Below are 72,089 nucleotides of genomic sequence, written 5' to 3'. Positions count from 1 at the left end.
CTCAGCTGGAATTAGGCAGAACGGGATTTATGCAGCTGGGTGTGAATTCTTGCTCTGCTAGTGATGAGCCCTGTGACCTGGGCAAATTGCTGAAACTCTTGAAGCTTGTAATAGGTACGATCACGCGGACTTCATAGTCGTTCTGGCTCGGGGTGTTTTATGAGATAACATGTACTCTACACTTGGTGGACACACAATCAGTAAATAGCAGATGCAGGAGATGTGCCTCCCCGTCTGCTCCTCCTCATTCCTCTCATTTCTCTGACTCCACCCTGGAAAATCTGATTTGTGGATTCCACGCTAGGCATGAAAGGTTAATGATGATGGATGGTGGGCAGCTGTGGCCAGCATTCTCAAAAACCCAGGCTTCCTCTAGATGTGCTCTCGATGGGCATACCCAGCCCCCACACCGCCCTGTGGGAACAGTGTGGAGACCTCTAGCCAGGTCCCTGGTGCTGTGGCAGGCCAGAGTGCTCCAAGATAAGGTGGAGATCCCCAAATGACTATATCTCTGCCTCAAGCAGTCCCATAGATCTAAATAGCGCTGGCGTTTAAATTGAGCGTGGGCTGAAATCTTAATCTATGTTAAGAACAGGCAATGTGACATTTGAAAAACGAGATGTATTCTCATAATGCCCTGCATTTGAACTGTCTCCTAAACATGTGTTTATCTATTATCTCTCTTGATCTCTGTAACAAACTCATGAGGCTCACTGGACAAGGTACAGGTAGGTATCTCGCCTTTGCAGGTGAAGAAACTATTGTCAAAAGGTAAAGCATTTTGCTCATGGTTGCAAAATAATAAGTGGTAGGATTGAAGTCAAACCCAGAGGGTTGTTCTTTATAGGGACTTATTGGATCAAGGGCATACATACTCAGTTTATACATCTGTCCGTGCCCCTGGCTATCAGCCAGATGACTTCTTTTGGTGTCTCTTCATTATATCCTGTCATTCGCCCCATGGCTTACCTACCCTATCTCACTGCTGAGTGCATCTCCTAATAGCCATGAGATGATTGAAAAATATGGGTGGGGGGAGCAGTGGGTGGAGAAGTAATTGCAATCCTTTCCATTTGTACTTCAAAGTAATTCTTGGTCTAAATGACATACCCCCAACCTTGTAGTAATTTTTGCTAGTGCTCTCCTGAACCATGTAGAAAAAGGAAAATCTCCAGGGCTGAGGCTCTCTGACTTCTTTGGCACTTGCTTGAAGCCAATATCCTAGATCTCCCACTATATTCTAGAGAGAATTCTATTCACTGATTATTTTATCTAAAATCATAAGCATAGGGATGCCTGAGTGGCTCAATTGTTGAGCGTCTGCCTTCAGCTCAGTTCATGATCCTGGGGTCCTGGGATCGAGTCCCACATCGGGCTCCCTGCATGGAGCCTACTTCTCCCTCTGCCTGTGTCTCTGCCTTTGTGTGTGTGTGTCTCATGAATAAATGAATAATATCTTTTAAAAATAAAATAAAATCATAAGCATAATTACTTTGATGAACAGGAAGACATCTTCAATAAGATAATAATTTTAAATATAGAAAAGTACAAAAATGAAGTAAGCCATTATTCCATGGTGTGTGTGTGTGTTTTTTCTGCGCTTTCTCTTTCCTCTGCTTCTGAAACCTGTGGCCCTCACTTTTGTGCCACTTGCACTCACATGCTGTGGGCAGGAAGACCAGCATAAACTTCCTGTTGGCTTCTCTCTACGCGTGAAATGCAGTGCAACACCATCACTTAGGAATCTTACTTGACCACAGCTGCAGAGAAGCTGCTGTGTCAAAATTTTCCCCTGGTCTTTTTGTAAGCATCATTGGGGCCCCTGCTTTATGATGGTGCCCCCTTCTTTAAAAGGAGACAAGCAAAAAATAAAAAATAAAAAAATAAAAAGGAGACAGGCCCTGGAGGACTGCTTTTTTCCCAAAGAGACTTCCATCTATTGGGCAAAGCGGAGTTTTTACTGGTGACATAAGGGAGAACGCCATCCTGAGAGTATTTGCATGTCTCAAAAAGAGAGGTCAAAGGTGACATTTATAGTATCTGAGGATCCAGATTTGAGTGTTTCAGGCAGATCTTTGTCCTAATAGTTGACGTTTAGAGGACTCGGAAAGTAGTGTCATGGGGAGAATGTTGATGATTAAACAGTTGTTTGATAAGCAATAAGGTTTACTCAGTTGAGCAATCTATTGTTCTGAGAAGGATGGTGTTTGCCTAGATGAGTATTCAATCATCCTGAGCAGGATAAATGGGTTTAATGAGGTGCCTGAGGTTAATGATGAAGTCATTTATTGGCTTATAGCTTTATTTCCATGGACAAGAATTTACTGAGACAAATGGTAGAGTCACATTGGGCCTCAGCTTCACCTTCTGATCACTGAGCTCTAGCAGCACAAGTATCTCCCTTCATTCTGGAAACCAGAAGATGAACCAAGCGAGGAAAGTCTGCTCTGTGAGAGCTCAACTCTCATGGTGGAAAGAGACCATTCTGGGAATACTCCATGGAGGGAAATGCCAATTTTGCACACAGACTGAGCTGCCTTAGTGAATTAATACTTGTGTTAATATGAGAGTATAAGGATGTGTTGGAATCGGGTGTGTGTGCGAGAATGTGCATGTGAGTGTGTGTGTGTGACAGAGAGAGAGAGAGAGAGAGAGACAGCTGAGGGAGGCGAGGGGTGATCAGGAAGTATCTTCAATTTCCACCTCTCACTGGCAAGAAGAATTGAATAATCACCGAACTTGGCTAACCACAAAACTGGAGGAGGAGATGTGTGGTTTAGCCCCTAAGGGGACATTTGGCAGTGTCTAGAGGCATTTTTGGTTGTCTTATCTGGAAGAAGAGTGCCATTGGCATCTAGTGAAGAGACACCGACACCGGGGGATGCCGCTCAGCATCCTGCAGAGCACAGGACAGCCCTGCCCCCACCTGCAACAAAGGATCATCCAGCCCACAATATCAAGTGTCAAGGTTAAGAAAGCTTGAGTGACAAAAAAAAAAAAAAAAGGCAAAAAAGAGGATTCACACTGAGGACATAGGAAGGAGAGGAGAAGCAGGGTTCAGAAGACAGGAAAACAAGGACAGGGTCCCTGGGGGACTCTCTGGGAAGAAGTCAAATTTCAAAGGGGGGTAGAACCATATCGTTGCATTAGAACCATGCGTTGTTAGTGATCTTCTTTGGTTCGACACTGTGTGAAGCGTTTCCCTACATCACTAAATATTCTTTGAAAACACGGCTTTTCGTGGTTTAATAATATCCACACATAGGCCTATACCATAACTTTGGGACTATTTCCTTTAATTTTTATAGTCAGAGTATTTCCATTTTGTGGAATGTCAATAATAGAGAAAGGAACACTTGACTAAACATATCTTTGTGAACATCAGATTGTTTCCTTAAATTCTGTAACCTAATATTGGTATGTGAAAGGATGTACACATTTTCTGTCTTTTTGATACATGTTGCCAAACTGGCTTCCAGAAAGCTTTCCTCAATATATACTCTCACTAGCAATGATCAAGAGAACCCAGAGTTTATTTGCAACCCTTATGCTGAAGGCTCCTTCACTACCTGACCCCTCCTCACTCCTTTTTGTTTCAGCCAAAGAATGTGTCTGTTTACAAACATTGGACCACTATGGATGTCTCAACCTTCCAAGCCTCAATTCTCTCTTTTACAAAATTATTGGAAGTCATCATCCCAAGTTGAGAAAGCAATCATCTCCCTAACCATATCCTAGAAATGTGACTAGTTTTACTTTAATTTTAAGTGGCTCACCTGAAAAGAACAAAGACAAATTGGTGAGCATCTAAAATCCCACCCCTACCTCTAGCTTCGAAAATAGGAAAGGTAGGACCCAGAGGAGGGACAAGATGGATAGTCCCAGAGTCAGAGGAGAGGTGAGGTTGTAATCCAAACTCTTTATTCTTGGTCCAGTACTATTTTTGCTGAGTCCAGCTTCCAAGAGATAATCCAAATAGAAAAGAAAAGAAAAAGACACCTCGACATTTTTACAGATAAGGGCTCAGAGGAATTCAACATCTTACTCTTGGTGACAACTGGTAAGTGGCGGAGTTGGATTCCAGTCAGTTCAGCCTGACTTGGCTTGTTGGTTATGGGCATGTGTGAGATACCTGACAATGGAAAAAGCCAATAGCTACTGTCCTTATCCATAGAAATCATGGGCTAGGAGGGGGGATGGATAATGTCCTCTTTCATATCACATATTCGTGTATTAAATCTGCATGAATTAATTAGTAGAGTCTTTTTATAACAAAGTAAGTTATGTGTGTATACAATGGTGCTATTGTTCTAGTAGACACAATCTACAACCATATCGTCTTCCAGGGTGACCACTAGCCACATGTGGTTATGGGGCACTGGAAATGCAGGCAGCTGGTTCAAATTGAGATGCACTGGAAATGCAAACCTCAAACTCGAAGACCTGGTATGAAAACAGGAATGTAAAATATCTCCCGAATAACTTTTTCCATTGGTTGCATGATTGGGTTACATACATGAATAGAATCAATTTCACCTGTTGCTTTTGCTGCCTTTATTCTGGTGACTGGAAATTTAAAAAATGTCTATGTGGCTCACGGTCTGTTTCCCTGGGACCACCCTGGTTTGTATACTGCTTGCTAGTTCTGTGATCGAGGCACCTTGACTACCACGCCCTAGTGGAGGACAACTTGATTTTTGTTAATCCAATCTGTAGATAACACCTAGAATCCCACATTGTGAGTTCTGGAAGGAACTCTTGGCAGGGACTTCGAATCGTCCTGCAATATCCATTGTCCTCTTCTCTCAGAGTGAGGGAACCCCAGGTTTTAGCTGTCACTGTAGCAGCTAAGAGTAAAAACTCTTCCCCGGTCAGCTTTGCAGCTGGATGAGGCCATATGACAAAGTTTCAGCCTACGGGATGTAAGTTGAAATGGTATGTGCAGCCTCAGCTTGTATAGTTAATCATTAGAGGTGGTATGTTCTTGGCTCTTTATAGTTTCCCACTTTCTGGAAAAACAAAAGGCTCCTGGGTCCTTAAAGATTTCCTGAGTAAAGACACTTTGCAGTCCACATGGAATGCATACTCTGTATCAGTGACCTTTATATGTTACTGTGTCTTCATAGATAGAATTCATGGATTGTCAACCAACGGTCTTGAGACCTCTACATGAGGAAGGACATTTGTGTCCTATTTAAATCGGTTTTGGGCAGCCCAGGTGGCTCAGTGGTTTAGTGCCGCCTTCAGCCCAGGTGTGATCCTGGAGACTCAGGATCGAGTTCCACATCGGGGTCCCTGCATGGAGCCTGCTTCTCCCTCTGCCTGTGTCTCTCTGCCTCTCCGTGTTTCTCATGAATAAATAAATAAAATCTTTAAAAAAAATTAATAAATCGGTTTCCTTCAACTACTTTAGTCTTAATCAATACAGATGCTGACAACCATTTTTCTTTAACCTAGCTATAGCACAGGACAATGACGTATCAGAGAGGGTTAGAGGATCCAAAGTCACACAACTTAGCATGAGAGCTGGGTCTTGAACCCAGGGCTTCTAATTGTTTACCCTTCCATACTATGCATTGTACTCAGCTAGCACATCCAATTACAGTTCATAAAAATGCATTCCAGGAGATAGGTTGCATAAGTGAGCTATTTGCTATTGCATCCAAGAGATAAGAATCGCCATTCGCTCACATAATCACTGTTTTAAACTACTTCCTTAAAACCTCAATGGTTTGTGTAAGGTATGAACCATGCAACAGCAGCTTACATGAGCAAGAGACAGCCATAAAATAAACTTCTGAGGAAATACTCCTTCACTCCTGACAGATCTGGGTGGCAGGCATAACACGGTGTTCATCAGATCCTGCCGCTTAGGCAGTTTGGATCGACTTTTTCATGTACGTTCTCAGGCCGTCAAGATTCTAAGAGGTTGATGGGAAAGCAATGTGGTTTGTCTGGGGACTTTAAGTGATACTCATCATTACCTGCTCTGCTACGTATTTTAGATTCCCCTCACCCTCAGCTAGAACCTCTGCTACTCTTGATGGCTTATCTAACGGCATGATACACTCATTCTGGAAGGGTCTGAGGCCATAGCCCCCCTTCATTTGTTCACTTACTATCAAAATAGGGCCAAGGAACACCACGGCAATGCCAAAGTGGATCACGTGGAAACCAAACATTCCTTTTTACCTCCATTAAGCAATTCCTCCTCCTATGATGAGAAATAATTACCTCTATCAGGATGGTGACTCCTCTTCTTGCATGATGATCTCTTGGCACAAGGAGCCCAAAGCTCCTAACAGTTGTAGGTTATTTCAATGGGTCTTTCTCTGTGTTACCTGGAAAGTATTTTCCTTTGAAAACCAAGATCTCTAAACACTCAGAATTCAGATTTGCCATAATTGTGTCCATAAATTCTCCAAGCGAGGACACTCCCATGGCTACTCCTTTGATTACCACTCTATATATTTTACCTCTGAAGATGCAGTAACACATAAAGGTCACCGATTTAGCATATGCATTTGGTATGATTTTACTTTCACTCATTGAGGGTTTTTACAGAAATTTAATGAATTTCGCAAATAAAAATATATTTCATATTTACCATTCATAGAGCTTTTCATTCCTTTCTGCAGATCCAAATTCCCATGAGTTATCATTTTCCTTCAACCTGAAGAATCTTTTTTTTTTTTTAATATTCTTATAATCCAGACCTATCCCTTTTGAGGATGTTCTTATCACACCAGAAGTAAAGGTTTACTTTCTGTTTTCTTCCAGTACTTCCCATTCTTCTGGCATACATAGTTGTTGATGAGAAGTTGGATTTATATATTTGTTTCCCTGCATGTATTTTTTGACATTTTTAAGATTTTTCTCTTTATCACTAGTTTTTAGAAATTTAATTAATATATTTGTGTGATTTTCTTTGGTTTTTTTTTTCAGCTTAAGATGTGTTGACCATCTCAGATTTCCAAATTTATATTTTTTATCAAGTTTTTAAAACTCCTAGCCTTTATTTTTCTGTCTACCAACATGTAGAAATTTAGTATATAACAGTTGTGGTTTTCTTTTTTAAAAAGATTTTATTTATTAATTCATGAGAGACACACAGAGAGAGGCAGAGATACAGGCAGAGGGAGAAGCAGGCTCCCCACAGGGAGCCCGACGCGGGACTCAAACCCGGGACCCTGGGATCATGACCTGGGCCAAAGGCAGATATTCAATCACTGAGCCACCCAGGGTCCTGACAATTGTGTTTTTCATATACATGGCAAAAAATAATATCTTATGAAATAAATGGTTTTGAACAACTGGCTGTCTTTATGGTCTCCTCAACCCCACGCCACTCACAGCAAATGAGTTGTTTCTATATTAACAACCTCATGTAAAGAAAAGACATAAAATTTTTCAGCAAAAGTAAAAGGATCAGTTTAGAAACTTAATACAAGATATTCAAGTTATTGCCTTAGCAAAACTTGTATGAATCTATACAAAAATTACTGGCCCCATTGAAAATTAACTATTGGCCAACTGGGTAGGCATCCCCTGGCCATCCCCCAATTCAGATATGCCATATTTAATTGTGAAGTTTATGGCAACCAGGATCAAAATATTTTTTTTATCAGCTGCTCTTTGAAAGAAAAATTACGGGACACCCATAATATTTTTTTACCAGCTGCAAAAAATACTAAACTAAAAGCAATAATTTTTAAGACAAAATAGAAATATATTTTTCTCTCATGCTTATGTTAACATAGCAGTTCAAGGTTTCTAAAGAGGCTTGAATATCATCAGAGACCCAGACTCCATCCCTTTTACTGCTCGGCTATTCTCAACACTTTTCGGCTTGTGATCCAAGATCCAAACTTTTTTCCATGTATCTGTTTTATCTTAGCCAAAAGGACAAATAAGAAGGAGAGAATCAAGTGTCAGTCTTTAAGAATATTTTCCTGAAAAACTGTCAATACCAATTCCACATACATTCCATTGGTAAGAATTTAATAATGTGGCCACATCCAACTTACAAGGAAGTATGGGGAATGAGGTTTTGTCCTGGGTTACTATTCCTAGTAACTTTTACACACTGCATTATTGAGGGAGAAGGGGAGGATGGATATTAGAAGACAAGTAGCCATTCTGTTTTTCATTCTTTCCTTCAACAAAATAGTCTCGCCACCTATATATAAGGCACTAATGACAGATTCTAAGATGTAGGATGAACAAACATACCATCCTAGGCACAACCCTCCCACACAAATCATACAGTCGAGTGAATAGATGCAAATTGAGTAACTAAGAACATGTATCTTCTATACCCCTCCTACAGTCTATTTTCAACTACTTCTGTGTGTAATGATGTTCTGTTGGTTTAATCCCCACAAGTCACCAATATCATTAAGTTCCATGAGAACTCAGCATCACATCAGGCACTGTGAGAGATCTTTTCAAGTTAAAAAAAAAAACAAAAAAAAATCTTCAGAGACCGTTCATCTTTTGTGGTTAAGAAAACTGAGGTCCAGAGAGAAAGGGACTTACCGAAGGTCCCTCCTCCAATCTCTTTGTTGGCAAGGACTCAGATGGCTATCTGAAGTCACTACAGCATCTGTCAAGACTCTGAAATTCAAGAAGTAAAAGCTGAGCTTCCCTCAGGATTCCCCTGCTATGTATGAGTCATAGGGAAAAACCCCTGGGGACAGCCACCAATCAACAAATGCTGCTGCTATAAAAATGTAGCTTGCTAGGCACTTAAGCTCCATTCTCAAGGGGGAATTGACCTCACCTAGACTGCTGAAGGAACTTTTGAACCAGCCTCCATGCCTGGAAAGAAATCATTGCTCAAGAGAAGGAAATCATGCTGGATTTAAGTCCCCAACACTTAACAGCTGCGTGTCGTTGAGAACACTGCTTAACCTCCCTGAGTTACAAGTTGCTATCCCTTACTTGTGGATGATTATCCCTAAACTGGAGCACTAAAGGGATCTGCTGAAATGTCATAGATAATATACAGGTAGCACCACACCTGGTATATGGTTAATGTCAGTTTTATCCACTTAGGTATCATTAGGCTTCTAGGGAGTACTTCACCTACCAAAATTATTTTGGCTGATTTAACCACTTCAACTCCTTCAGTGGCTCCTAGTCACTTACAGAAGAAGGTGAAAACCACTTGGTATGATTTTCAAGCTCTTTTCCTTTAAAAAAAAAAAATAAAAAGAAGAAGAAAAAAAGAGCTTTGGCAGATCAAAGATGGAACTAAAACATAAAGTCCACTGACTCCTGTCCCGAGAATATCTGAAAGAATTACTGTAATAGTTATTTACAAATAGTTATTGAACAAATAATTATAGTAAAATGTTGGAAGTTCTATGAGAGGGATTTATATAGAACACACGGGTAGAAGGAGGCTCATTGATCGTAATGATGCTTATGTCCTCAGCCATTCCCTCCACGGAGCGGAATACATCCTAAAAGATTAATGGGCATCGTCTTCTGGTGGCAGAGTTGTGGGTAGTTTTTAATAATTGTTATCAGTTTGAATATTTTCCAATTTTTCAACAGCAAAACATTTTTCACATATGTAATAAAGGTAAAATGATAATGATGGTAGTATGTCGTGCCTAGCTAAAGATTAGATAGGTGAAGGAAGTGATAAAGGGAAAATTTGTGAGTGAAGTCAGACACTAGCAGACTTAATGACGAGATGACCCCAATGGCCCTTTGAGATCATAAACAAGAATGTGTCTCATAGAGAATCATGGCAGTTTATTTTGTCTCAGGTCTCAAGGTCATTTTTCTGTTTCTGAGACACTATGGTTGTATCTTGAGGCAGGGCTTGCCGTTGAGGGCATTCCCCAGCTAACAAGTAGATTAAGTAAGTAGCTAACAAGAGATTAATATCTAAAATCTTTTAGAAAATCATGCAAATCAACAAGAAACAGACAGCTGCCCCAATAGAAATATGGTGACAGGATGTGAACAGTCAATTTCAGAAAGGGAAACCTCAAAAGCTCACAAATTAATAAAGAGGTATTTAAAATCATCAGCAATTAAAGAAACACATTTTGGACCCAGGAAAATTATAAACATTTCATGCTAGCAAAAACTATAAAATTGTGTTTTAAAAACTTTGTTGGTGAAGAAGTGGAGAAATTGGAATCACTGTTGGTGAGAATATAAGATGGTGCAGCCACTATGGAAAACAGTATGGAAGTTCCTCAAAACATTGAAAATAGAGCTAGCATATGATTCGGCTATTCCACTCTAGTTATATATCCAGAAGAATTGAAATCAGGATCTCGAAGAAATGTCTGCACTCCCATGTTCACAGAAGCATTATTCACAATATTTAAGAGACGGAAGGAATCAAAATGTCCATTAATGGGTGAATGGATAAAAAAGTGGAGTGTGTGTGTGTATGTGTGTGTGTGTGTGTATACACACACACTGGAATATTATTCAGCCTTAAAAAGAAAGAAATCGTGCCATATGCAACGAATGTGCCAATGTAGATTAACTTGGAGGACATTATGCTAAGTGAAATAAACCAGTCACAGAAGGATAAATACTGCATGATTCTATTTATATGAGATATCTAAAATAGACTCATAGAGGCAGAGAATAGGATGGTGGTTGCCAGAGTTGGGAGGATCAAGTTTCAATAATGCAAGATGACTAAGTTCTAGAGATTTGTAAAACAATGACTATGGTTAACAATACTATACTGTGCACATAGAGAATCTGTTAAGAGAATAGATCTCATTTTACTGTTAAGTCTTCTAAAATAATAGCAAGAATAACCCAAAGTGGACATTTGTGTGGTTCAGTGGTTGAGTGTCTGCCTTGGCTCAGGTCGTGATCCCAGAGTCCCGGGGTCAAGTTCCACATTGGGGTCCCGGCATGGAACCTGCTTCTCCCTCTGCTTATGTCTCTGCCTCTCTCTGTGTGTCTCTCATGAATAGATTAATAAAATCTTTAAAAAAAAAAAAAAAAGAATAACCCAAAGAGGCACCAAAAAAAATTGGAGTAAAAAGAAAGAAGAAAAAGAAAGGAAAAAACTTGATCAGTAGAAATATGAAAATACCAGTGTCCCAGTGATGGGCAATCTTGGAGGACAAAGTATCAATATTTTGCCCCATTATACATACACATACACAGAAATCTTCTTTCCAGGGTATAGAGCAGAAGAAATTCTCATATAGGTTCATCAGAGGACATGCCTGGGATGTTTATTGCTGGTTGTTGTTTTTTTTGGATTTTTTGTTTGTTTTGTTTGTTGTTGTTTTTTTTTTTTTTTTTTGGTGGGGAGGAAGCAAGAAAGAGGAGGGGATGGAAAATAATTTTGATGTCCTTCCCTGGGACAATGAGTAGGTAAAAGGAGGTGACCTCATGCCATAAAATACCACAAAGTATCCGGCAGGAGTTCAAAGGAATGACTTAGAGTATTGTCATAGCAACATAGATAGATCTTAAAAACATTGCCCTTACTTAACTAGAATTAAAATAAATAAAAAAAAATAAAACCAAACAAAATGAACATTCCCATGATGGAAAAAAAGGAATACCATCATGGATACATTTGTGGAGATTCAAAGCATGCACATATATTTTGAGAGACCACGTACAAATAAAGAGAGGGACAGAAATTTAATAGCATCTCTTTGGCCTCCCCTCCTCCCCCACTCCCTGTGTGTCTATACTTTCCATGCCAACGATACAGAATGCTTGTAGTTCCACCAACTCAGCACACTATTTTACTACTGTCTGCCATTGTGCATGCTGTTCCTCCCCCCAACCTTCCCCTCTAGTTCACTGAGGGATGGGCACACTGAATCATACTCATTACTGAACCATTAGAACATAGAGCTTGCTTCTTAGTACATACAGGTGGAGCTGCTCGGTAAATAGCGCTGACATAAACGGAGTTTGAACACCCTCATCAGGCCTGGCCTATATCTCAAACCCCCTCCAGCCCTTTCAGGCTTTCTGTGTAATAGCTCCAGGCTGCTGAGGATCCTCTAAATCCCAACACCATACTGCTATCTAGAAGGCACATACTTGAAGGTCACAAGTCTGGGAGCTCAGTGTGGGAAGAGGACTGGAGGTATCAAAGTTCCATGTGTTGACTTTCATTTTGCCCCCACGCATTTTCTATAAAGTACCCCTACTTCTAACTGCATCTGGTTCTACTAGTCCAGAGTCCCCCCAATTTGCTTCCCTCAAAAGTAAACCTCCCACTATGGGCCAGGCTATAGGAGCGTATGTCAACTGATGTGGTTGGTAGCGGTGATCTAGAAGTTCCTTTGCTTTTACTGATTTTCAACCCATTTTCCTGTTGTAAGGCTCAACTTCAGCCAGTTTGGAAGTCCCAGAATCCAGAATCTTTTTAGAGTCTATGACCATACCACCCTGAACGCGCCCGATCTCGTCAGAATCTTTTTAGAACTCTGGAATGTAAATCTCTTTGCTTTTCTGCTTTTGCCAGCTTAAGAATCAGACTTCTTGGGTCTACTAAAATCAGTTGGCACCAGTTGTCCATCTGCTTTCCAGCTTCCAGTTTTCTTACCATTCCTTTTTCCCTTCTTTTTGTCTTTGAGAGTTTAAGCCATATATTACACTAAAATCCCAGTCACTGTCATTTTGTCGGTGTTTCAGGAGAGAACAGGAATAAACGAGTATGTTCAATCTATCATCATTAACCAAAAGCTGTCTGTTTTTACGTAACTTAAAAGGTTAAAAAAGTCTTGCTTGGTTTGAGACAAAATGGGAAACTTAGTAAGATTCACCTCCCATTCTTGTCTTGATGCAACAGGTCTTACGATGTTAGAGAAAACCTTGCTTTCCCCCCTTGGACCTGTCTCCAAAGACAAGACCCATCCACCCCTCTTTTGTATTCATTAAAATGCTTTTTATTTAGAGCAATGGAAACTATATCCAGCAAACACACAAAAAAGGATTGAGTGTAGATGGGTGCACTAGAAGAAAGAACACAGTGATAGCTCAGTTGCCTACTCCTAGGTGGGTGGTTTTCAAGGTACACTCCTAGGCCAGCAGCAGCAGTATGCCTTGGAACTTTCTTAAAGCAAATTTTCAAGCCTCACCCTAGACCTACTGGATCCAAAACTCTGGGGACGGGACCCAGCAATTCCTGTTTTAACAAGGAGATTCTGATGCCTACTCAAGTCTGGGAACAACTACCCTAGAATCAACTATGTCCAAGGACACAGGGAGATAAGGAACAGATACAGCCACTGTGTTGCAGTCCACTCTATTACCTGAGAAGGACTGATTATAAACTGAAGACCCACTCATTTCACATCAATTACACTCCAAACTCCCAGTAATTGGGGCACCTGCATGGCTCAGTGGTTGAGCGTCTGCCTTCAGCTCAGGTTGTGATCCCAGGGTCCTGGGATTGAGTCCCATATTGGGCTCCCTTCGGGGAGCCTGATTCTCCCTCTGCCTATGTGTCTCTGCCTCTCTCTGTGTGTGTCTCATGAATAAATAAATAAGATCTTAAAAAAAAAAAACCTTCCAGTAATTAATACTACTCCAATGGAAGAGACAGCTAACCTCAAATCGATCTGTGTTCAAAAATGGCTTCTCTCCATTCACATTTTTGTCTCATGGTTTTACTCACTCTAGCTACATCCTATATATGAGCATCTATTCCAAAAGAGCTGACCCAGATCTTCGCTGTCCTCTCCATGGGGTATCCTTGGTGCTACTCATAATTACAGGCTAGAAAATAGCTTTGTGCTGAAGGAATGGCTGAAAGCCTTCCAAAGAGCTTTGCTCTCAGGAGCTAAAGCTTAGGTTTTTCACCAAAAGGTAATCTACAGCAAAGACTGTGAATCTCTCACCTCTTCTACGACTTCAGTCCAGCCTTAGAAAATACAGAGGGGGATGGACCCCAAGGGGAAAAAAAAATCAGACATTGACATCTGAGTTGCCCTGATTCAGAAAAGTTTCTGAGACATTTCAAGAGAATAGTTGAAAAGTCATAAAAAATATAATTTTTTTTTGAAGCATTGCTTCTCACCTTTAACCCAACTCGTTCAGATGGCCACTAAGATTCTACTCTACCAAAGATCACAATACTGAAATGAGAATAATGGTCTCACTACTGGGCCCAGCAGTGTGCAAAGCTTTTACATATATTATGTCAACTCACTTAAAATTTACAACCTTCCTGAGTTTTAACCTCCTTTTAAATATAAAGAAGCTAGGGGCTCAGAGAAGATAAATAGTTGACTAATGCCACCAAACCCAAATCAGGACTAAACCCATATCTATCCTACAGTATCTCTGGCCTTAACCAGTTGCCACACTGGCTCCATGACCACAGAGAGCTACATTTCAAGTAAACCAGCTCCCAGTTCAGACAGGACTGGGTCACTCCAAAAGCTATTCTGAATTTTTGGGTGCCCAGAACACAATCCTAATCTCCCATCCAACAACCTTGTCTACCTAACACATAACTGCATGTCCTTTGAGACCCTGTATAGGGCCACTTCCTCTGTGAGGTCTTTCCCACTACATCCCAACTCTGAACCAGTCACTTACTTATTTTTGCTATTATATATTTACCTGTCTGCCTCTCCCACAAAACTGGGAGCTCTTAGAAGGCAGACTGACCTCATGGTTTGCCTTGCTAGCACCTAGGACAGGGCTAAACACATAAGATATAGTTAGTATTTGTTGGTTCAAAAAATAAAGAATGAATGGATGGGTGGGGGGTGGGGGAGTTTCAAAGGAAAGCAGTAGCAGCAGATGTATGACTCTAGCATCAATAGCTCAAGTGTTAATTAGGGAAGAACCAAAAGCTATTTGTCCGCAAACACTGATGCCTAAGCCCAGTGAATCTTGCCCTTGCTGTGTCTTTCTTACCTGTGCCAATTTCGCATGTCTCTTATCTCTCCCTCCTCTTCCTTCTCTTTCTCTCCCCCATCCTCTCTCTCTTTCTCTCCCTCTTCCCTTTAAATGCCTACAATACAGAATGGAAACCATGCATGTAATATTTTCATGTGTTGTGATATATGATTCAGATATAAATAATGTTCCGCATTCTTAATTTCAAAATCCAGTGGATGGAACATTTTTGTAATGTCTAAAAATAAGATCCAAAACACAAACACCCACAACTCTCTTCCTCAAATTAATAGCATACACTAAATTGGCTTTCTTTCTTTCTTTCTTTCTTTCTTTCTTTCTTTCTTTCTTTCTTTTTTTTTTTGTGAGTCAGTGATTATCAATAGGAAAAAAATTATCCGACCCTGTTCAATAGTAGGAATTAACATGATTTCATTACCTCGAATTAGCAGCATCGTGTTAGGCATATACATATGATAATGAATCATAGATATAACATATAAATCATGTATTATATATTTACATATATAATGTATTATACTATATAATTGATATAGGTATGTTCTTATATAATATGTATTCTCTGTCTTCTTACTTCCCTTCATAGGGAGACAAACGAGACTCCAGTTAAATGACTGTCAAAATAAGGAAGAGGAGGAGGTGGCTTTCAAATTCAAAGCCCAGGCTTCCTCACTGGATGAAACATCCAGTCACATGTAGTCAAAGAGACCATATTGGTAAAAGAAAGGAAGAGAAAAAACCCCCCAGCTAAAAACAAAAACCTAGGATTAAGGAACACTCTCTTCAAGGAGAATACCAAATCCCTGGCCATGGTTTCGTAATAATGGGTGTAGAGTTCGCGTTGCTGACACTTCCTATGATTCAGCTCTGCCATCTTACTCAGCTCTTTGCGAAATTAAACCACATTTTAGAATAGGAAACAATATCGGACTGATAATAATTTCTGTTTAAAATCTGGTAATTTAAAACGAAGGTGAAAATGAATGGAATGACATAGATTTTTATCTCACCTTCTAGTCACAGAAATGTTGAGTGTGAAAAACATTGAATTCCAAATTCCAGAAATAAAATTTACTTTGCTGGCTCTGGAGGTTTCTCATACTGTTTCGCAACCTGCATGTCCCACACCCTCACTCTCACGGCGTCTGCTTCCTCTTCCTCCCTCAGCCCAAGCGTGAACCCGGAGGCATGCTATGGGAGGGGGCTAGGTGGAGAGGAGCCCAGGAGTCCTTCCCTGCCTGGGGCTCTCCTGCAAATCTCCAGAGGCCACCTTTCTGTGATTCTCTCAGGTTGCTCTGGGCTGAGCAAGCAAGGAGGAAACCAGGCAGGATGTTAGCCCTGCTTGGGTTCTGAGAATTGCTACTTGGCCATAGTTTTCTCTGGTTTGAACTGTAGCAGCAGGAAGGGTAGAAAGTGTTAGAGAAGAAAGTGCTCTCGGGGAAGCCATCAGAGTGAAAGCAGGTGGGGTCTGCGGGAGACCTCGGCTCTGGTGGAGGCCAAGTTGGCTGAAGCTGCCGGGTCTCATTCTCGCCCAGACTATGGGGAGTCTCACAGTATCAGCATTCTTCCCTCGCACTCCATTAGTTTCTGATTGCATTTTGGACCTGTATTCTTAAGAAGTCACATATCCCATTAAATGTGAGTCTTGCCCAAGGCCAAAACTAAGTCCGTACTCTTTTGCTTCTTGGCAAAGTTTTAGAGCTAGTACAGTCTGTGGTTGAAGATGGGCTATAGATTTAGACAGATCTGACTTCAAATTCTGGGTCTATCTATCACCATCTATGTGCCTTTGTGCAAGCCACAATCTTCCTTCATGGCCCTCTCTTCTTCAACTTCGCTGTGAAAATGACTCCTGATTTATGTCTTCATTTTCTACTGATACAGCCAACTGCCCACTAAACACATTCACTTGGAGTTTCCTTCATTGCTTCAAATATGAACAGTCAAAACCATTATCTACTCTCCACCTGCCCCACAATGTCTTTTGTACTGTTCTATCTCTCTGCCCATGGAACCCCTAGTCATGTCAAATCAGAACATAAATTCTGCTGGTTCTTCCCTCATAGCTCTGTAATGCACCCCTTCCTTCCTCACGAGTTCTCTTCAGTTCACGGCATTTTATTCCCCTGCCTGTATATTCCTTTCAAACTAGCCCTTAAACCACAGCCAGAAAAATCACCTTGACCAAAATACCGTTCCAGTATCACCTCTACCACCATTGAAAAACCATCAATGGCCTTCCAACCAAGAAAAGACTACAAACTCTTCGGCCTGATACTCAAGGGTCTTCACAATCTGGCCTCAGCTTCTTCTTCCAGTATCATCTCCTCTACCCAAGGCCTTCCCTCCTATAAGACCATTCTCTCAATATACATGCATTCATTCTATTCACTAAGTATCTGCAGAATTCCTACTTTGAATCAGGCATTAGGAACACAGTGGGTGAATAAACAGACACAGATTCTTTGTAGCGGAGCAGACAGACAAATGACAAATTGTGAACTTCTGGTTAAACATGATGGACTGACCACAGCATTTGCATGTTTTCCTTCCCCATATGAAGTGAAAAAAAAAAGTGTAAGATATAAGTGGATAACAAATTATAATGACATGTTGGGAGACAAGATATAGACACATGAGCAATGATCAACTTAGCAAAATGGAGAAAATTTCAACGTGAAGGCCTAGAGACATGTGTGCTGACCAAATTCAGTCATGCAACTTGCTGAATGGCTACAAGGCAAGGCTCTCAGAGATTTGTTGCTCAACAGAAATAAAGGGCTAGATGTGAGGCTAACTATCTCGACACAGGAAGAGTAAGACCATTAGATTGCCCCCTTGGTCCCACAGAGCTTGCTGTCCACCCTGCAGACAGAAGACATAAGAGCTAGTATTTGGAGAAATTATCAGAAAAACCTCCAGACCCATGCACACCAGACACAGAGCAGAACAGAGATGAGGCATGGGGCAGAAAACAATCATGCCAAGGGGCATCACTGTGACATTTCAGGACTATGCTGATAAAAAGATGATCCTAAAAGTTCCTAGATGGGGAGCTGGGAGAGAGAAGATCACATGCAAACATATACAAATAAACAAAATTGCAAGCAGGGATCTACCAGAAATTATAGAAGCTGGAAGATAGCTGGAGAAAGCCTCCAAAGTTCTGGGGAAATTTTTAATCTAGAATCCATGACTTAATGACACTACCGACAAACGGGGTGCACACAGACATTTTCAGACATAGGAAGACTCAGAAAATTTACCTCCCATACACACCCTCTTTTTTGAGGAAGTTACTTGAGAATGTCCTCCAGCCAAGCAAAGGAATAAAGCTAGAAAGAGGAAGATGCAGACACCCAAGAAATAAGGAGTCCAAAACAGGAAAGCAGTGAAGGGGGATTCCAGGATGTTAGCCGGGCAGGATGTAAGCAGAAAAGCAATAGACAGCCTGGAAGTGGAGGGCTCCAGGACAGGAGATGCAGGAAAACAAATATAATGCACATTAATATCCGACATATTTTATCACTTAGAACCGGGGTTTGCAAACTCCCACTGGTGGACCAAATCCTGCTTGCCCCTTGTTTTCCTAAATGGGGTTTTATTGAAACATGGCCATGCCCATTCATTTAGGTCCTTTCAGGAGCTCAGTTACATATTGTCCTTGACTGAGTTCCCGCAGCTGAGCTGAGTAATTGCAACAGACTCTCCAGACTGAAAAGTATAAATTTTTTATTATATGGTCCTTTAGAGGAAGATTTTGTCAACCCCTGTTTAAAAGGTTAAAAAAATGTATTGATCCAATAGAATGGGTTAAAAAACAAACAAACATAAGAATAGATATAGAAAGGAAAAAAAACACACACAAATTGGGGGTAAAGAGGCCATTGTAAACTCAGGAAATACAAAGTTGTACAAGAAAAGAAATGATCCTAGGATACTACTTGGACTCTGCAGTGAGTAATATTCGCATGATAGTAAAAATATACACACTATTCTGATTCATCTGAAAATTTATTAAGGAAAAGGGAGAGGAGAAATGAGATGTACAAAAGGCCTAAATTGTCATCTACTATAGCTGGAAGTCAATAGAAGTCTGACATTCATAAGTCAAGAAATTAACAATATAGACATATTTGCCAGAAATATAGAGACATACACCATAAGAAGTAATGAAAAAGTTAAAAAGTAGTTTGTCTGGTGAACAGGACCAAATGTGGTAGGGATTGGTAAGCAGGGCACTGCTGTTTTCATCACAAATCTTCCAACACCAATCTTTTTTTTTTTTAACTGTGTATGCATATTATTTGATGAAGAAACAATTTTTTAAAAATACAGAATCTCGAAAATTACAAAAAACAATAGGTTGAATAAAAGCTAGCCAGCCAGCCAGTTTAGGTGAAAGGACCTCCCCCAGAGAGAAGGACTAGCATGTGCAAAGGGCCAGAGGTAACATCAAATATGATGATTTAAAGGACTGGAAGTGGGTGGGACTGGCTGAAGGGGAAAGTGTGGATCTGGAAGGATTAAGAACAAAACTAGCAAGGACAGCAAGAAAGAGACCATGATGTCACCATGAAGCATCCCAAAGGTATTGCTCAATCACGGGCTGATAATATCATCAATGGATTCACAAGACTGTGACCAATATCTGGAGCACATGTCTTTCTTTTGTAAGGAAGATTTTTGCATAAAAAACAGACTCAAATCCATGACCTAACAAAACAAATCAGAAAGTTGAGCCAGATGGCAACTGTTTCCTTCAAGATGTTATGTCAAATTCTTCTAGAAGCGGTGAGGGGACCTACAAATATCCTTGCCAGCTTTGGAAGTGACCTGCCTTTCTAAAGTAAACTCTTGCTCCCACACCTCCTGACTCCATCCCCTTAATTTTCCTTGGAATTCTGGATGCAGAATTCCCTTCAATCTCTTCTTGAGCTCCCACTTGCCACTATTCCACCAAATCAAAGTCTTGATCTTTGCCATCATGTGACTGACTACCTAAGTGCCCTCTTCTCCATTCCCTATCATTCTGTTCCAGATGTCTCAAAACAGACTTGGATCTTCCGAGGAAGGACCCAAGAGATGCCCTCTCCCTACCTTCATGAGGAAAAAGAAATTATTTTCCCCAATGTCAAGCAGCAAACTGAGGGCAGAATCAAGATTACAATGCAGATTGCATCACTTTTGGTTTGTGAGGGCCTCCCTTCAGGACTTCAGGGAAGACAGTATGGAGGTTTCTCAAAAAGTTACAAATAGAGCTCCCCTATGACCCAGCAATTGCACTACTAGATATTATTTATCCAAAGGATACAAACCTAGTGATTCAAGAGGGCACCTGCACCCCAATGTTTATAGCAGCACTGTCCACAATAGCCAAACTATGGAAAGAGCCCAGATGTCCATCAATAGATGAACGGATAAATAAGATGTGAGATATACAATATACAATACAATAAAATATTCCTCAGTCATAAAAAAAAGAGAGAGAATGAAATCTTTCCATTTGCAACAACATAGATGGAACTAGAGGGTATTACACTAAGTAAAATAAGTCAGAGAAAGACAAATATCATATGATTTCATTCATATGTAGAATTTAAGAAACACAACTGGTGAACATAGGGGAAGGGAGGGAAAAATAAAATAAGACCAAAACAGAGAGGGGGACAAACCATAAGAGACCTTTAACTATAGAAAACAAACTGAGGGTCCCTGGAGGGGGAGGGGGGAGTGGGGGAATGGGGTAACTGGCTGATGGGCATTAAGAAGGGCACTTGTTGAAATGAGCACTGGGTGTTCTATGCAACTGATGAATCACTAAATTGTATCTCTGAAACTAATACCACTCTACATGTTAAACTGAACTTAAATTCTTTAAAAAAAAAAAAAAAGGAAAAAAAACAAGATTTCAGGGAAAAAAGCTATTATACACCAGGCAAGAGCCTGAGATTGGGAAATTCTCAGAGATGAATTTCCTCTCCCCCCCCCCCATAACAGAGAATTTTTCCTCTATTAAAGAAATAGCAATTAATATTTGGGGGAACATGTTCTATTTATTTTACAATTCATGTGCTTGGGTTAAGGTGTACCCAGATGTAATTATTTTTGTGAAATAGCAGTTAAGACTCTGCATATTAACTCCTACTTCTTTTAGAAGTAGCAGGAAGCCTCCACATTATTGCTGCTGACATTTTCTTGTAGGAATTCCTAAGAATTAATTATAAATTATTTTTACTGTGTTGAGATGAGGCAGCACAGAATTAATAATATGTCCTAAACATAAATTTAGTCAGTGATTCTCAGTCATTTTATTCTCGAAACTCCTTAGCCTTTTAGAAACTGAGGATTTTGTGTTTGTATGTGTTTATCAATAAATATTATTTGAAATAAAAACTGAGAAACTTGACTTATTCATTGGCTTAAAAATATCAATAATAAATGACATGTTGACATAAATGATATTTTTGTTTTTAAAAAAAAACACTTGTATTTTCAAAACTAGAAAGAAGAATGGCATTGGTTTTACGTTTTTGCAAATTTCTTTCATGCCTGGCTTTGTATGAAACAGCTGGAAAATTACATCTCCTTCTTCATTCAACCTTTTGCAGATATTCCACGTCATGCAGCTTCTGGAAAATTCCACTTACACTCACAAGTGAATGAGCTTTAAAAAAAGCCAAAAACATCTTGGTATTGTCACGAAAATAACTTTAACCTCACCTAAAAAGGTGTCAGAGATCTTCGGGGGTCCCTGGACCACATTTTAAGAACTGCTGGTTTTATTAAAATTAAAAAGCAAAATGTATTTATTTATTTTTTAAGATTTTTATTTTATTTATTCATGAGAGACACAGAGAGAGAGGCAGAGACACAGGCAGAGGGAGAAGCAGTCTCCCTGCAGGTAGGACTCAATCCCAGGACCCCGGATCACGGCCTGAGCCGAAGGTAGACGCTCAACCCCTGAGCTCCTCAGGCGTTCCAAAATGTATTTATTTATTCAAACCTTTGTGTTTTTACATGAGGGGTTTCACTTAATCCTTCCAACCACACAGGGAGGAGATATGTTTGTATTCCACTAAATATAAGAATCCGTTTGTTTGTTTTTTAAATAATAAATTTATTTTTTATTGGTGTTCAATTTGCCAACATACAGACTAACACCCAGTGCTCATCCCGTCAAGTGCCCCCCTCAGTGCCCGTCACCCAGTCACCCCTACCCCCCGCCCTCCTCCCCTTCTACCACCCCTAGTTCGTTTCCCAGAGTTAGGAGTCTCTATGTTCTGTCTCCCTTTCTGATATTTCCCACACATTTCTTCTCCCTTCCCTTCCATTCCCCTTCACTATTATTTATATTCCCCAAATGAATGAGACCATGTAATGTTTGTCCTTCTCCGACTGACTTACTTCACTCAGCATAATACCCTCCAGTTCCATCCACGTTGAAGCAAATGGTGGGTATTTGTCGTTTCTAATGGCTGAGGAATATTCCATTGTATACATAAACCACACCTTCTTTATCCATTCATCTTTCGATGTACACCAAGGCTCCTTCCACAGTCTGGCTATTGTGGACGTTGCTGCTAGAAACATCGGGGTGCAGGTGTCCCCGCGTTTCATTGCATCTGAATCTTTGGGGTAAATCCCCAGCAGTGCAATTGCTGGGTCATAGGGCAGGTCTATTTTTAACTCTTTGAGGAACCTCATTTGTTAGTAAAGACATTGGTGGATTTGTTTTTAAACATTTGGATGTTTAAAAGTCATAAGCCATGACTCGGGGTCTGTGAAACACTTTGGGTGGACTCCCAGTGGCCAAAGTGATGTCACTCAAAGGTGGTGGACTTACCTTAGTAAGTAGTCCTTGAATATGCATTGTAGGCAATTCATTTGGATCCATCATTCAACAGCTTATCCCAATTCTATTTCATCTGTGCGAAGTATAGATTCCTATTTTAAGAAGCAAGATACCTTATTTTTGGTGCCTCCTATTTTCTCATTTGTGTCTTCAGTGGAAGGCAATGGCCTATACCTGGCACCTGCTGAGCAAAACAGTAATCCTAACAACAGTCAGGTACACAGATATCAGTGTGCTCTTTGCCAAGTACCAGAGTCGAGGCTGAAGAGGACCATGGCAAGAAGTGATGTGTCTGGTATAAGGACAGAGGTTGTGCGCTAAAATGGAACTGGCTTCCAATCCCTTTCTGTGACCTATTCTGACTTGGGCAAGTCACAGGACTCTGTAAGTTTCAGGATCTCTGTGATAAAATGGGGACTGACAATGCCACTCTCCCGGGGTGGCTGGGAAGTTCTTCTGGGGTGATGCATGGAAAGTCCTGACCAATGTGCCTGATACCTAGTGAGAGCTCCCTAAGTGACAGCCATGACGACGTGGATCATGGTAGTGAGAATGTAGCAACACCCCGATGTTGGCCCAGCCGGTTGACTCAAGGACTCACAAGGGGCTTCGATGCAGAAGCCACAGCCTCCCTTCCCTTCGGTGCTCTAGCTTCAAGGGCCGTCTTACAGATCCTCAATCACGCCAGGCTCCTGCTGCCTCCAGCATTTTCCTGAACACTTACACACTCCACGCTTACAGTCACCCGGTGTGCCGTGTGTGTGCATCGCTAAGCTCTCCAGGTTTTCCAGAGAATCCACAAACAACTGGAAAGGTTTTCCTTGACACCCCCATCCAGTCTCCTCAAGGACACAGTGCACCTTGAGCTGTTTGCTTGATACGGGCTCATTTGTTTACCCAGAAAATGTGCACACGATAGTCGCCCTTCCCAGACGGCCCCTGGTGGTTGGGGTTTGGGTTTTCCTCTCCCCCTGCTGTTTTTCTTCTGTAAATCTTGTTTGGAAACTTTGTTAATTAAACCAGCTGACCTCTTTTGCCTACAAAGAAAGAGCATGCAGATAATTTGCCAAGCTTCTCTGCATAATTCTTGGACATTACTGGGAAGGTAATAGGCCGTAGTGAGGCTCCGTGATTTGCTCACGTTCCCACTGTGGGGGGGGGGGGGGTCACAGATCAGATTGTAAGCCCTCCCCCTCTCCTCCACCCATCAGCAAGCTAAAAATTAGCACAGCGCCATTCACTTTTGTTCTCAAGGCTTCTATTTTAGTCCATTGAAGACTCCTGGCTTTATTCCAGCATTCTGAGAATTAGCATGGAAAGGGGACAGGGGAATAGCAGCTATCGTTCCAAAAATAAAAAGCTCCTGTTAAATTGACGAAAACACAAGAGAGAGAACTGCATCTCCACGGTGGCTTCCTCAGTGACTTTCTCATCACTGCCTTACACTTCCCCCTTGATTGTCCAGCTCTGTCCTGCTATATTATGTCCTTAAGCACAGCCCTGGACACCTGGGCAGCTCAGTCACTGAAGCATTTGACTCTTGATTTCGGCTCAGGTTGCGATCGCAGCCTGATGAGATCCACTCCCCGCATCGGGCTCTGCAGTAGGCAGGGAGTCCGCTTGAGTTTCTCTTCCTCTCCCTCTCCTTCTGGCAACCCCCTGACTGCTCACTCTCTCTCTCTCTCTCTCTCTTTCTCAAATAAATAAATCATAAAAGAAAAACCCACAGCTCTAAACTTGTTATTCTTCTCAAAAATGTCTAATGTCTCACTGCTGCCCAGTCTTAAAATCTCAACCTCTTACCCTGATACCTGCATCTTTCTGGCTGCATCCCACTTCATCAAATTGCTCTTTCTCTCTCTGCAAGTTCACCTCCTACCTATGAATGTCAGGTAGCCCAATGCAAGGCTGTCCTGGTGAAGGGAGCAATGCTCTGATACACGTTCAAGCACAAGTTTCTAAAGGTTTTTTTTGTGTTTGTTTTTAATTTTTATTTATTTATGATAGTCACACAGAGAGAGAGGGAGAGGCAGAGGCACAGGCAGAGGGAGAAGCAGGCTCCATGCACCGGGAGCCCAATGTGGGATTCGATCCCGGGTCTCCAGGATCGTGCCCTGGGCCAAAGGCAGGCACTAAACCGCTGCGCCACCCAGGGATCCCTAAGCACAAGTTTCTTAGTCTCATTGGTACACAGGCCAGCTACTTGCAATAACACTGCCTAGTACAGTTTCTCTTCCCTTGGGATGCCTTCCACCATTAAAGGTAAGATCTATCGATCCTTTAAAGCCCTGCTCACATGCTACCATCTTCAGGAAGTCTTTCCAGTTCATCTCCACTGACAACAGTCTGTCACTGACACTCCCTCTTACACTACTTACTATCACGTCTTCTATTACAGTCTATACACTGATATCCTAACTCTTCCAATAGGCGGCCTGGTGGAAGGGCTATGCCTTATATGCCTTTATTTCTGCCTCCCTCTTCCCCATAATCTGTACAGGTCCTGGCATATAGTAAGTGTCAGTTAATGGCCTTAAGCAAATTAAAAGATAAGTAGGTCAAATCTGATCATGACACTCTCCCTGCCTAAGCTCCTTCAATGACTTCTATTGCACTCAGATTAAATCTGAACTCCCTAGCAGCAGCTATAACGCCAGGTATGATCGTCTCTGCTCACCCTTCCAGCCCCATCTGGTGCCACATCTCCTCTGTGCCTACATATATGTCTCTCCCCCATATGTCTCTTGAACACATAAAATTCTTTCTGGCCTTGGGGCCTTCACCCATGCTCTTCCCTCTTTCTAAAACCTGCTTCCTCCCATTAATTTTCTAGTCCATAATTTTTGACATTTCAGGTTTCAACCTAAAAGCCACATCCTCTAAAAGACCCTCTGGAGTATATTTTAGTCAGGGGCCTGGCAGGAAACAGATGTCACATACCAAGTGGGGTAATATTTTAATAAAGAGCCTATCTACAAAGGTATGGCCAGGGTTGAGGGACACCAGCAGGAGATGGCACAGGACGCCATGCCTAGCACCGGCAGGGAGCCATTCCCTCACCCAGCCCTGAAGCAGGAAGGGAGGGAACAGGTACCCGAACCTGGAGACAGTAGGTGTAAGAAGAAGGCTACCTGACACAATTGATGGTCTTCACTAGAGGGTCACAACTGAGCAGTAAGAGGTGGTAGAAAAGGAACTAAGGAAGTAAAAAACTACCCCAGCCTCCCGCTTCTCCCACTGCCCCAGTGGCCAACCCCTAACTGGGAGCAGAGGAGCCCTTGAGGCAGCCCCGCCAGGCAGCCTCCCTGGAAGATGGAGAAGGATGGGAAGAAGGATGACGGAAGCCACCCAGCACACCATCCATTCCCAGGTAGACCCTCCTGTCATCCTGCCTCGTAGCAACATGCTCTTCTTCCTCTTCATATTCAATAAAATGTTCACTCTTGTATCTTTTTGCTGACTGTATATAAGCACCTTCAAATTGTAAATTCTGTGGCTGTGAAGGTACAAGTCTTGTCTGATGTGCTCAGTGCAGCATTCCCAGAATCTATCCTATCGTAGGTGCCGGATAAACACTTGCTAATGAACACATGAACACGTACATCAGCCAGACATAGTAACACATGTGATTATACACGTACACATCTCAGTTTCAAAGAGAGAAACCTCCTCTACAGAATTAAGAAATGCCAGGAAATTTCACATCAAAGTCAATTCAATGAAAACAAAATGCTGCCTAGCATAGAAAATCAAACTCTAACTTCAAAAAAAGCTGATCATTTTCTAAGAAGAGAAGAAAAAAGTCTTTCCTATTAACCTGCTGTGAAAACACTCGGAACCAGACTAGATAAGCTATTGCTGTAGTGTACAAAATTGTCCTTGTCCCCAGTCCACACTGTAGGTTTAAATAAGGTCAAGTGCAAGTAGTATTCTTTCTTGAACTCCTCAGCAGCTCCCACAGCTGATTTACAGTTGCAAGAGAAGGAAAGTTCTAGCAAACCCTCCAACCCCTCCTCCTGGTCTTAGGTTTTAATGCATCTCCCAAAGCCTCGATTTCTCTGAGCTCCTGTGGCAACATGGCAAGGAATACACACACAAAACTTTTAAATCAAATTCGATATAGGTTTGTTTACATGGTAAGTGTATTTTTATAGACAGTTGAATTTGATACCAAACCACAAATGTCCTCATTTGCTTCTCTCCTCTGACCCCCAACACATTCATACTTTGATGAGGACGGAGAAAGTCTGTTTTTAGAGCATTTTATACAGTATGATTTCAAATACTTCATCTTTCTCTCACTTCCTCAAATATGTCATGTGCCATGTTCTCCCCAACCACAGGACTTTCATGTTTGCCGCTCCTTTCACTGGAAGATACATCCCTCTTTTCTCCAACTAATTCTGCTAAAATGGGCTAATATTTGGACTTATATCACAGTGTAACAGTGTATTTGTGAGCAATATTGAGATAATAATGTAATTAAGACAGTACACATAAGACACATACAGCAGCTCCTGGCATATAGTATAATATTGTTTGTTGGTTGGTTGGTTTTGGTAATCTCTACACTCAACGTGGGTCTCACACTGAGAACTCCAAGATCAAAAGCCACATGCTCCTCTGAACAAGCCAGCCAGGCACCCCATGATCTTGATAAATGTAATCATCATCATCATCATTAATGATTACTTCCAAATTAATCTTCAGATCTGCTGCCAGATATTACTTGTTCAGGGATACTTTATGTCCCCCAGATTAGATTAGGTGTCCCAGTGATGCCCATTCATGTGATGGATACCTTTCCTTCATAGCACTAATTACAGTTCATAATTAGGTGTGATTCAAATAATCATGAAAATAACATATATGTCCCTGACTAGGTCAAAAACAAACAAGCAAACAAACGTGAGAATTTGTGCAGCAAGTAGTTATTGGTCACCACTGTATTTCTAGTTTCTATGAAAGCATTTCACACTTAGTGGTCAAAATGCATGTGAAATGAGATGAACAGACATCATCTCCTTCTCTGACTGTGCCACAAAAATTACCACCCTTTCCTATGCATTTCCTTCATATTCATTATTTCAAGAGCTGTAAAGATAAATATTTGGGGAAATGGATTCATCAAGAAGCCACATGACCAGAGGTTCTAGCTCCCAGAGTCACAGGTAGACCAGAAGCCAAATATCCATATTTCTAATCATATAGCATCAAGTACAAGTGGAAAATGGCAGAAGTTCTCTGTTATGGACTGAATGTCTCCTCTCCAAATTCATATGTTAATGTCATAACCCCTAATGTCAAGGTATTTGAAAAATGAGGCTTCTGGAGATAATTAGGTTTACATGAGGTCATGGGCTGGCAGTGGGCCGGAGGAGGCAGGAGGTCCTCATAAAGGGATTGGTGCTCTTATAAGAAAAGACCAGGGAGTTTTCTCTCCTTCTCTTGGGCCATGTGAGGTACAGCAAAGAGGCAGCCATCTGAATCACAGGAAGGGAACTCTCACGAGCACCCACCTATGGTAGCACCCCAATCTTGGACTTCCTAGCCTCCAAACCTATGAGAAATAAATGTTTGCTGTTTAAGCCCCCTTGTCTATGACATGTTGTTGAGAAGCCTAAGTAAACTAATACAGTCTCCTATGGAGGACAGGAGTTGGGGGGATATTCTGCTATATTCAAGAGGCCCTCGATCTTCTTTATATAGTTCCTGACAGAATTGTTAGAGCCAACTATTAAAGCATAGTTCTCAGAAAGTGTGTGGAGAAAATTCTTACATTCACCACACTATTTCTTCTTCTGAGACACAGAAAGACTGCATTTCAACAGCCTCTCTTGTTCTTGGATTGGAGTCATATGACTAGTTCTGGCCAACAGAGTTCAAGCAGCAGTGGTATAAGCCACTCCCAGGCCTAATCCATAGAATATTCCATGTGTAAACTTTCATAACCATCTTCCCTCTCCATAGCCAACGTGGAGGCTACACAGGCTCCTATCGCCTGCTAGACTACATGTAAGTGAGAAAAACATTTTTATTTTATTAGGTCTCTGATATTTCAGGACTAACTTGTTACTACTCCTAGTAGTATCCAGACTAATACGAAGAGGCAGAGTGGAAAACTTAAAAAAAAAAAAAAAAAATGAAGAAACCAAGATTTTGAGGCCTAACTGTGGCATTAGTTTATGACATTGGAAAGATATCTCTCTGGAACTGAATTTTTCATCCATGTTACTTAGACATGAATATATGACCACAGATGGTCCTTGATTTTGCATATTACCTGGAAACTAGACTCAGTATTTCATATATCCTCCTCCTCCACCCACCTACACAACTCTGAAAGTGAAGATAAATCACATTGTTTTACTCAAGAATTTGTTGGGCAATAAAAAGGATTATATCTAGAGTGACCATATGTGTTATAGTTTGGCTGGGACGCTGCCCATTTAGACCCATTGCCCCAGTGGGATTCGGTATAATTATTAATATAAGACAATCCTTGACCACTCTAAGGCATCCTGGGTTAAACAAGAAAATTGTAAGCTAAACTGGCTATATTACATGCAACATATAGCAACCCTTACCCAACATCTGTCTGTTGTTTTCCCTCCTCCCTGAGACTCCACCATTCCCCGCATCTGGAGTCCTTTACTGATTCTTCTGCCCAGGGTTCATTAGCTGAAAAGTTGCTCAGAGAAATATACCAACTCATAACTCTGCATCATGTTTCATTGCTTCAAACTAGTCACATGGCTTCACCCTAACCACAAGGAAGACAGATTATTGTATCAGTGATCTTATGTTCTCAGAAACAAAAATAAATAAGTATGAGTAAAAGTTTAACAAAATGCCTTTGCCTTCTCTGTGGGAAAATGACTATGGCTTAACCTCAAAGCACTATTCCCTGATAAAGATAGGATGACATGGCTAATGGGGAAAATGGCCTCTGGATGATAAATAGCCTCTAGATGGGACAAACTGTACATGAACAATGAAAATGTTGTGGAAAGCCATTGATTTAGGACTCAGTAGCTGTGAAAATACATATTGGTTCCAATGGAGCTTGGGACTTTTAAGCCAGAGTGGCCCCTATATCCAGTTGTGTAGTCTCATTACCAGGGAAACACCTGTGATATTGGGAGGAGAAGAAATACAGACCCTAGACTGCCATGCAGATGCCCACTGAGGAGACTCATTTGGCACAGCGGTCTTAGCCTGCTGTGTTTCCTCTGCTGTGTCTTTCCAAGTGAAATGGACCTCTGTAGTCATGTGTGTTTGATTATCTAGTCTCTCTATGCAAAGTATGGCCCTTGGAGAGACAACATGAGAATTACCTGAAACGTATTAGAGATGCAATTAGCCCTACAGACCTACTGAATCTGACTTGACATTTTCACAAGATCCCCAGGCAATTCTTCTGCACAAAGTTCAAGAGGCAGTGGTATAGATGAACCCAGGACCAGAACTGGTGGTCGCTCAGAATGGGCGTAATAGTGGACACAAGGCAATTTCTGCCACTCTTACTCATTCTTAGGTAAAAACAATATTCATGTATATTTTACTCTTGTTGTTTCTAGTTTTCACTTATAATCACGGAATTACTGACGTTCTTAGGAAGACTCTGTAAGAGAGATTAGGTCCTTTTGTTTTAATTTACAATTAATCAATTAGCCTTCAGTCCCAGTGCAGCAGAGGCAACAGCTTCCACAATGCTCTAAATTTATTAGGTTTTAGGCATTATTTCCTCTCCCCAAAAATGCCCATCAGTTTCCATCACATCAAAGCAAGAGAAAGAGGCAAGAAAGGCAAAGTCATGTGGCCTCAGGGGTAGAAGCCCAGGAAGTTCAACCCTCTCCTTCAAGGGGCATTCACAGGGAAACCAAAGGCAGGACCTCACAAGAAAAGCTCAGAACCAACAGCTTTGCCAAGCCACACCTGGGGGCAAGTCCCCTAAGGGCAAGGGGCTCATCGCCCAAGGTTTTACCAAACGAGCAGATGAAATCCTTGGACGGATACCTTTTGCTCTCTCAGTTCCCACTGAGGGTTTCCAGCTTGTCCAGCTATTTGTCAGCTACGCTCACATTTTCCGATGTGAAAAACAGAATGGGATACCCCAGAAAGCAGCTTCACAGAAGAGGAGAAAAGGGCACACAGGGCTGTGTTAACCACTCTGTGGGCTGGTTTCAGAGGGAGAAATTTAAATTCTTATATATTCCACATTCCCTGGAAAGAGGTAGTGAAAGGTAGGGCATGGTATTCAGATAAGGAAATAATAGATTTTCCTATGACCTATAGGAAACTACATATATTAAAAAAGAAAACAACATTGTATGTCTAGTATGATCCCAAGATATTACTTGTGGTTTCCCCACTGGGTACAGATTCTGGATTGTTTCTAGTATCTTCTGTATAAAAAAAGCAATACGTATTCATTGTAAACAATTTGGGACAAACAGAAACATATACAACAAGAAAATAGAAGACTAAATATATTTAGTAAAATTGCAACTGGGAAATCAGTAGGAGAGAATAGAAGAATAAAGGTGGGAATAAGGACAAATGAGCAAAGATGACAGGAAAGAGCTTGGGGGGGCGGGGAACGGAAAGGAGGAATGATGTCTTCAGTGGTTTGACCACGGATGATGGAGGAGTTTGGTCGCCTAGATTGGTACTCAATGGTTTATGCAGCTAGATTAGTTTCTAACACTTCAAGTCAACAAAAGGAAGGATCCAATCCCTTCAACAAATATAAACCAAGTGCTCCAGGAGGTGTTCTAAGGTGTTCTAAACACAGTATCAATCTTTTAACTACCCTAAAAGTGAAAATAAATGATTGCTATTCCATGGCCAATGACAAGTGAGATGGGTGGCCAAGCAGACCCCCTTCCAAAGCTTTTGAGCATTTAACTCACAGCAAGTGCTCAGTAGATGTTTGCTTGAGTAGAAGGAAGGAGGAGAGGGTTGTGAAGTCAGGCCTGTGTTTCCAGGACAGTGATCTGAACCCCTCTCCACCTGTGCACACTCTGCTACCACTTCACCTTCTAGCAAGGTGCTCTGCTACACATCCTTCCATGTGTTCTTCTTTTGTGTTCCCTTTCCTTGATTACCCCTCTACAGACACGCACATTCTGGTCTCTCAGTCTGCCCATTACCCCCATTCTTTACATGGCTGAAAGTTTGATGCTAAGAAGGCAAGGTTCGGTTGGGACTTTTTTGTTCTTCTTCCCAGTAAAAATAACAACCGCAAAAAGTGAATTGGTGCATTCTGTTGTGGTTGACATGTTTTCTCCTTTGCTTGTTGCTTCACAACTGAAAATATGTGGCATTGCACAGCTAAAGCATCTGTTCAATTTGAAATCATTTACTCTAGGTATAAATCGATTTTTACTTCAAAAGCAGGACCTGTTGAGCTTAAAATTTTGTAGAAATAAAAAAAAAAAAAGCTAGCCCACTTTAAAGAGAAAAGAAAAGGTCATTTCCTGATTTTGCTAACATCAGGAAAAAACACTTCAGGACATCTTTCAGTATCAATCTCCACCCCCAGCAAAGTCCATAAATCTAGCATACCCAGAGGCTAGAGGTTATATTCTATGTGAAAGAAGTCTAACTCAGAAATGAGCCATTCTCTTCAAACAAAACAGATCCTAAACTTCTGAAAAGTTTCCAAATTTCCTTCTCTCTCCCACTCCCCCGCCCCCGTTTTCTATTTCTCCTTTTCTCCAAATAACATTTGTTCTTCAAATTCTTTACCCACCAATCATGTTCCAAGAAGACACAGATTTCCTTAGGCATCTACGTATCATAGTTTCTGTCTGCTTCTATTTCAAGACATGTGTGTGCACATATATCTAGGGCAAGGACTGGGGTACGGAGAGGGATGGGAATTTGGAGGATGGAAGGTGGCAAGAGAGGAGGCCAAAGAGAAGATCAAGCCTTGGATCTCTTCTCTGAAACAGGCTCATATTTAGATCTCATTTATGAAAATGGTATCGTGTCTTTAAAAAAAATGGTGTTTTCCCCAATATTAGGTACTTAAAGTGGATTTATTAGTATATATAGTTTAAACATTTATCGGGAGACTGCTAGGTGTGGACATGTGCAAGTCATTTATTTATTCCAGGGATCTCCTGTGTTTTTAAGGTGATTAAGTGCCACTGGGAAGACAGAGCCCTAGGTAACTACAATCTCATGGTGTTTATGACCACTTGCTCTGCAGTCAGGTAGCCCTGGGCCAAAATGCCAGCTCTATCGCTCAATAGCAGTACAACCTTGGAACAGCCATTTGGCAGCTCCAAGCTTTACTTTCTTTATCTGCCAAAGGGGAATAAGAGCACTCACAGAATAAGCACAAATTAAGTGAAACTATGAATGTAATTTGCTTGGCACACAACGAGCTCGTGATCGTCAAATGTAGGTGGTGGTTGTAATCATAAAACTATTACTCACATCATTATTGACTAGCGGTGGAAGTGTGCTCTGAAACCCTGCAAAGCAAAGAGGGATATATTTCTTCTGAAAGTCAGCGGTGGATGCTCAGAGCAGAGACAATATTTGAACGGCAACTTGAACGTTTGTTTAAGTTGCCAGAGCAAGAGATAGAAGAAAGGGCACTTCGTGTTGCAGTGAGGATGCTGGCTGCATGAAAACGGAGTCAGGGAAGGGATTAGCAGGCTAGGGGATCAGAATAAACAGGACACCTGGACTGGAGCTGGGTTTTTAATGGAATCAGAGGCTAAAAATGAAGCTTACGGGAGGGCCAGGGAGGCTGTGCGAGGAAATGTGACCGGGACTCCACAGACAAGGACAGATGCTGAAAGATTTTAAACTGGAAGAAGAAGGGAGTGAAGTGACGTAATAGAATTTGAGTTTTTACTTATTAAACCAGTGTACATATCAAAGATGTTACCTCAAGGAACCCCTCTCCATCCTCCCCCCTCCTCCCAGGAATGGTAGGTAGATGAACTTGGGCTTTCCCACCATGTACATATAATGCCCTGAATCATCTGTTATTAATATCAATTACACTATATTGTGATTACATATTTAATTGCCCATCTTGCTCCCCCAATTGTAAGCTTCAGGAAGTCAGGGATGATGTCTGTGGGGTGTTGGTTGCTATAGCAACAGTGCCTAGCACATAGTAGTGTCCACAGATGCCCAATGGGTGACACACCATAGAATATGTCATCTTCTCTCTTTTCCTCTTTTATTAATATGGAAGGACCTTTCCCCAACTTTGCAAAAAAAAAAAAAAAATGCAGATTCACCTCTCTTCTTTGAATGACAATGGAGTTCTTAAGGACCATCTAGCTTAAGAGTTTTCTAGTTCATCAGCTTTCCTGGAAGCTCCTAGATGCCAGGAAAGTGATGCTCTTTTTTTTTTTTTTTTTTTTTTTTTTTTGAATCCTCCAGTGCCCTAGTGTCTGCTCATCTTTAATTCTGCATCACGGAAAATCATAAGACCCTATTTCTTTTTAAATATTCCAGTATTTTCACTTCTTATAATTGACTTTTATCCTGATTCATTGTGATGCCATGCTTTAAATTCATAGATTACCATCAGCCATTTCAGAATATGCTATATATTTCAAAGCACCTATAAAAGCAGCAAAGGGTCCATTTCTCCTTTTGAACTCATCCGCTTTTACGATCAAAGAGTTATGCAACCCAATATGTTTTCTTCTTTGCGCTGGTTACCAAGAAGCTCAGAAGTATACATTTTGTACTCAACCGCTGAACACTGTCACCTACCAGGGTGTGTTCATGTCTTAATCCTGTTGCTTTACTCTCTCCCTTTATATGATGACTCCTACCTTTTGCCTTGTTTTAATGGCTTCAGTTCCTATACATGTGTGCATTTGTTTTAATTTGCCTCAAAACTTTTTTAAAGTAGGCAGGAATAACGTGTGTGTGCACATGCATGTAATGTATATATTCATATCTGTGTATATGTATGTTGCATATTATTCATGAACATACACATAAATTCCCAATGCTGGAAGGGTGTCTATCTACAGATTTCCCAGATCCCTTCTGTCTTGCCTCTCTCTCAGCTCCTGGGTCCTCTCCAGTAGTATAATTTGGTCATGCATAAACGAGGCTATCTAACTCCTTTACTGTTAGTGAATCCCAAGAAAGAATCGTCTTGCGTGAAAACATGAGTTCGCAATTTAAACCTACATGCAGATTTTATGGAGGAGTCTGAGGAAACACATTTCTGTTCTTTTCTCCAAATCCCTTCTTTTGTAATCCTGACTTGAGTTTGTTTTAATACTCTAAATCAGGGGTCAGTACATTTTTTCAGTAAAGGGCTAAATAGTAATATTTTATATTTTATGGACCTTGAGGTCTTGGTTACAACCTCAACTCTGCATTGTCATGCAAACCCAGCCACGATGATGCATAAACAAATGAGCATGACTGTGTGTCAATAATGTTTTACCTATAAAAATAGGTGGTGGGCTGATTCAGTCCCTGACCATAGTTTGCTGTGACCCTAAACCTTCCACATCCACTGTATTTGTGGTCACTAGATCCTCAGTGCAGGATCTCTCTGTCCAACTCCAAAGTCCAATCTACTCAAGTCAGACTCTACAAAACAGTTAATCAGACAGTGGGACAAGATCCTTACTGCATGTTTTATTGCTTGAAAATACCCTAGAGGAGTTTGCCCTTCTCTCAAGAATACCAATTGTTTTTAAAAATATTTCTTCCTGCCAAATACTGTGTTCCCCACAACAGAACTTTGGATAAATATTACAAATGTTATCTCCACCTGCAATAGTATTTTTATAGCCACTGCCTTATTTGAGTTTAGAAAGTAGGCCCACGTGAGAGACAGAAAAATGAGTCTTCATGCCAACATTCTTCAGCTTAGCTACATGACCCTGATCATGACTTTTCTTTTATTTAATTTTTATTTATTTGTCTTTTTTGATCATGACTTTTCTATGCCTCAGTTTTCTCATCTACATAATGGGGATAGAGCCTCACTTGCCCAAAGGCCAGAACCTGACCAGATGATCCTTTATAGACTCTTTCTAGAATTTAGATGGATTATTTTCCTAAACCAACGATTTCCAACTGGTTTCAGGAATTGCAATTCCCTGGGGTACATGTTAAACTACAGATTGCTGGACCCTAGCTTGAGTTTCTGACTAAGTCTAAGGTGTTGTCAAAGGATTTGCAGTGCCACCAAGTTCTTCTAGCGCTGGCCCAGGGACCACACTTTGGGTCTATATGATAGAGATCTCACAGTCCTTTATACAGGAAAACAATGGCAGAGCAGTTGGGGAAAGTCCTACAACTGGTTATTCTTCTTTTTTCCAAAATGCCATTCCTTTTTGAAGGGACGAGAGATTAGGTCTGTTTGCTCACTGAGTCTCAGATGCTACAACCACACCTCAGCAACTACCTACAGGCTGAAGGAGGCATGGGGCCATGCTGGAATGTAAGGGCCAACGGGCAGCCAAGTAAGCCCTGTAGGACAGGGAAAGGGGACCGTTGAGAAGTGAAAGACAAATACACCGTCACACAATTCCTTTGTATAAACCAACCTTCTAGAACCTTCTCTTCCCATAAACACAAAGCCAACACAAGAATTGACTGAGGGTTGATCATACATAGGTCCAGCACCAAATAGTGCACGGGGAGCAAGAAAGATTACCCTCAGGAACCTTCAGTCTTATGGGGAAGGCCAAAGTCACATGTTCACACACTTGACAGAGGTCAAAGCAAGTAGATAATTGGACACACTGTGGGGTGGCATGACCATGGAGTATTGTGGAGAGAGGGTATTGGTGGGCTTGAGAGGCCTGGGCAGGCTTCCCTGGGAGACAGAGTCAGGCAACAGGGGCAGGAAGGGTCTGAAGCAGTGGAAGGATAAGGACAGCCTGGCATGCAATGGGGCTGCACCAGGAATATTATTAGCAGGGAGGGAATGAGAATGAGCACAGGAGACTCCTAAGCATGACTTTGTCCCTTCCCCTGAGAACCCCATCACAACTCATCTCCAGTTCTCTGCCTCAGCTTCCTGATTTGAGGAATAAGGAATTTCAGCGAAATTGCAAGGTTGCAAGTTTTGTTCCATCCTGGAGATACCCCAGGCCATTAAGAGGTATATGAGCATACTGGGCCAGGCCCTCATCGTCATCGTTGTGGTCCTGCCTCCGCTTCAGCCAGAAAAGCTCCTCTTTCTTACATTTCTACACTCACTGTACAGTTTCTGTTCCAGAAGGGATTTGAAAGTCACTCAGTGAGAAACTCTGTAAAAGCTCTTTCCATTTGTACATCGGGTGACCGAATGGAAAAGAGAAAGCAGCCGGGTCGCACAAGGGATGGGGCCACCTGGCTGGCCGGGCGGGATCCTGGAGCAGCTGGGCAGCGAGAGGGGCTCAGACCGGTGGGGTGGGAAGCAGGGAAGCCCGCAGGTCTGGAGTGGAGGAGAGGCACAGGGACGGCAGTGAGATCGGGCCCACAGGCTGCTGGAGAAGCAAACGGATCTGAAAATCTCAACTGCTCAGAAGGTTCTGAGTAAAAACAAAGAGTGATTTTCCCCCGTGTCAGCCTTCCCTCTCAGGACATCGTACTATATGCAAAATGTGTAACTGTAAGACAAACATTTTTTTCCACTGCCCTTCTCAGCCCCACGGGCCTTCAGGAAGACCTGTACTTCAAGCAAAGCCCTTTTATTTTTCAACACCCACAGCTTCCATTCCACAATCAGAAGTTTTCCACTTTCATCAAAGAGACTGAAGACACGGGCCAAGGGAGCACTCTGTTCTCAGCAGCGCTGGGCAGACTCCAGAGCCCCCCGCTACCCACTCCCTGTCTGCGCCCGACACTGGACACGGCCTTCTCACCAGATCCCCTGGCTACGTGCCCTGGAGGACACTGGCTGCCTTCATCCCCTCCTCAGTTTACAGACCAACTGAACACGTGCAACCCACTTCTTCCAAAAGTAAGCCCGACTTGGGGTCCAGGGGGCATCTGCTTCCTTGACTGTAAAACAGGTCTACTTTATACCACTCTGGTTAGCCCAAGAAAACAATTTACCTCTTGATGGCTCTTCCATCTCCAGGATCTGTGATTTTTATGGATTCACTGGGAAGGAATACTCAGACCAGTCTCTAGAGTCTGACCCAACTCAGGTAATGCTCAGCAGTCTGGGATCACTGCCGCTGCAGCAGGGGGAACAATCCAAGCTTGGCTTTGGATACAGAACATTTCCTTAGGAGGAGCCGGGATTTCTGCTGGTTCTCAGAGATAGAGTGCAACCCCAAATGAGCAGAAAGGCAGGGGAGGGCGGGCGCTACAGAGCACTGGGTACTTCCGAATGAAGTTTTCAAAGAGCTACTCTGCAGGCACCAGCTCTGTAGTGATTCAGATTTTAAATGGTGTGTTGAAGTGGAGATCGCCAGTAACCACAGATGCGACAGCTCTGTCCCTTAGAGAATCTATCAATTATTTCTGTCCAAATTCTAGACTCGGCCCAGGGGACCACTGGGAATGGTCAACCAGCACAGGCCAGGCCAACCCCTTTGCCAAGTCTATCCCCCTCACAGATTGTCCTTACTTGAGGGTGATGTGATGCCCACAGAGGCTGTCAATGCATGGTTGCGGGGGGAGGGGGAGACGGAAGGACTTGCACAAGGACCCAAGGCTGAGAGTGGGCATGGCTGAGACCAGACCTCAGGTTTTCAGCCTTCAAGCAGTGACGATTGAATGATTTAACACGGGGCAGTGGGCGCTGACAGATATGGCTGCCACCCAGGTGACTTCATGGATCAACATGATGGATGACAATGAACGGACACGGTGGATGGCAGAACCTGAGTCTCAAGTCAGCCACTTGCAAGTGATTTTAGACCAGAAAGAGAATGAAAACATACATCCTAGAGAGATTCTATTGAGTTCTCAACTTGCCTGCTTTGATGAAGCAAGTTGCCATGTGAGAGAGGCCAGTGTGGTAAGGGACTGAGAGTAGCCCCTCCGGTCAACACCTAGTGAGGAACTGAGATACTCACTCAAACAGCCACAAAGAACTGAAAACTGCCAACAACTACTTAGTGTGCTTGAAAGTGAATCCTTTCCCCGTGCAACCTTCAGAGAAGATGACAGGTCCTGGATTGACACCTTGATTGCAGCTTTGTGAGAGACTATGAAGCAAAGGAGCCGGCTAAGCTGTGCCTGGATTCCTGACCCACAGCAACTGTGAGCTAATAAATGTGTATTTAAAAAAAAAAGGAAAGAAAAGAAGAAAAAAAAAAGCATGAGCCGTCCTCATGCTCTTTGAGCCTCAATATTGCCATGTGTGAAAAGCCAGTGTTAGGTGCATCAGAGGGCAGAGGGGAGGGTGGAGTGAGGCAAGGTGTGAAGCGCACCTGGCACTAGCACTGTGCCTGAGATCGCAGAGCTTCGGCTGCAACAGTCTCTCTCTCTCTCTCTCTCACACACACACACACACACCATGCATAAGACACACAACACACGCCACACATCACGTAGGTGCACCACACACGAGCATACCATACGCCCACCATGCACACGCCCACAGAACACACCCCCCACGCTCTGCACCAGGCTGCTTCCCCACCCCCATCACCACCGCCACCGCCAGTCCCTTCCCTTTTCTGCAACTGGGCAGGCGAGCCCAGGTTTATCTGCGGGGCTGACCCCTCCCAATAGGGCCGGCAGGAATTTTTGTTGAAAAGATCAACGTTTCCAGATTCCTGCTCTCTTGACATTTGCCCCCACATCTCCTACTGCGGTGGGCTCGCCCCCTTTGGCCCCATGGCCATGCTTGTGGGCGCTTCCTTCCCAGGCAGCTGGAACGATCTCCAGTTTCCAGCAGGAGCTGATCCGATCAAACCAAACCCTCTGGAGTCATCACAGCCCAGTGCGAGGACGCCAGCTTCCCGGAGGCCCAGCACAGAGACATTTTCTGACGAGGTCCTCTGAGCTGCAGGCCTCGCTGAAGAGAAGATGCGGCTTCTCAAGCAGGAAGGCGTTTTGTGGCTGAGTCTAAGTGAAACAGAAGTCGCTTTGTGCACTCTCTCTCTCTCACTCACTCACACACACACACACACACACACACCCCAGAGTAGGGAAACCGTCATTTTCCTTCTCGCCCTCTGACATCAACCACCTTCTCTGTAGCTACAGTTTCTCTGCCCTCAAATTCATCCCTGGCAATGAAAAATGAGCCTCTCCCCCACCCTTGCTGCTGTCTTTCGCCTCACGCCCCCAGAGAAGAGTTTCTTCGTGTGGCAGCTGGTGAAGGTTTTTTTCCACGTCACATGATCCAGGATGCAGGGGGAGAATCCTTCTTGGAACAGAGATGGGCTCAGAACTGAATCAGATGAGGAGAGATAAGGTGTGCTGTGGGAAGACTATATAAGAATGGACCCAGGGCTGCAGCAAGCACTCAACCGAATGGCCCCTTCTCAAGACACAGCCATGCATGTGCCAGCAGGCTCTGTCGCCAGCCACTTGGGAACCACAAGCCGTGGTTATTTCTACTTCACCACCACGGCGCTGGCTCTGTGTCTCATCTTTGCTGTGGCAACCATCATGATGTTGGTAGTTCAGAAGACGGTAAGTGGACTTCTGGTCACCTTTTTTCTGATTTGCGTTCAGTGTTCCCCAGAGAGAAGGGCTTGAGAAAAAAACAAAAAGTAGCTGAGAAGAAGAAAAAGAAGAAGAAGAAGAAAGAAAAAACCAACATCTGGTACATATATCATGTAGAAAGAGGGAGAAAAGAAACAGGAACTCAACTCTCTGAAATAATTTGGCTTTTAAGAGAAAATATGTTCAGCAGTCACCTCAAAAGTTTGCAGACTCACATGGGCCAGAAGAAGAGACAGGAGCTATTAGTATTAAGAAATTAAGATTTAAATTTTTTGCTGGGCCAGAGATGTGTATCTGAGAAGGAAGTGATAAGGAAATCTGATAACAGATTCACACGACTTGTTACCATGTCTTCTTCAAGGTTCTCTATTCTCAGTCCAAACAGTGTTGAGTTCTCCGGGGCCTCCTCTGTTGCCAAGAGCTTTCTCAACAAGGAGCTAGGTTTCAGTGACCCAGGTGTATACGAGAAGGAGCAAGACAGGAGACCAGGCTTAGGTCCTTAGAGCTAATTAAAGCCTACAAGGCAAGTGGAGGCTTCCTCCTGAGCCACTGCTTGGAAGAGTTTAGGATGTCACGAGAAACCCAGAGCACGAGGGCAGAACATAGAAATATTTGTAATGCCTGTTGCCTCTGAGACTGCTCAGAATACTAAAGCTACAAGCAACTATGGGTACCCACTGTAGAGGCAAACATCTCAGGAAATTGGCTTTGTTTGGAGGAAATGGTAAGATTTGTTGCAAAAACAGAAGAGACAAAGGAGGACACTTCTTCATATTTTAGGAAATTGGTGTTTACAGAGAATCTGGCCAGTGTGCATTTTGTAGAAAATACCATATTGGTGGTATATTTCGCTCATGCATTTTTTGAATGAAGAGAAGTTTTTGTTATTTTGGTAATTTGAGAACTTGATCCCCCTCGTGCCCTGCCCTGCCAAGGTGAGAATGTTTCTACTTATTCTTTCAGAGCTCCCGTTTTTCTTACAATCCTGCAAGATTTCCGTTTCCCTGCAGTTGTCTTAGGTTGAATGTTCTATACCTCATGGATTGGTGAATGGAACTAGGCTTTAAGAGATTTGGGTATCTGTTTCTCAAGGGTCACCAGCTTTGAAGTTTAAATGAAGCTTTGAGGCTCATACCTCCATAAAAGTGAAAGAAAACAGAGTTACTAACATTTGATTTAGATCGTAAGGTTTATAAAATGCATCCTTGAATGAGTTCATCCATGTATACTAAGAATAATACTTTTGGAAATATTCTAGGGCATTTTTTTTTTTTGGTAGAGGCTAGATCATTTCTGTAATTCTAATTTGAAGTAAACCAGAAGTATATCATTTTATAGCAATGGCCAAAGAAAAGAAACTGAAGTGGTCTTTAAGAAGTTTCTTTAGTTAAATGTTGCATCTAGAACTACTAGGAAAGAGAAGGAAGGAAGGAAAGGGAAAGAAAATGAAAGGAAAGAAGAAGGGAAGGAAGGTATTGGGGGTGATGGTGAACTCTAAAGCTGGAGAGAGCTCTAGAAGTGTCCTTATGCAATTCCATTCTTTCCAGAAAGGAACTAGAGTGGATCTTTCTGGCCCATTTTTGTATGTGTGGAAAAGCAGGAACAGAAAGGAGAAGGGGCTTGAACTAAGTCATCCTGAGAAAGTGATAGAGTCAAGACTGTGCTCGATTGTTTAATGAGAACAACACTCCCTTTACCTATCAGCCAGCCACAGAAACACTTAGAAATTTTGTTCCTGCTCCTCTTTCGGGAGCTTTATCTTCTTGCGCATCCATTTCCTTGACTCACTTCTCATATGAGGATATGAAAAGATTCACTTCACAATCTGATTATATGGTTTGGTGGGCTGTGGTTTCTTTAGTCTGGGAGATATCAGTTACTTGCTTAAAAGCTAAGGCTTGTCATACTAATTGTGATATTAAATGTGCAGTGTTTTATACTGCACAATAAACTATCATTTCCAATAAATTATTCAGACATTAACTGTCCTAAGAGCTAAGAAGAGTTATCCCCTTGGGTTATCAAGGAAGGCTTTCTGCAGGAAGAGGGAATGCAGGCTGACATTAGGAATTTAGATAAAAGGAAAGACTCTAATAACAGGACCCCTGGTAAAGAAATCAATGGGATAGGCCTGAGAAACTTAAACTCACATCCCAACTATCAAAAAATGGAATGGGTCGGCGGCTACATAGCACTCTGTGTGAGGTTGGAAGGGGGCAGGGATAGAGTACCATGAGAATGGTTTTACAGCCTAAGAGGTCACAGTTCTAGGTAAGAAGCACATGAACAGATAAGTCTTAAAATATAATAAAACAAGATAAGTCATAATATATAATAAGTGATGGAAGGTTGTTACATAGGGTTTTCATGACACCACAAATGAAGGAGACAGAGTGTTTTCCCAGGTTTCAGAAAAACTTCACTGGAGATTGGAATTCCAGACTGGCTTGAGAAATTTGAAGCAGGTGGGGAAGAGAAATCAGAGGAGAGTGCACTCCTGGCCAATGGTACAGAGAGAAGACACAGGGCCTGTAGGAAAAACCAACAAGGATTGCCTTGAGATTTGGCCTGAAGATCAAAAAACTCCAAGGTCAGACTCCTTGTGCGAGGCAAAGGAGAAACTTAGGTTTCAATCTCAAATGTTTATTGGGCATCTTACGTGTTTCTAAGCATTGGGGATACAGCTTGAACAAAGCTAACAAAATTCCTGCTTTTGTGTTGCTTATAGAACTTATCATGTAGTAATGTCTTGAGAGTCCCTGTGGTAGTTTTCCTTAATTTACAGTTAAACCAGTATACTTGTTATAAAATATTCTATTTATATGGTTTAAGAAAAGTAAACAGTAAATAAGGGAAAAGAAATTAAAACTCACTCACACCCTGCCCGCCCAATCACCATTCCCTCTTCCCTAAGGCAACCACCACTAACAGACTCTTCCTTGTCCTTTGAAAAAATACACAGAAATTTGTGTCTCTGCAAATATATAGTACAACATGTCATTATAGTAGACTCATGTTTTTGAACCTTGCTTTATTGACTTGACCGTGTATCTTGGAGTCCCTTCCACACCAACACACGAAAGTCTGTCTCAGTCTTTGGAAGAGTCACATAGTATTGCGTTGTATGACTGCTTCGTAATTTATTTTATCTACCTGGTGAAGGACACTTATATTTTTCTCTAGTCGCTTTACCCACTGTGCACGTCTGCAAGTATATCTGTGGGATAAATTCCTAGTGATGGGAATAGAATGTATATTTTTCGCTTCAATAAATATCATCAGTCAGCCTCAGCAGAGATTATACCAACATACTCTGGAGGCAGTAAAAGTCCTGCTAACAAAGAAACACCTCTTCACATCCATATAGAAAGATAGAAAACTGATTTATTAAGTAAGCACAACAGAGTCCATGCGTATCTGTCAGGATGAAATTTCACAAAATTTGTACAGCAAAACAAATGAAAAACAATAAAATTTGTTTTGTTATGTGACTACCTTCTTATCTCTTCCAGAAACAAAGGGTGATATAAGGAGATGGACTGTCAGGTTGACAGTAGAGGCGTCATTTCAGAAGTCTCTAAAGTCTTCAATCTAAGGGCCAATTCTATAAACCTAGGGACTAGGCTTATCCAGTCCCTGAAGAGATTTATTTACATTCCAAAGGGTTAGAACAAGGGCTCAGGATCCTTAGGTTTTCAAAAAGATCCTTTCTAGAAAGAGAAAGCAGCTGCCTCTTTTCCCTTTATAAGTGAAGGAAATTCCTTTTTTTAAGGACTTTACTACTCTCCACCTCCCCACCTAGAGTGCACTGAGCGTCTGGTTAGGTATAGAGATTGTTGGTGGTAGTCGTATGGTTTTTGGTTTGCTTTTATGTTCAGATACAATATAGGGGTGAGTTGAAATGCCCCATGATGCTTCTCTCTACCCATAGTACTGTCTCAATGCATTCAATTTATCAAGTAAAAAAAAAAAAACCCACTGAAAGTCTTCACAGGGGCAAGCCCTGTGTTAGGGTAGAAAGGGAGGACCCATGTGCATGGGACAGAATGCCCCATTTTCTGGGGATTCTCTAAGCAAGGCCCAAACACCCAAGAGCTCAGGACAGAATGTCACAGAATCCCATAGATGGGAGGGGAGGAAGAGTTTCTGTTTGGGATGAAAGGGGGGGGGGGGCTTGCAGAAGTGCTAGAACAGAAGCTGAGCCTCCTCCAAGAATTAGAAGGATGCCCTAGTCCCAAAGTTTTGTTTTGAAAATTTCAAAACCTACAGAAAAATAGAACATTAAACACCCATATAACCTTTCACCTAAATCAGCCGTATTAACATTTTGTCCTGTTTGTGCTCTTTTTATGTGTATAACAGTAAGGTGCAGACGGCATGGCCTGCAAGTGTCTCAGCCCCCATATCCTCCTTACTGCAATGTCACAGCCAAGAGAGTCAATGTCCATTCAATGATAACATCTAGTAATAATGTACGGTCCATAGAACAATGCCCACTGCCCCCTTGTCCAAAAATATCTTCCTCAGCTCTTGTGCCTTGTTTTGTTTGGGGATCCTGAACCCACACTCAGGTCACACACCACATTTGGTTATGTCCGTTTCAGTCTAGAACATTGCTATTTAAAGAGCGGTTCTGGGAGCTTGTTGGAAATACAGAATCCCAGGCCCCATTCTAGACCCACTCAATAAAAATTTGCTTTTTAACAAGCTCCCTGGGTGACTCATAGGCACACTAAAGTTTGAGAATTGATCATCTGACAATTTCTTCTGCCCTTCGTTGTTTATTTCTTAGGACATTGACTTTTTCAAAGGGTCCAGGCTACTGCACTTGTAGAATTGGCCAAGTTTTGGATTTGGCTTAGTGTTTGTTGTGACTACCTTCAGATGAAACTTTTTTGGCAAGAACAGTCCATAGGCAATGCTACATACTTCTTATTGCAGCACACCTAGAGGCATATGTCAACTTGTCCCATTATTGGTGATGATGTTTAGTTACTTGATTAAGGTGATGACCACTGGTGAGCACTTTTTTCTCTCCTACTAATAATTAATCTGTGGGGTAACACTTTAAAGACACACAAATATCTTTAAGTGGTTTAGGCATTCCTCAATGATCTTTGTCTGAATCAGGAAATGCACCAAGGGATGAAAAATGATGATTGCCTAATCCTATCATTCTTTCTGCATTTATTAACTGGTATTCTTCAGTAGGGAAGAGCTCTCCATTGGAAGGTTGGTGGCAGGTGGAGCTGGGGCAGGGCTTTCCAGGTGAGGCAGAACAGTGAGCAGAGAGAGGCACAGCCCAGAAGAAGGCAAGCCCAGGTGTCAGGAGACGAGTAGCAGGGCCAGAACAGAAGTCAGCCCAGATTGCACAGGGAACAGCAGGAAGTAGAGGTAGCTGGGAAGAAGCATTGACAGAGGTAGATAAGAGAGTAGGACGCTGTGTCCACCAGCAGAGTAGAAAGATTTCTTAAACCCATGTATGAGCCCAGCCTCCTGTAGCCAGCCATTCCCCATTCCTTGGGGAAGGAAGACTTTGGATGTTCTGATTGCCTAATGAATAACGTCTTTCAGCCCTTGCTACTCAAAGTAACATGGCCTGGCAGCACTGGCATCGTCTAAACACTTACTAGAAATGAAAACCCTAAGGATCCACCCCATACCTCCAGAACCAGAGTTAGCATTTTAACAGGATCCCTAGTGGAAAGAGCACTGCTTTAAGCCACTCTGGTCCTTTCAGCACTGCTTTAAGCTATCCAAAAAAAAAAAAAATCTGCCAAAAAAAATTTGTCTTTCTCCTGAAGATTTTCTTTGACTTCCATCTACTTTCTCATTGAGTCTCAGAAGAATTTTCTGCCCCAGCTTCATCCTGCCCTACTCTAGAAAGGAAGCATAGCATGGCATTGAAGAATAGCCTTCCAAGTCAAGACCCTTGATTTGGATCTTTTCCCTGCTATTCACCATTTATAGGACCTTCTGAAATCGCTAAGCCTTCATCAATCACTAACTCTTGGGGTAAAGACCAAATGAAATAAATGCATGGAAAGCATTTAGCCCTGGAGGACTAAGCACCCTCATGAAGTACTTCCTTATGATTGCTCAAAAGTAAGGGAAACATTCCTGGCCAAAAATCTCCATGACCCAGCTTATAAGACAAGGTGAGGCCAGCAAGAAACAGGATATGGAATCTCCCTGGCATATTCCAACCATTAGTTGCCTTTGGCCATTTTCAACCAGAAGGGACATCTTTGATCAAAAGCACAACTGGGAATGCGATTGCTTCCATGCAGCATTGCTCTGTGAAAGGAATGAGTCTTTCAAGGTCTTGGAGCAAATTAAACACATTATCAGGATCAAGAGAATAACCAAAATAGCTATCATTTTTCAAGCACTTGCCAACATGTTATACACAGTATCTTGTTGTGTCTGCAACAAGCCAGTGTAGGGAGGTTGTAAGAAATAGTATCTAGCGGGCAGCCCAGGTGGCTCAGCGGTTTAACACCACCTTCAGCCCGGGGCCTGATCCTGGAGACCCGGGATCGAGTCCCATGTCAGGCTCCCTGCATAGAGCCTGCATCTCCCTCTGCCTGTGTCTCTGCCTCTCTCTCTCTCTCTCTCTCTCTCTCCCATGATAAAATAAATAAAAATCTAAAAAAAAAAAAAAGAAAGAAAGAAATAGTATCTGGGAGGAGTTTGCCTTCCAATCCCAGTGACAAAAGGAAACAGGAAAACAGAGTCGTGGGCAGGCAACATGTTTGGGACTGAGTCATTCCACCTGGGGACAAGCAGGTTAAACGTGATGGTTCCTCCCTCCCTCCACAGAAACATTGTTGGAAATACCCATCAGACACCTGGAGTCTGAAACAAAAGAAGTTCAATGAAGGAAGTACAGCTGATTGTTAGCCATGGAGATAAAGTTTCCTGAGCTACTCAATGGAGCTGAGAATGACAGCCTGGGAGGGTGCATTAGCCTCTGTCCATAGGATGTCCATGTCCATCCTATGCGCAACTGACCTCAAAGCCAAGTTCGCTGAGCAAGATGGTCCATATTTCCCCAGCCAGGACCCAGGTCCCCAGGCAAGACTGGGGAGAGAATGCTAGGACCGGGAGGCACCTTGCCAAAGAGGAGTTGATAGACAGCACTAGATACTGCCTAGGGCATAAACAACTCCCAGAAAATTGTAAAAGTCACATCTCTTTACACCCTGCCTTTCTACAGAATCCTTTCTATAAATGCAAGGATTGCTAAAGAGAGGGGAGAATGAGCGTCTCCTTCCTTGGCTTCCAAAGCTAGCATCTCTATTGGGGCAGTAGAAAGAACACCAGAGGATTTCAATCCAGGATCTGCCACTGACTCACAAGTATCTCAATTTCCTCTTCTACTAAATTAGCTTGATGAACTGAAAGACATCTAGGTTCCTTCTCTGGCTCTGCTTCTCTGAGCTTTTCTACCGTGGGCAGCCAGGGGAGTGAAGGAGACTTCATCCTAGGAGCTCTCCAAAATAGGAAAAATCACACTTCCATCTTGGATGCCCTGGGCTCTGGGTGAAGGTTTAAGCAACAGGATTCTTTCCCGTACTAAGATGTGTTGTTTTGGAAAACAACCTTCAAGTGACAGACAGAGGCCTCCTCTGGCCCCAATATAAATGAGGTCCTCCTCCCAGATACTATTTCTTACAACCATGGCCTACGTTCCGTGGGCCAAGAGCCTCAGCGTCACCTGGGAGCTTGTCAGAAATACAGACTCTCAAGCTCCGGATAAACCAGCAGAATCAGAATTTGCATCTTAATCAGCTCCTCAGGTGATGCACATAACGTGTGTAAAAGTTTGAGAAGGGTTATTTTGAAACTCTTCTTTCATCGTCCTCGCCTCAACTTGGAATTCAATTATATATTTATTTGTATATTTTAAATGACTGCTCTCATGACTAAACCATAAACTCCATGGGACATCTTCCAGTGACTAAAGTGATTCCTGGCACACACCAGACCAGGTGCTCACTCAATATATGCTGGATGTATAAACCCTCTGGCATTTCCCGGACGGCTCGTGGAGGCTGGGATGGCCGCAGTGGTTCTACGCTGCCAGCCTTCTCTCCCTGTCCATGGATGGATATTTTCCTGGGTGACCGATGAATTTAGCCATCTTAGCACCCTATTTAAACATAGATGTTTTCCTCCTATGTGCATTTGCACATCACATCCATTGACGATCATACTTTGTAGCACACTAGCTGTTCCTTAGATTTCGAAATGCTATTTGCAGTCTTGTAGAGCCAACACAGAGGGGAATTTTGTGATGTCAGGTTTTCCTATGAACTGCATGCGTAATTGAGAGACCACAATGCACAACAAAGTTACTTAGATTAAGAGCTTTCAACTAAAGCAATAAAATCATAGACTATTAGAGCCGAGAGGGAAGGACCTTCCAAGCCAAGTTCACTTCCTTTGCCCTGAAAAGCTGACGCCCTGGAGTGTATGCTGACTTCCGCTATCTCCAGAGCAGTGCTATGCCAGGGTTTTGTCTTCGGGAGGCTTCCTCAATTCATTACAACACGCTTGAGCTGGAGAAGAGATCCATTTATGAGAAAATGAGCCCTCGGTGGAAGGCAAAGGAACAGAGCCCCCCATGGAAATGGTGGGATAAAAGGGAAGCTCCAGATGGTTCTAGGTGTTCAGACCGACACTTAGGAAGTAAGATTTGCAGAGCTGCTAACTTCTTGCTCTGGAAGAGGTTGAGGAGTTATTTTCACCCATATCAATGTCACTTCTATCTGGGTCTTTATTAATATTTCAATCCAATGCACTACAGGAGATCCCAATGTGGACAACTCAAAAGAGAAATAAGATACTTTATTCTTTATTGGCAAGACACCTGAGGTGCACCTCCACGGCTGAGGTGGGGAGAAAGGGGAAGGAGGCTCGGGGTGAAGAGGTAAAGAGCAGTGCTCCTTCTGTTACCTACTTGCTCAGAGCACCCCAACAAGACTTCCCTAATAGTATCTCTAATCCCCCAGCCCAGGAGGAGGCCCCCTTTCAGAAGACAAGTCACTTCTATCAACTTCTTACTTACCTGTATAAATATTTATATACATATATTTATGTGTATTAGAGAATAAATAACATAACATGTAATGTGGATTTATAGATACATGATATTCCTTTGAGTTTATATTATATAGTTAAAATTTAGATATGATAATCATATATACATTCATAATAAAGTCACGAAAGCAGGGAGCCTATTTCATTATTTACGGTATCATCACAATGCTTGGCATATAAGCATTCAATTAATTCAGAATTTCCAACCACAGGAAAGATAGAGATGTACCTTCCCAGGTATGTTTGCAGCATATTTTCACTGTTTGATGAATCAAATATGGAAAAAAACCCACATATGTTTATATATTACACTTGCTTGTTCTTTTGTTGACCGAAGGGGGGAAAATATCAAATGTGGAGGTGAAAACAAAAACCCTGGACAGGGCGATGGGTTGCAGATTCTGGTCCCCTGAGCTGCCACAAACTTTTCCTTTTACCCTGCTCAGCCTCCAGTTCCTCGCCTGTGAAATATGGATAGTAAGCCCCTCAAATTGTCTCTCTGATAGGCAAGTTATTGGGCCAAGGGTTGAGAGGAGCCCAGCGTGAACTAGGTCAGTGAATTAATTCTTTTTAACTGAAGAGTCAAATGGAACATGAAGTCTAAATTGCACAGCACTTGGAGGGCAACCGAAATGGAAAAGAAAATGATGAGTTCTTTCCATTCATGACAATCTCACACTGCCTCTTTTTTTCTTTCCTCTCTTCCAGGACTCCATTCCCAACCCACCAGGAAAATTCCCCCTTAAAGGAGGTAAGACCTTGGAATTGGGAGTAAATGTACACTGAATCATATGGCATCACAGTGGGTGAACAGCCAGAAAGATCATAGCAGTGCCCAACAGAAAAGTGGGTGGAGGTGAAGGTGAGGCTGCTCAGAGCTGAGCAGGTGCATCTGGATTCACCCGAGCAGCCTCCCTTGGGTACTCTGGTGGCCGCTGCTCTCCCACTAATGAAGTGGCATAGGCCCTCACATGGACACGGACAGGAATGCAAAGCGCCGTTGTGTTAAAGAGTTTGAAATCTAGAGTCAGGCAAATGTGGGTATGAATCTTGAGTCTACGTACCCCCTGGGAGCCTCAGGCTTTTTTATCTGTAAAATGGGAATAATGCTACCTACTTCACGAACGGATGGGAGAAGCCAATCAGATCTTATCCATAAATTGCTGGGCTTGGCCACCGGCACATAGCAATCATTAAATAACTGGTAGTAGTCAAAATGCCTGATGAAGGTAGGGTTGTAAGAACCAACCTCGTCCTCACCAGGGGGTGAGGACGTTTCCTATCATTGCAGGTACTAGTTAATGCATCGTCTCTCTGAGCCCCAGGGGGGATATGCAGAGTTAGCTTAACACTGAGGATGAAAAACCTTGAGATCATGTGGGGAATGTTTTCCTTGAACAGAAGAGGAAAAGTAAGACCCAATGAAGTGTCATGTCCAAGGTCATGTGGAGCCAAACCCAGAAGCCAGATGTCCTCATGTGTTATCCATTGTTTTTTCCACCCCAGAACATGAACCCACCTCCACCCCGTAAACTTTTGAACCTAGGCAGCATCACAGCGGGATAACCAGACAGCCCAGAGAAAAAAAAAGTTAAAAAGAAAGGGTGAGGGATCCCTGGGTGGCGCAGCGGTTTGGCGCCTGCCTTTGGCCCAGGGCGCGATCCTGGAGACCCGGGATCGAGTCCCACGTCGGGCTCCCGGTGCATGGAGCCTGCTTCTCCCTCTGCCTGTGTCTCTGCCTCTCTCTCTCTCTCTGTGACTATCATAAATAAATAAAAAAAAAAAAAAGAAGAAAGGGTGAGACATCATAGAGCTAGAGACACCAGGGCATCCATGGGCCCGGAGGACACAAGTGTCTGAACACAGCCCCACAAACCAACAGCGTTCCACTTGGAGTTTCCCTCAGGAAGCCTTAGGCATGCCTTTCCTGCTACCTACCACACAGAGAAGGAAAATCCCCAAACAGACAAGCATTCTGGATCTTTCAAGGAAGACTGATAATTACAGCTTCATCAACAGTATGTTAACCCCGCCTGGAATTACTTCACAAGCGACCTCAATTCCCATAAAGCCTCTGTCGTGCAGGGGAAGCCCTTGGCTCTGAAAACCAGAAGGCACAGCTGTGGGTCCACACATCTTTATTTCTAGAATGAGGTGCGAGGCTGGATTTGGCCTACAGGGCAGACAGAAGTTGAGAGCCTTATTATGGAAATAGCACAGGCTCTGGAGTCAGAACATGGGACACACGTTCTCATGGAGCCTTGCAGGAAACCCGGGCACACTGAGTCACTGTCCGTTTTCCTCCTCTGCTCCGTCCATTCCACCACCGCATCCACTCGGGTCTTCCGAGTAAGACCAGAACTTCTCACCTCTTGAGAGAGAGGGAGAGAGGCCGTCTTGGACAGGAACAGGATTCAATGACAAGGGTAGTTCTGATGAGACAATGGGACCCCCTGCCGTTCTGGATCACATGTCCTCTACCTATAGAGCCCAGCCTTCACAGGTGGCCAAGCACCGGGGCTCTCACTGCTGGCTCTGTCCCTATGACGGTTTTCACCAGCCCAGCCTGAAATAGAAAAGAGAAGGACAAGAGAAGGACAAGGACAAGAAGGACAAAAGAGAAGGACAAGCCCTTCTTCCCACGGCCACCTATTTTCAACATAAGGGGCACCCCTCTCCTCTGAGAGCACATCCTTCCCTAAAGCATAAACACGTCCTTCCTTTTACAACCTGAAGCTGCTACGGAGGCAAGTTGAGTTCGCTTGCTTTTTGCCCGAGTGATTTTGTTTTGTTTTGTTTAGTTTTCATGGGCACAACAGACAGAAACCGAAAGCTGCCCGCCCTATATTGGTCACTGAATTTTCATTTGAGGGTAAATTTCTCTGGCCCCTGAAACCCAAAACTGTGGGAGCCATGGACTAGGCCCCTTATCAAATCCCTTCTTATCTTGCCCGTCACTGCGTCAGAGCATGCACTAATCCAAGGCCCACCTCAGTCTACAAGTCAATGTTTCTGCAACCAGGTTTTAGAAATGTTAATAATAATCCCCACCGAGGCTAGGAAACTTTTGTCAGGGATCTTCCCGTGCCTTGTCTGGGTTGCTCTTAGCCTTGATCCTGTAAGCGAGCAACACAGGGATTAGAGTTTCCAGATGGCAGGTGAGAAGCTGAGGTCCAGACCGTCAAAGTGACTTCGCTAAGGTCAGCCAAGGAGCTGATGGCAGAGCAGGGGTCAGCAGCTAGGGCTCCTCTCTGTTCCCTGCATGATGTGCTTCGGCCATGCAATGCGAGCGACCAGCTGCGACGTGCTCCCTGGCTGTCCCCTGTTTGTAATGCACACCCACCTTTCCCTCAACCACAGGCAAACTGTAGACACGGCACTAGGGTGAGGTCAGAAGCTGTATTACCATGGAGCTGTGTTTCTCTGGGCAAGTCTTTCCTCGTCCTAACAGCAAGGTTCCACTAAAATGAAATGAGAGGGGCCTTCCAGCTTGGACACTTCATGATGCTCCGATTCTTTTGTTTAAGGTGTGAATATAGAAGAAAACAAATCTAACCATCACCTTGAGGAAGTCCGTAGCCACAGCCCCCTTCCCCAGTAAGCCCCCCGTAAGCAGATACAGGCAGCACATTGCCCCTTTTAAAAAGCCATTGTGAGACATCTGGCAGAGGGGAGCCACCTCCCAGAAACCCCTGGAGGAAGCTCCAGAGGTAGCATGTGGTTTGTCACTTGGGGGAGGGGGGCGGAGGGGACAAGGGCAGGAGCCAGACACTTTCTAGGGAGCCCTCTGTCATGAGCTAATGCAAACTGTACATCCTCAGCAGGAAGCGGGCCGCAGCCCGGAGTCTGGGAAGCAGAGCCAGGTACACACACACTCAGGTATCAACCCAGGATGACACGTAGCTGCAGGATAACCATTGGAAAACCAGACTTTTTTTTTTTTTTTGTAATGAAAGGATTTCTTAGTCCCAACATAAGCTTCCCATTCTGGCCGGGAGACTGGTCACCAGCAGAATGCCACCTCACACTCATTCCACGGGACTAAGGCCATGGTGGGCCATTCTGGGGGTTCAGCAGGGACTGTGGGCAAGGAAGACCATGGGGAGGAGAACCTGCCCCACATCCTTCTCCTCTCATCTAGAAAATGGAGTTTTTCTATTTGTTTGTTTTTTTAAGATTCTATTTATTTATTCATGAGAGAGGCAGAGACACAGGCAGAGGGAGAAGCAGGCTCCTTGCAGGGAGCCCGATGCGGGACTCGATCCCGGGACCCCAGGGTCACGCCCTAAGTCAATGGCAAACGCTCAACCCCTGAGCCACCCAGGCACCCCTAGAAAATGGGGTTAATAAGGACCCCCCCCACCCGGATCCACCACAAGGGTGACAGGGGACAGCCGACACGACCTTTGTCTCTACCTGGCTGAGCCTACATCCTTGGGACACGAGAGCCACTCTGTTCTTTCATTTCCAAATGAAATGACTCCGCCCCACCCCACAAGGGGTGAGCAAGCAAGGGGGGGGGCTCTGGGGAGAGCCTGGGCTTCCTGCTGCTTCTCCTCACTTCTTATTCTGATTTTCTGCTTCTGCCGCACTTTGACTCTCCCACGCGCCCAGCCGGGTTTGGTGTGACTTAGGGTCCCGGAGAAGGCAGTAGGGCGGTGCATTCCATCCCGGGCCTGCCTTGTAAGACTTCTGTCGCTGCAGCCCCTGGGACTGTCTCGAAGGACAGCCCTCCGCCCTGGGGTTCAGCCCCCGGCCCGCGAGTTCCCCCACTCTCCTCTTACCTAATTGTCCTCCCCAGCCCCAGCCCCTCTCCTCACACACTCTGCCTTTATTTTATAAAACGGGTTTGGCCACCTCGGTGTGTGGGCCTGGGCCTTCCCAACATCCCAACCACTAAATGACAGTCCTTCCCGCACCACAGGATTTCTGTAGACAACTTTTCAGCCGGTTTGTCTTGTCTTCCCCACTACATGTGTACGAGGCTCTAAGGGGGTGAAAACAGCAGACGCCAAGGGGCACCCACCTGTGCCCGGCGCTGGGCTGTGCTCAGACTCCCCCGGCAGTCCTCACAACATGCCCCAAGGATCTTACTCTCCCGGGTGACGGGGACCGAATCTGGAGCACAGAGAGGTTACTGACTTGCCCAAGCTTGCACAGCTGGTAAGAAATGGGGCAAGACCTCAAGATCCAGGCTGAGTCACCTTGGAGCACTCTTGCTTCTCCTGGACAATGTTGCCAGATGCTCAGTAAAACACCGCTGTGGTCCCTCCAGTTGGTTGTCCAAGGCTGGGCACACTTCCAACCCTATGGCTTCCTGGGCACCCGCTCCCACAGCTCTTTGCTTTCTTGTTCTGGAGCTCTGCAGCGGTGGGGGGGGGCGTAAACAGCCCGTGGCAGGGGGTCTGGCCTCCAAAAGTAAGCCCTAGCTTTGAGGTTGAGGCATCATGAGGCCGGAGGACTCCTTGTCGGCCTTTCCTGAGAATGTCATGGGGCCCCAGGTTCCTGGAGGTCCCGAGGTGGGGGAGGGGGGACCAGTGGACAGACCACATGTGGGTTCTGCAGCCCCTTTGGCACATTCTTGGGCCTCCTCTGAGCACCTTCTCCCGAATCCAGTACCCAGCTGGAGACAGGGGGGCGCAAAGACAGAGAACCAGGTTGGACTTTGGAATACCCACTTTCCCATCCTGGGACTTGAAACAATGCATTCTCCCTCTCGGGGGCTGGAGTTTCCTACTGTCTAAAATATCAAGAGTGAGGGGAGCAAGCCAGACGGCCTGACCCTGGCGCGGATCTTGCTTCGAGTATGACACTCCTGGGATTAGACAAGGGGACCGCTTAACCGTCCTGGCAATCTAGGATTGCCCTCTCCACTCCCTCTGCCCAAAAGAAAATGTGGGCATTAAACAAGCTCAAGTAAGGTTGGCTCTCCACCGTACCTAGTGAACCCGCCCACAGACAGGCAATATCCCTGCTGTCGTGTGGCCGTGTGCGATCCAGAGGCCGCAGCCCCACCGGGACGCCACGCTGGCAGCAGCAGAGGCAGGTAGCGAAGGAGCAGCCCCCGCACCCCCAGAACAGCTGAAAGCAGCAGAGCCCTCACTTCTATCCGATAGATTGTTCTGGTTCTCCATTGCCCAATTCAACAGTTGCCATGTGCCTTTTTTTTTTTTTTTTTTGGACTTTTCCCAGCAAGAGGGAGTACTTCTTCTGCTCAGGGGGCAAATTGCTTTTCAGATAGTCACAGGCCTTAAAGAGCCTATTTGCTTCTCCATGTGCTTTAAACACACGCAAAGCCCACTTTTACACTGACTTTCTCTTAAGGCAGAGCTAACAGGAGTCCGGAATCTCTCCACAAGAAATAAGCTAGAAAAACAGGCCACTCAGAATTAAGTGGAATAGAGTCCTGCAGGGGCCATCCAGAGTGCCAAAGCAACCCGTTTGTAATCCGCGTCCCCCGCTGCCAGGGAAAGGGACGGAGGGAAAAAGAGACGGGAGCAGAGGAAAACATACTCAGATCGCTGAGAAACATATTAAAATTTATACTTGAAGTTAGCACACACAAGCTGCAGGTCTCTAAATCTAGAAGAAATCCCCATCTTTCCAATACATCAGGGAAGGAAAAAGGAGAGAAAGAGAGGCAGGGGAAGGAAGGAGGGACAGAGGGAGAAAAGGAAGGACAGAGAGAGAAAGCGGAATGTGGATGATGTATTTCACTCAATCTTCTGGATGCCGCCTGCGTTGGCTTGAATTTCTACAGGCCCAGCAGCACGAGCCCTGGACCTGGGAATGGGAGCCAACCATCACCTAGCATCTTTTGGGTGCTGGGCACCAAGCTGGTTGCTAGGTATTATCCCATCTGACCTTCCAGAAATTCTTCAAGGAAGATTGTTACTATCCTCACTTTGGGGAGGATTCAAAGAGGCTGGGTGACTTACGCAAAGCCACACAACTCAGTGAAGTTGCAGAGATAGAACGTGAACCCAAGCTTGTTTGATCCTAAGCCTGACTTCCTAAGTGTGTATCATACCTCAGCATCTAGAATAGCTAGGAGGTTTAAAAAAAAAATACTTAAAATGTTAGCAGCTTTTACCATGTAAAATCAGATTCACTTTGCCTTTTGAATTATATACTTTATATGCTTCTTAACTATCCCCGATAATATCAATTCCACCTGCATTTAGATTAAGTGAATTCCAAAAAGTCAGATCGTCAGATAGGTTTATCTTACATACTGCAACAGCTCAGGATTGAGAAGACTCCAACATTCTAAAAAAGCTGTCAAGAAATTCAAGTGAATTCCAGCTTGACCTCAATTTGTACCTACTGGTCATGTTCTATGTGCTTAACACTGAGCACACGGGGATGAGTATTTTCCCCAAGTGCTGTTTGTAAATCCAGAGTCACCTTGTTGTCCTTTGTTTAACAAATAACCCATCTTGGAGTCCTTCCACCACTAGTTGGCTTTGTGGCATCGAGGGAATGGTCAAGTTGAAGACAGCTCAAATGACCCTTAGGTTGAGGATTCACTTTAATTCCCAATTCTACTGATAATGGAGCGACTGTCCCCTAGATGTCACTGTTGGGACTCTCCTGGATATTCCACCAGAGGAAGGGATTGCCAGGACCTTGGTAGATACCATCATTAAGATAATTCCTCTGCTTCTTGAATGGCTTAAAATATTTTCAACAGTTGGAAGGAGCATTCTACACACACTTCCGGAAGCCATCAGGTGGCCTCAAACATTCATGCACATAGTTGAGAAACTTCAATCTATCAGACAATGCCCTGAACTTTGCTTTTCTGAGCATTTCTTCAGCCAGCTGGCTCTGCTAGGTGGCATGGCTAAGCTGTCTACTATAAGATGGAAAATGGGAGTAGGGGAGGAGGGGGATACTATTTCCTGAATATCTCCTCTAAGCCACATGCTATATTGGCTACTTTACATCCATTGCATCTTTGCAACAACCATTCATTTGGGTTGATTATTATCATGTGAATGTATAGGTATGCACTAACTGGGGGTCAGTAAGGAGAAGTGACAGCTAAAAGCCTTGACCAGAGCCCAGGTGCTCTTTTTTAAAAGATATATTGTGTCTGTCTTGTCCTAATACCAACCTGGAAGGTACCTGGCACTCTTACCACATACCATCTGGCCAGAATGGTTGGTGTGGTTTGTTTTGCCACCTTGGGCATTGTTGCATCTTGATGGAAGCCTAATCAAGGTGTATGACTTATGACTTGGCAGGGTTCGGCACATGGTCCTGAAGTCACCTGCTGGCATTCTTCTGCAAGAGGAAGCCAGAAGGCTCATTAGTGCTCTTTTCCCAGCACCTCCAGCTGTCTCGTCAGTTTTTAGTCCAGTGTGTATGGCGACTGCAAACACACTTCATCCTACATTTAACCCTCCCTCCTCCATGGAAAGACTAATGGAAGACAGAGCCCTGGACTAAGAGTCAGGAGACATTTGCTCTGGACCCAGCTCTACCACTAATCTATAGTGACATCTTGGGCCAGACCTTCAGTTCCTCTGGGTTCAGTGTCCCCACTCATAGAACAGGGTCTTGGTTAAGTTGGCATCAAAGGCCCTTTCAAGTCCCACATCTTGAGATCCCAAGGCAAGAGCCAGTCTTTAGGTTGCCATTATGCTGATTTCTAAAACATGCTGTTTTCTTTTTTTTAAGATTTTATTTATTTGAGATAGAGAGAGAGAGAGCATGAGTGGGGTGGGAGGGGCAGAGGGAGAAACAGACAACCCCCGCCCCCGAGCAGGGAGCCCAACCCAGGACCCAGAGATCATGACATGATCTGAGCTGAAGGCAGCTACTTAACCGACTGAGCCACCCCGGTGCCCCTAGAACATGATCTATTCAACTACTTAAGCAACATTTCTCTCTCCCTAGCTCTCCTGTGAAACTGGACAAGAGGGTTTCATTGGCACATACTCCTCTCCAGTCTTCCAAACAATGCCCAGAAAAGTTTCATGATCCTAGAGGAGGCCAAGTCTAGGCTTATAAATCTTGCCCATATAAAGGCCTTGGTCCTTAGAAAAATTCAGAGTACTTAAGTTGATTGAAAGATAGAATACCCCCATAGAAGAGGTAAGGTGTTCAGACTCTAGTCTACCTCTGTCGCTAATTCAGGGGTGACCTAGGGCTAGTCGGCCATGAGGGTAACACTGGGGAGCACATGTGTTATATGTTTACCAAGACTGGACCATGTAACCTCTCAAGGAACTTCCATTTCTACAAACCATGCAAATTCTCATAGAATCAGGCTGCTCATAACTTAGATTGTCCCCAGATCTAAAATGTCCTCTTCTACCACTGCAAGTGTCTAGAAATCTAAATGTGTGAAGATAGTCTCCTAGATGGGATAGAGCAACATGCCCACTAAGACAGACAGTTGGAACGGGGACTGACTTTCCCCCTGCTGCAGCAAGCCTGGCCACGTATAGCTGAGTCTACACGGCCTGCTACAATAAACTACAAGGGCCCCTTTAGATTATCAAATCCCCACTGCTTTTCATCTATCTAAGGACACTAGGGCCCAGAGAGGGGAAATTCCCAGATTCTAACTCCCATGCCGTCAACTCAGCCATGACTTGCAAACAGTTCTTATTTCCGCCACCTGAGCAGTCAGTTCTTCAAACTAAGACCCACCCCCCTCCTGCCCCAGACATCGAATTCATCTGGGAAATGAATGCAACAGGGGTGTTTTGCTCCCCTACTCCCAGCATTCAAAAATTCCAGGGACATCAGAGGGTTCCAGCTGCAGGTAGCACTACCTATTTGTAAATCACTCCTTCCTGTCTTCATAACCAAAAAAGAAAGTCATATCATGGACACACAGGGTGATGACACATGGCTGGCGAAATGCCCATCTGGCTCTTGATAAGAGCCTCATGACCCTCAAAACAGCCCAGCGCATGTTTGAATAGCACTAACTGGTCAAATATTTGGGCTGTGTGTGTCCTTAGAGAAGGTCTTACCATTGCCTCATTTGAGAAATGGGGACAAGGGCAATGTCAGTTATGAGCTGAGTGCGTCACCTCTTCAAACTTCCACATAAAGCCTTGGTGTCTGGGCCCCACCGAGCAGACTGCACCACCTTCCTGCTGACAGCCTGTCAGATGTGAAGGGCCAACAACCATGCCCTCTTCCAGGCTCCTCTCCACATTCAACTGCCCCCTTCCACCCACAGCTTCTCCAGTGTCCCTTTCCCAGGCCCTTTCCTTCAGGAAGTTCCAGCAACACCATTCTCAGAGAGGGTTGCCCATGTTTTTCCTTTTGCTTGAAATCATCTAAAAGTTTCTTAAAGAAAAACTAAAGTACACCTTGCCATTTGACTTCAGGAAACACAAATGCTTCAGAATGAGTGTTATGTTGGTTGGGTTTTTTTTCCGTCCTTGGGTTTCTCAGAATTACAGCTGAGGTCAACCAACCAAACATACAAAGACCAAAGGGGAAAGAAAAAACAGAATGTGTATGTGTGAGAGGCAAGCCCCAGCTTGTACTTCTCTAGCCACCTGTTTACAGAAGCTCACCTGACAGATGCCACCACAAGTGACATGATGTGAGGGGGCCTCCAGCCAATGAGCAGAGCCTGTTCTTGGCATGATGTGTTGGCCTCGGCCCAGGGCATGAGTCTTGTCCTCTCCTTTAATCTAAGCTAACCTGAAGAACTATGGGAAAATGAGGCTGAGTGTTATTCCAGCCCTAAGGGGAAAGGCAAGACGAGCATCCCCATTCACCTCATTCATACCAGAACCCACCTGACCTCCATGGAGGGAAGTAAGAGGGAGAGACTGGATGATTCAATTCAACAAACATTTACAGAGCATCTCCCGCCCTGAGCAGTGGGGATATATAAATAGTTGTCTCTGCCCTGAGGGTTCACAGTCTAATGGAGGAGGCAAATAGGCAAACAGAAGGAAGGTCAGAGATGACTTCAAGGCCATGCTTTAAGTAAGGAATAACTTTCCCAGTGCAAGGGGGATTCCAGGTGGTGAGGCAAATTAACATGTGTGTTTGGAGGCACCACAGCTCCCAAACACCAATACAACCATCAGTAACCGGCCCTGGGCATTCAAGTCAGACAGCCTGAGTTTGAATCTCACTCTACCACTGACTAGCTGTGCAAACGTGAATGAGTAATTAACCTTTTAAAGCCTCGGCTTCCTTACGTACAAGACAGAAATCACTGTAGTACCTTTCTCATGCGGTGGTTGTAGGAATTAAGTGAAAGACTGGATGCAGCATGCTTCACAGAGTACCTGGGAAATCGCCATCCCTCAGTATGTATCAGCTCTTATTATTGTCTGCACTATTGCTACTACTATCGGGATCAAGACCACAAGGGAAAGAGGGATGGTGGAGGTGAGACTGGAGAATGCAGGAGGGACAGAAGAGTAGGGACCAAGAACACCTGTGGAGGATCTTGGCCCCAATCCAGCAGGCACAGTAAGGTCAGAAAGGGACTCCCAGCAGAGAAGAGACACGGCTAGGTATGCCTCGCTGCATTTTTTTTTTTTCTGATTCAATGTTTCACATCCCCAAAAAAGGGGACGCTGGCCAGGGGGACTCTCCTAACAGCACTCACAGTGCATTAGAAAATAAGCAGCCCTCATGTTGTAACTGATTCTAACACCTCAAGAGTGAGGGCTGTGGCTGAAACAGGCAGGACAAGAATGCCAGGTAAAGAGATGGGATCAAAAGAATGGCAGCTGGCCTACCAGCCCTCATCACCAAGGAGACCTTTGGGCCAGAGCATCTTTATGGGTTGAGGGCAGACAAGGATGAAAACTGCCCCCTGGTTCTGCAGGGGTTGCTGAGAGCAGTGAGCTTGTTCAGACAGCAGAGGGAACTGTTCACTTAACTTCCAACCTCTTCAAGGCTCCACGGGGAAGTGAGGAAGGCCAGGAGGCATTTCCTCAGGCCTGGAGCAGACAGGCAAACGGGGGGATATCGTAAGCCCAACAGATACCCCTCGGAGATCCAGTGAGCAAACACATCAGAGTGTGGCTGCTTCAACTGAACAGGCCCATGGCTGCCTAGACTCTGATGGATGGATTGAATGGTCACTGTGATGCCATCATCAAAGAGATCTCCCAGTTTTATAGATAGGAAACCAACATCCAAAGAGAAGAAGGAATTTACCCAGAGTAAGTTGAATTCATGAGTCACTACAGGAAATGTATAACTTGGTTCTTCGCATATAAAATTGTTTTTATAATAAGAAGCTGCTAAGCCAGCATCACCGGTGAATATATTAAAAATATTTTTATTTCGTAAATACCATAATGACATAAACACTGTCTTTTTCCCCTGCCAAGGAAGCTCCAGATAGCAGCCTTCCTGCTTAGATCTCTATAATCCTATATCCTCTTAAAATTGAGCACAGGAATGTATTTATCTCCACTGTCCAGTGAATGGCTTTGTGGAGGAAAACTGGTGCCTGGAATCAGATAGACATGGGGGTGAATCTCAACGTTACCACCAACTTGCTTGACCTCGTATCATTGACTCTATCTAGGCATCAGTTATTCAGAGAACTAGATCAGCAGAAATATGTAAAAGTGCACATATTAGTATCTGGTGCACTCTCAAAGGGAAGATAGCAGTAATTACTATTAGTACTATCATTCTGAGCACCACTGCCTGGCTGAGTGATGTGGGACAATATACTTAATCTGTCTGGTCCCCAGGCTTCTTTCCACCTGTAAAAGGAACTTAATACCATTCTCATAGAGTTGCTGCAAGGATTAAGTGAAGTAGATAAAGGAACAAGAAGGGCACCTGGCACATATGGGCGCTCAGGTCATATTTGGTTTTCTTCCCCCAACTTCTACTCTTTTATAAAAGCCAAGTGGAAGTAACTAATTTAAAGAATCCTAAAGTACTTGATGGCAAAATTAGAAATAAACAGGCTTCCTTTTAGGCCCCCAAATGGAAACAGAACACACTAACTGCCTCCATCAAAGGGTCATGGAAAAAGATCTGGTGTCTCCAAGTCCCCAGAGCAGAGAAAGACATTTAATGTGTGGCCTCCTTTTTTTTTTTTTTAGGGAATTGCTCAGAGGACATCTCATGTATACTGGAAAAGGCTCCATTCAAGAAGTCATGGGCCTACCTCCAAGGTCAGTAACTGAATCCAGAAACTCTAGCCATATGAGGGCCACTTCCTATGGCCCTTCTGAAGCTTCCAAGCCAGAGATCACGAGTAGAAGCCCATGGCCAAATATGACCTGCAGATGTGGTCTGTAGCCTGCATGCATATTTTTTATAATTTGAATTTCAAGACCTTAGGAGGAAAGGGGAGGAAGCCACAAGACCTCTCCCCTCTCAGCCTTCTTCACTCTTTTGTGTTGCCAACCTGGCCTCTGAAGGCATTTGTGTCTGATCCCCAAGCACCCTCTCTATTCAGTCACCTACAAATCTGGGGCCAAGGAAAAGCAAGTCTGCTTTTCCTCATGAAAGAGAAGCAGGCTCTTGGTCTCTGCCTCTGTCCAGTTATTCACAAGGAAAACATAAAATTGCCTTGTCCCCAGATTGACAGCTTAATGACCGTGCTTGCACACGGCCTATTTGCATATTGCAGTCTGCTTCAGGTAAGAGGCCCCTTATAAAGGAAACAATACAAGGCACTTACACTGGGAAAGCCGAGATATAGAGAGGATGGCCAAGATTCTCTGAATAGCCATTCTGCCCATTTTAAAAATTCAATTTTGCTGCTAGATTAGTTCTCTCTCTTCAATTGAATTGCAATGAGGTTTAAAGAGAAGGCATGGAAGCAATTAAAACGAAGGCCAGCTTTCCAGTTCTGAAAGGCACCCTGACTAATCAGTGCTGATTTTCACTTGTTAGGACTCAGAGAGACTTGGCTTTCCACAGGAACATGTCGGCTCACAGGGTCGGCCAATCCTCTGCTTCTCTAAAAATCCCAGCTGGGAAGAGCCCCTTAGTGTACACTTGTACAGTTATGCCTGGCTGCCCTTTTGAAGAGAGAAAGACATTTAAAAATTGAGACAAGAAATTGTTAAAGGATCCATCTTCATGTGAAAATCAACAGATTCTCCTGCACATCTTAATGCCTAATTTGGTTATTAATTGAATAAAACTAAATAAATACCATATTTCGGATACTTTATGCAATGTCTACCAAAGAGCAATCCCTTAGTGATAAAGCTTTGATTGAATGATTGAATGAATGAATGAATGAATGAATGGTCCAGAACTTGTGGGGACTATAGTCCAGGATCTCATGGTCTGAAAAGGGAAATAGAATAATTATAACAATAACAGAATACTATAAGGTAACACATAAGTAGAAAATGATTCTATACGAGGTAGCGGTCCATTACCATGTGTGCTCTGGCCCTCCAGCTTTAAGCATTAGAGAAAAGGAAGAGGGGTGGTTTTGCACCTGTGCCTTGAATATTAAGCAGCACCTAGAATGAGTAATATGGAAGATATTCCAGATGGTTGGAATATCAGGCAATGTTATAGAAAATACAGATCTTGAGTGGGAAACCTTGAATAAAAATTTCACATTTTGCAATCTGCACCTGAAATATGTCCAATAATTCTGTCTTTTTGTCCTTCTCTCCCCAGTGTCCAAGCATATAAACAAATCCAAGTTATCTTGGAACAAAGATGGTATTGTCCGTGGAGTCAGATATCAGGATGGGAATCTGGTAATCCAGTTCCCAGGTTGGTATGTCATCATTTGCCAACTGCAATTTCTAGTAAAATGCCCAGAACATTCTGTTGACCTGAAGTTGGAGCTTCTCATCAACAAAGATGTCAAAAAGCAGACGCTGGTTACAGTGTGTGAGTCTGGAGCGCAAACCAAGAACATATACCAAAATCTCTCTCAGTTCTTGCTGGAGCACCTCCAGGTCAACAGCACCATATCAGTCAAGGTGGATAAATTCCAGTATGTGGATACAAACACCTTTCCTCTTGAGAATGTGTTGTCTATCTTCTTATATAGTAGTTCAGACTGAACCATTTCTTCTGGCCTTCAGGAAGAAAGCAACTCTCTGCCATACAGTACTTCATCCATCCAAACACTTGGGGAAAAAGAAAACTCTAGACCAAGACTGAAACCACAATGGGTATTAAATAATATGCTTCTCCTCTGTCTCTTGGGAAGATACGGGTCCAGGGTTTAAAAAAAAAAAAAACAGTTTTGAGTGAAATGTCTTTCAAATAGAAGGCAGAGAAGCAAGGCAGTATGGTGGGAAAAGCCCCACATGGGTATCAGAAGGGATGGATTTATCCCCTGGCCCATCCACTAACTCACTGTACAACCTGGAGCTACTCCTTTCCCCTCCCTGGAACTCTGGATCCATAACTAAAAAAATGAAGGGGCTGGATTTGAATCTCTCCAAAATCTCTTCCAACTCAGAAGACCAGGATCTTTCACCCCAGATCTGCCAACTAAGATTCCAAGTGGTGTTCTAGAAGCCCTCAACCAAAGGAAAGGCCCTCAACTCACTCCAGTGTAAATCCAATGATATGTTAGGATCTGGCTGCATGTCACCTCAACAGAGTCAGAATTTGGGGATGAGGTTCAGTGTAAACGGTGGGATGTGAACTGTGGGATCTAAAATGTATAAAAGAAAGGACTGTCCAACTGATCATCCAAAATCTAAAAAGCCTCCTGGTATTTGGAAAACCATCTGACCAGGCTTGACTCCATTCAAGTTCAGACTGACAATACATCAACAACAGACAGCTTTCATTTCCTGTAGGGAAGGGCTGTGCATTCAGCAAGCACTCCATCAGCATGCTGATGGTAGTGCGGTGGTCATGGTAATGCGGCCATTTGGTCAGGGATCAGCTACTTTCATTTCTCACATGATCTCTCTCTGCTCCCTGCTTCAAATGTCTCTCAGGAAATCATTTCAGTGGAGGGTTATTAAGGCCCCAAAATGTTGTTGATAAATGATGATGACCCTGCAAATGGTGAAGACTTCTGAGCAATGGAAACCTCCTCTCCTGACTTGGGTAGCCATGAGATTTCTCTAGCTACACCAACCTGCCTTGACATCTGTCCTTTTACAAAGGAGCACCTTACCTGTATAAAAGGACCATTGCCCTTGAAGTATAAAGCTCCAGAGTTTATACTTCAGAAGCAAAAGGGACCCTCAACTGCCATGCATAAGAAGGGAATAAAATTTGCATTTTTTCTCAAAAAAGGAGGAGGGAAAAGAAAAATGTAGGAAATCAGGAAGGTTTGTCAGAGAAAGACTATAAAAAATTTAAAAAGAAGAAAAGAAAAAAAACAGCAGTGTTGGTATGGATGAGAAGGACTTGGGAAAATAAAATAACTAGGGGAAAAATTGAAGTCATTTGCTGAGCAGTGTGCTATGTCAACCTCCTCCGAGGTCTCCTCTATGAAATATTCAGTAAAGTCTACATTTCTCCTAATGCTTTCTATGACTAGATTCTTTGGGAGGAGCGGGCATTGGAAGAAGTGTTCAATTCAGCAAACTAAGTATATAGTAAACACAGAAACAGGTTTTGAGGACCCCAAACTAACAAGTAAGGGAGCGCTGGCATTTGAGTTATACCCTAACTCTGAAGGACAAATGAACCTTGCTTAAGCCAACTCATGCGTTCTTGAAAAGGTATCTGCAATCTAAGCTTGTGTACACTAAGCAAATTTTCTACTGTCTCATACTCAAATTTGAGAAAGATTCCATCCCTTCTCTGAGCAGAGGCACCTGACTTTTATTCTTGAGTGGTTCCTACTCTCAGTCTCTGTCAAACAACACTCTGAAAGCCAATAGCTGAAGACACAGGGGGCACAGCATTTAAAGGAGCTTCATAGCAAGACAAACAAGTAAAAGGGAATAATCGCTAGTAACTCAACTGAAAATAATAGGGAGTGGATAAGCTGGAAACCAGGTTCTGTTACTCCCTGAGGATTGACCAGCCCCTGGAAATGTGATTGCATTTACGCAAGTAAAATAAATAATTTTTCTAACTGGGAACTAAGGTACCCAATACATATGGCCCCTGGGACAAAAACCTGGAGTTCACACACACACACACACACACACACACACACACACACACATCCCACGGTATACTTGCAGAAAGTGTAGAAAGGGCAATGTGTACGTTGATATGAAACAAGTCAGTGTAGACTAAATATGTTCCTTCCCTTGGGGAATTCATAAGACTTTCTTTCTCCACATTTAGTAACTTTTTCTTCGCCCCATCTGTCTATCATCCACTGATGCCTCCTTAACCTACCCTATTCCCTCTCAGAATTCCCCAGTCACACAAAGGTTGGCTCCGGGGAGGTCCCAGCACCCCCAAGAGGGTTGATAGGAACAGGCTCTAAAGGGAGGAAATGCTGAGGGAATTTGGGCAGAATTTACCTAACAGGAGAGCCTTTCAAAGCCCCTGGAATACCACTGATTATTCTGGCACTTACATTAAGAGGATTGAGAAGTCAGTCCGTGTCATCTCTGGAAAGATCCTGATTGATAAGCTAAGCCAGTGTTTGAATGCAAGCCCAAGAGTGGGCAGAGACTTGTCAAGTCCTCACGATTGTTAGTAGCAGAGCTGGGATTTGAGCTAGCAGTGGAGCCCAGGATTTCCCACCAGGCTTTACTGCTCTCATCCTGTAGCCTTTCGGTAATTCCTTGGTTCCCATCTTTGCAGCCCTGCAATGGGGTGGTCCCAGCATTCAGGGATTTCCTCTGTTCTTCGTTGCCCCCACTCAGATCCTCCAGGATTATCATTCGAATGTGAGACACAGATAGTCTCCAGATTCAGTACACGGTCAAATCAAAAAGGCCAGGGTCCCATACATAAAGGTTCAACCTCTCAGAAACTGAAGAAATAATTTAAAAATTAAAAGCTTATTGTTTTGATCTGAAGTTATGCATATATGCGTGTATATGTGTATATATGTGTTTATGTATATATATATGCGGATGCACACACATATGTATTATACATATACGTGTGTGTTATATGTGTGTATATGCACGTGTGTGTGTGTGTGTGTGTGTGTGTCCACTTTCTTCTAGTAATTGTTTCACGTCATCTGCTTAACCTGCAGTCAGGGAAAGAAGCTTGGCTCTTGCTCTGGGCGTTGCAAAACATATGTACACTTGGATTTATTTTTAATTATGAGAAGAACAGAAAATAATATTTCTCCCATGCCTCACCCGCTTACTTAAAACTATTAATATTTTGTCATATTTGCTTCTGCTTCTTTTAAAAAAAAATGCAACACCACAGATAAAGCAAAGCCTCACTCCTCCATCCATTTCCTTCCTACCTTCCCCAGAGAAAGCCACTGCCCCAAAGTTTGCCCAGCCCCTTCATTTACATAATTTTATACTTGTTTCCTCATAAGAATATATAGTGCAGTTTTGTGTGGCTTTAAATATATTTTTTTAAATTTTTATTTATTTATGATAGTCACACACAGAGAGAGAGAGAGGCAGAGACACAGGCAGAGGGAGAAGCAGGCTCCGCGCAGGGAGCCCGACGTGGGACTCGATCCCGGGACTCCAGGATCGCGCCCTGGGCCAAAGGCAGGCGCTAAACCGCTGTGCCACCCAGGGTTCCCGGCTTTAAATATTTTAATGAATGAATTTTTAAATAGATAATATCATACTTAATATCACATTTTGTGACTAAATTTTTCATGTAATTTTTTTTGAGATTTATACAGGCTACAGATCTAGCTCACTCTTTTACCTGCTGTATCCCATTTCATTGTTTGAATACACCACATTGCCCATGCTCCTATCGATGAACATTAAGTTTACTTCCCAATTTTGCTGCAACGAGCATATCTTCCTATACAGCTCCCACTCCTTGTTGCCACATTTCTATATAACAGAAATATTCTTTGAAAATTATACCTTGTACCCTAACACTCCTGAGTCATCCTTTGCTAGTGAGGTTAGACCCCTCTGTGGTCGCAGCTCATGAGCTGGAGCTTTGAAATCTAAAAAAGCTCTTTCCATCTTTCCTAGAACTTCTTTGCTCTGAACATCCATTCCACACACAAGGCCTGAGTATCGGTGTGGTGTCAGGCCCTCATGCCAGGTGCTGGTTTATGATCCAGCACGGTAGGCCCCACAGCTCTCTCAGGCTGCTACACACTCAGCTCGGACTGACGTGGGATTTGAAACACACCTTTCCAAAGCATTCTGTGGCTTCCCTGGATCCAGTTCTCTCTCTGGAGAGTAAATGAAAAATACCAGAATGCAAGAAGGATGAGCACAAGCCCAGAAGGAAAATTCTCCAAATGTCTGTATTTCTTGGTGTCCATCCCTGACCTCTTTCTCTTCACACTCCATGCTGTCTCCCTGGATGGCTTAATCAACTTCCCCGGGCTTCAATGGCATCTTCTTGCCAATGACTGCATAATCTATATCTCCAGCTTTAACTGCTCCTAAAATTCAGCCCCATATATTCAGGAGTCAGTGGGCTCTGCCCATTAGTTCTTTCTGTAACCTCACAATAGAAGATTGGCGCTCGCTCCACATCTAGTGTAGTGACTTTCAAGGTTTGTTTTGTTTTGTTTTGTTTTTACTGTGGCTCAAAAGAAGAAATGGTTTACTTTGCAAAGATGTGTACACGCGCTCACACACACACACACACACACACACTCACACACAAAACCCTAGGACAAAGGTTACGTTACATTAAGTAATACTACTTGTGACTAAGAAAAATATTTTTGTTGTGACCACCTGAATTGATTTTTACGATGCTGTCATAAAAATGAGTCACAGCCCACAGTCTGCAAAGTGCTGTTCTAGTGTGACTTTCCCTGCTCCAGAAGTTGGAAGGCTCAAAACATACTTTTCTAATCCCTTGTAGCTTGAGTTCTAGAAGAATTTAGTCCAAGATGGACAAGATTTTAAACTTTTGTCCACCCTGCCAGCGAGCCCAGCTGTGGAGGTGTTTGGTTTTCCTACAGGTGCACTTGCATAGGTACCAGTGTTCAGATACTAGGTTGGTTGGTGGTTGGTAGGTGAGTCTGGGTGTAGGGACAGGAGCATCCACTCTGCTGACATGGTCTGTTGCAGATTCGCAGTGGTTCTAGACCTGATAGCAGTAGCGGCTTCCTGATTATGGTGGTTTCCTGTTTGAAACAGCAGTGTTGTGGCTCTAAAGGGGCAGCTTCCTGACTGCAAGATTATTGAAGAGACAGCAGCTATCCTAGCGGCCCCGTTCTGAGAGGTGGCATTAGAAGTTGCTCCTGACCTCAGTGTCCATCGAAAGATGAATCCTCGGTGTCCATCAAAAGATGAATGGATAAAGAAGCTATGGTCTATGTATACAATGGAATATTCCTCAGCCATTAGAAACGACAAATACCCACCATTTGCTTCGACGTGGATGGAACTGGAGGGTTTTATGCTGAGTGAAATAAGCCAATCGGAAAAGGACAAACATTATATGGTCTCATTCATTTGGGGAATATAAAAATTAGTGAAAGGGAATAAAGGGAAAGGAGAGAAAATGAGTGGGAAATATCAGTGAGGGTGACAAAACATGAGAGACACCTAACTCTGGGAAATGAATAAAAGGTAGCAGAAAGGGAGGTGGATTGGGGGGGTTGGGGTACCTGGGTGATGGGCACTGAGGGGGGCACTTGGTGGGATGAGCACTGGGTGTTATGCTATATGTTGGGAAATTGAACTCCAATTTAAAAAAAATTTAAAAAAAGAAGTTGCTCCTGAAAGTTCAACCTGGATTCTGTTTCCTCAGCCCTCTCAGCGAGTCTGTAAGCCATGTGATACCCTGTGATACTTTCCTTCCTGCTAAACAAGCAAGAGTGACATCTGGTCTCTGCAAATGATCCCTGATGGATGCAATCTCACCATGTAAAACTGACTTCACAAGACTCATCCCAACTTGTCACTATTCCTACATTCTAAATCTCAAGGATCATCTTGAGTCCCTTATGACCCTTCTTTCCTATTTCCCATCCAATCAACATCTAGCCAGTTCATCCGTCGTCTTGTGCCCGCCGGCACCATGTCACCTGCCTTACCCTTGCCACCTCCTGCCTCACATTCTGGCTCCTGTCTTACCCCTTACAAATCCCATCCCTAGATGGCACTATCATTCTGGGTAACCGATAACAATAATGCCCATTTATCAAGCTCTTACACATTCTGCACTTTTCACATTCTCATTCATTTAACCTTCCGAACAGCCCTGGGAGGCAGGCATTATTGTATTCCCCACCTTGCAGACAGTGACATCGAGACTCTGAGACTTTGAGTAGCATGGCCGACATCACACAGCCAGAGGGTGGGAGAGCTGGAATTCACCTGGTGTGTGAACTTCTCTGCTCCAACATTCCACTCTCCAACCACGATGGACCCAGCCTTCCTAAAAATCTAACCTCTCCCCCTCCCCATCAACCTCCCTCTTCCTCTCTCGCTTCATGCCACCTCCCACCTTGTGCTTGATACTCAAATAGCTTTGAACTTCTCTCATTTCCTCAAACCTTCCATGCTCAGCCTTGCCACCTGGTGTTTGCCACCTGGTGTTCTTCCTTCTGCCTGGAATATTCTTTCACTCTCTTTGCCCGCCTAACTCCTATCATTGCTCTGATCTCCTTAGAGAAGTCTTCCGGACTTTTCTAGCCTCAACTAAAACCCTGCTTGTCTTCTCCATTTGTCCCATCCTTTAGTGCATGATGCTCTTCACTCTGGCTCTCTCTATACTTCCTCTCCAGCATCCAAGCTCCTGGAGGGCAGGAATCCTATCATTCTTATTCAGCACTGGGTCCTCACAGTCCAGCACAGCTCCTAGGACATAATAGCTGTTCAGTAACTATTTCTTAAATGAATAATCAGAGAAAATCTCTTTAAACACAGGCCACATTCTGGGTGAAAAGATAACCACATAAGCCACCCAAAAGGGAAAAAAGGACTAAGAATCCTTTCAAAAGTATGGGAATGTGAATTAAAAGCTACCTTTTTTCTTATAAATGTTTTTCAACACTCAGGAGAGTAAGACAGCAGCTATCAAAGAAGGGGCAAATTTCCAGATGCCAGAACTCGTCTGTGGCATCTGAGAATTTGGAGGGGGAAAAAAGAGAAACAAACCCTCGCTTGGTGTGTTGAACCCCTTCTTTGAGCTAGGTGTAGTATATTCGCTATATAATCCATTTCCTTCTTGCCCCTGTGAGACAGCTATATGCTGTTCTAATCATCTCATAGGGGGTATACTCACCCTAGAGTTTATTTTTATTTTTTTAAAAGATTTTGTTTATTTATTCATGAGAGGCAGAGAGAGAGAGAGAGAGAGAGAGAGAGAGAGGGAGAAGCAAGCACCCATGAGAAGCAGGCTCCATGCAGGGTGCAGGGAGCCCGACGTGGGACTTGATCCCGGGACCCCAGGATCACGCTCTGAGCCAAAGGCAGACGCTCAACCACTGAGCCCCCCAGGGATCCCCTCACTCTAGAGTTTAAATCAAATTTTGGCACGCCTAGAATCAAATGAAACATTTTTTAACATCTGTCCCCAGCCCACAGCCCAGACCAATTACATTAGACTCTCTGGGGTTAGAACCCAGGCATCAGGATTATTTTAAGCTCCT

At 43.5% G+C, this 72,089-nt stretch overlaps 1 protein-coding gene across 1 annotated transcript; it reads left to right on the top strand.

Annotated features, from left to right (window-relative positions):
* Nucleotides 1-39,793: 39,793 nt before the first annotated feature.
* On the top strand, nucleotides 39,794-65,920 carry TNFSF8 (TNF superfamily member 8). Its single transcript, XM_077913067.1, has 4 exons — nucleotides 39,794-40,345; nucleotides 50,192-50,234; nucleotides 62,551-62,622; nucleotides 64,097-65,920. The coding sequence occupies exons 1-4, from the start codon at nucleotides 40,151-40,153 to the stop codon at nucleotides 64,489-64,491; spliced, it is 705 nt and encodes a 234-aa protein (XP_077769193.1). The 5' UTR covers nucleotides 39,794-40,150; the 3' UTR covers nucleotides 64,492-65,920.
* The last annotated feature ends 6,169 nt before the right edge of the window (nucleotides 65,921-72,089 follow it).

The sequence above is a fragment of the Canis aureus genome, chromosome 10 (assembly GCF_053574225.1).
Source record: "Canis aureus isolate CA01 chromosome 10, VMU_Caureus_v.1.0, whole genome shotgun sequence".
Taxonomy (NCBI): Eukaryota; Metazoa; Chordata; class Mammalia; order Carnivora; family Canidae; genus Canis; species Canis aureus.
This window is presented reverse-complemented; position numbering and strand designations above follow the sequence as displayed.

Bases quoted from the DNA above. Each gene is read 5' to 3' on its own strand.
- TNFSF8 (XM_077913067.1), top strand. From the start codon at position 40,151: ATGGACCCAGGGCTGCAGCAAGCACTCAACCGAATGGCCCCTTCTCAA. The intron at 40,346-50,191 runs GTAAGTGGACTT...CCTCTCTTCCAG, and splicing joins TGTTGGTAGTTCAGAAGACG to GACTCCATTCCCAACCCACC. The intron at 62,623-64,096 runs GTCAGTAACTGA...TTCTCTCCCCAG, and splicing joins GTCATGGGCCTACCTCCAAG to TGTCCAAGCATATAAACAAA.